At 47.0% G+C, this 71097-nt stretch overlaps 2 protein-coding genes across 2 annotated transcripts; both read left to right on the forward strand.

Annotated features, from left to right (window-relative positions):
* Positions 1-22343: 22343 nt before the first annotated feature.
* On the forward strand, positions 22344-49991 carry GALNT6 (polypeptide N-acetylgalactosaminyltransferase 6). Its single transcript, XM_065419353.1, has 10 exons — positions 22344-22831; positions 27858-28030; positions 35036-35185; positions 36602-36836; positions 42524-42641; positions 43347-43547; positions 44551-44682; positions 47471-47572; positions 49018-49170; positions 49869-49991. Exons 1-10 carry the CDS (start codon positions 22344-22346, stop codon positions 49989-49991), a joined length of 1875 nt encoding a protein of 624 aa, XP_065275425.1.
* Positions 49992-57805: 7814 nt separating this feature from the next.
* On the forward strand, positions 57806-70389 carry CELA1 (chymotrypsin like elastase 1). The gene is made up of 8 exons (XM_065419426.1): positions 57806-57848; positions 58714-58796; positions 60296-60396; positions 63589-63714; positions 64947-65083; positions 66637-66782; positions 68169-68318; positions 70372-70389. The coding sequence occupies exons 1-8, from the start codon at positions 57806-57808 to the stop codon at positions 70387-70389; spliced, it is 804 nt and encodes a 267-aa protein (XP_065275498.1).
* The last annotated feature ends 708 nt before the right edge of the window (positions 70390-71097 follow it).

The following is a 71097-nucleotide window of genomic DNA, read 5'->3' on the forward strand; positions in this document are numbered from 1 at the left end:
TCACCCAGTTTTGTGAGATCCTTTTGTAGCTCTTCGCAGTCTGCCTGGGACTTAACTATCTTGAGTAGTTTTGTATCATCTGCAAATTTTGCCACCTCACTGTTTACCCCTTTTTCCAGATCGTTTATGAATATGTTAAATAGGACTGGGCCCAGAACAGACCCTGGGGGACACCACTATTTACCTCTCTCCATTCTGAAAACTGACCATTTATTCCTACCCTTTGTTTCCTATCTTTTAACCAGTTACCAATCCATGAGAGGACCTTCCCTCTTATCCCATGACTGCTTACTTTGCCATATTTTCCCAAAGGGAAAACGGGACACTGCATGGGGCTGGCCCAAGTTCCTCCTCTCCCCGCCTCGGGGCCAGCAAAAGACCTCCTGCTGCTCTCCCGTGCGGGGCTGGCACAGCCCAAGCCACTCTCCCGAGCCCTCCCTCACGCGCAGGGCTGGCGTTGCTGCTCCCCCTAACCCCGCATGTTCCTCCGCGCCCCGCTAGGGGTTGCACTCCACTTTTTGGGCAAAACTGTGCATTTGTCTCGTTTTCTCTTGCCAACTGATGATCTGTTGGCAAGAGCAAATGGGACAAATGCCCAGTTTTGCCCAAAAAGTCAGAACAGCTGGGACAGGGCTTAAAAAAGGGACTGTCCCAGCCAAAACGGGACATATGGTCACCCTATGTGGACGTATGGTCCATAGAATCATAGACGATTAGGGTTGGAAGAGACCTCAGGAGGTCATCTAGTCCAACCCCCTGCTCAAGGCAGGACCAACACCCACTAAATCATCCCAGCCAGGGCTTTGTCAAGCCGGGCCTTAAAAACCTCTAAGGATGGAGATTCCACCATCTCCCTAGGTAACCCATTCCAGTGCTTCACCACCTCCTAGTGAAATAGTGTTTCCTGATATCCAACGTAGACCTCCCCCACTGCAACTTGAGACCACCGCCAGCTCCAGAATACACATACTCTAAAAGACGCTGCATCTGCCATGAGTCCTCCGAGGATTCCAAGTATGATTCTTACCTTGACTGTCTGCTTGGTATTCAACATCCTTATTACGAGGTATAGGGTAGTTCCCATTTCCCATCCAACACAGCATAAGCAACTGCCACAACAAAGCGTGTGCCCCCTCGGACCAGCTACGTGCAGAATCCAATTATAAGGTATGTGAATTCATGTTTGATTGAGCTTCACACCGCCTTTAGGGCACCAGAAATTGTAACCAGCACAAACCGAAGCAGTGTCCCTTACCAGTCATTGGTTCCTTCTTCACAATCAAATTCTGTAGCAGCTCACCCTGCTTTGCACATAAATCCTGCAGTTGTGTGAATTCTTGGTAAAGCTGGAAAAACGCTTCTTCCATTTCTCCAGTGCCTGGCTAAGGGAAAACAAAAACTAGCATAAAATGATTAGCCCTGAGTGTTACTAAAGAAGAAACAGTAGCAAGGAGCCAGGCAGGGACTGTGAATCAGTTTATTTTAGGAGGAGCTGTTGCAATTGATATGATTATTATTTATTTGAATTGCAACCGTGCCAACAGAGTTACACCGGACACTGTATAAACACATAATAAGAAGCAGTTTCTTCCCCCAATGCATTTGCAATCTACCAGGAAAGGACAAAGAGTGGGAGGGGAAAGAAAGGGGAAGTGATTTGCTCAAAGTCACAAGGTCAGTGAGTTGCAACCGTGGGCCTAGAATGGAGGTCTTCTGACTCGTAGCCCAGCAGTCTAGACACTAAGCCATGCTGCCTCTCGGGAATAAAAAGTGAGAAGTTTGTAATTACCCTTACAAAACACAAACCTGGCAGGCCTGAGTTTCCTTATTGATCTGAAGAGGAAGCAGAATAAAGCCATAATTCAGATATGTTTAGGCCTGCTTCCTCTGTGGGGGGGAAGCTTGCTTTTGCATAGAATCATAGAAGATCAGGGTTGGAAGAGACCTCAGGAGGTCATCTAGTCCAACCCCCTGCTCAAAGCAGGACCAATCCCCAACTAAATCATCCCAGCCAGGGCTTTGTCAAGCCGGGCCTTAAAAACCTCTAAGGATGGAGATTCCACCATCTCCCTAGGTAACCCATTCCAGTGCTTCACCACCCTCCTAGTGAAATAGTGTTTCCTAATATCCAACCTAGACCTCCCCCACTGCAACCTGAGACCATTGCTTCTTGTTCTGTCATCTGCCACCACTGAGAACAGCCGAGCTCCATCCTCTTTGGAACCCTCCTTCAGGTAGTTGAAGGCTGCTATCAAATCCCCCCTCACTTTTCTGTTCTGCAGACTAAATAACCCCAGTTCCCTCAGCCTCTCCTTGTAAATCATGTGCCCCGGCCCCCTAATCATTTGCCTTCTGCTGGACTCTCTCCAATTTGTCCACATCCCTTCTGTAGTGGGGGGACCAAAACTGGATGCAATACTCCAGGTGTGGCCTCACTAGTGTCGAACAGAGGGGAATAATCACTTCCCTCGATCTGCTGGCAAGGCTCATACTAATACAGCCCAATATGCCGTTGGCCTTCTTGGCAACGAGGGCACACTGTCGACTCATATGCAGCTTCTCGTCCACTGTAATCCCCTGGTCCTTTTCTGCAGAACTGCCATTTAGCCAGTCGGTCCCCAGCCTGTAGAGGTGCATGGGATTCTTCCTTCCTAAGTGCAGGACTCTGCCCTTATCCTTGTTGAACCTCATCAGATTTCTTTTGGCCCAATCCTCCAATTTGTCTAGGTCCCTCTGGACCCTATCCCTACCCTCCAGCATATCTACCTCTCCCCACAGCTTAGTGTCATCTGCGAACTTGCTGAGGGTGCAATTCATCCCATCATCCAGATCATTAATAAAGATGTTGAACAACATTTTTATTAATGATCTGGATGATGGGAGGAATGGGGCTTGGTCCTGCTTTGAGCAGGAGGTTGGACTAGATGACCTCCTGAGATCCCTTCCAACCCTGATATTCTATGAAAACCAGCCCCAGGACCGACCCCTGGGGCACTCCTCTTGATACCGGCGGCCAACTAGACATCACCCATGAAACATTACCATCAACCCATGGGGAGTCATGAATTTCATCCAAGCTGTGATCACTAATGCCGTGCAGTAGCCAGGGAGACAGACATGAAAGGGGAAGATTGCCAAAGGCATATGTGGGAACTAGGCCCATGATTTTTTTTTTCTTCCAGCGGGAATTGGGCCACAAACTGCCCTTTGTGCCTTTTGAAAATCTCCTCCTAAAATACCAGGCAAGTGGAAAGCTAGTTCATGGCCCACGGGTTACTGCATAACAAAACAGTTTTGCCACTAAGAAAAATATCTTTGTATTATATTTAGCACATTCCTCCTTGCCTTACCTGCCCTATTGTGGATTTGACTTTGCTGTTTGCACCAATTATTATGGGGGGGGTGGGGGGAGTAAAGGAAATAAACCCAATGCTCAGAGGAAATCTGAGCCATCTACAAAGTAAATTGTCGTTTGAAGGGCTCATGCATCTCCATTAGCCTAACTATGCAAATCAGCTTTGCTTCTTGTCATAATTTCCCGTTTTTTCCTGCAGCTCAGCTCTGAAAGTTTAAACTCTAGTTCCATAATTAGGGGCTCGGTTAATCCGTCTGAGGAAACATCCCCTGCCTGTTAGGAAGATAGGGATGATTCTTTATGGGCTATTGCTGCAATCATTAGCAAACAAGGAGCAATACACACAGCACAAAGAGAACTTTTGACAAAACCGTAAAGTAAATTACAGTGCGGGATGTTTACATATCTGTCACACCATGAACACAGCTTGGAAAAATATTTAGATCATATTTTCTGCTGTCTGGTTTCCCAGTGATTCCTTTCGCTTTTAAAGAACATACCAAAGCTATTTTCGGCCCTTCATTAATTTTACAAGCCTAAGATGCACTAGCCAGCGCCTGATCTAATGTCCCGGGGAATCAACAGGAGCCTTTCCATTGATTTATTGTTATTTATGTGCACCTAGCAAGCCCAGTTATGGCCCAGGGTTGCATTATGCTGGGCATTGTATAATTATAAACACATAACAAAATACTTCAATAAACATTGTATTGGACCATAGACGCATGAGCCAATCTCAGATGTACCATGCTACAAAGAAGTCACTGTAGAAATCTTGTGGGAAGCAAACACCAGGAATGTGTTACAGATCCTTAATACACATTTCATACAAGAGTTATAAATTAATATACCAGTGAATTATTAAAAAGTGCATGACTTGGGGATTTAATTACTGAGTTTGCCTTCATTACATTGATTGCATTCAATAAATGCTTTAATAGTTTATTGCTATTTAATTTCCAACAATTACTGTAGTGAAGATGAGATCGCTGTGGAGTTAGGAATTTTAATCTGATATGCAACCTGCCAGTTATTCACAGTTTAAGACCAAAGTAGTGATCCCAAAATGGCAAACCTTCCTGAACCTTGACCATTTGGCTGACTACTTCTGCTTTAACCTTTTACTCTGGTTCTGAAGACAAAGGAGCATGCTAGTATGACTTCTGAGACTTCAGTAGAATGGCATTGATACAACTCAGAGAAGCATACGACCCTGAATCTTCTGCCTATCCCTCAGTATATTAGCCGGGCGACACTCAGTTGCTTTAGATGTGAAGCAATCAGATATGCTGCTCGTAACAATAAGTGGGGCCGTGGTGACCCCCGGCTTTGCTGTCGTGGCTAGTTAAAAGCTATAGGCCATATAGTTGCCGGCTGCAATCACCAGCAATGGCTGCCCGGTTCTCTCCTGGGCTTCCCTTAAACGGTCAAATCAAGCGAGTTACTCTAATCAAGCAGTCACCCTATACACTCGATGAACACAAAGGGCTAAATTTCCAGCGAGAACTTACTCGTGCTGGGTCTCCTCCTTTCGTTTGCCTCTCTGCTCTTGCGTGGCATTTGGGTCTGTGAGTTTCAACTGAAAAAATTTATGGGGAGCACTCTGGGGGCAGGGAATTTCCCTTCAATTTTGATGTTAATAGTGAAACCTCAGAACAGTGACAGAACAGGAAATAGAGTAGCAGTGAATTAAAGCTGCAGTCTGTGCGGACTGCAGAGCAAGGCTTTCAAATTAGGTTCTGCAGGATGCTTTGTATCCCTGAAGGAAGGCCTCAGAGGGGACTGGTATTAGAGTTAGTGTTGCCCAGGGGTTAGGTCACTGGATTAGCACAGCTCTTCTGAGCCCCATACGTCTGGCTCTTCCACTAACCTGCTGTGTGACCTCTGACAAGTTACTTCATCCGTCTCTGTTTCCCCTCCCACGCTGTGTCTGGCTCATCTGTTTATTGGGTGAGGTCTTTAAGGGAGGGGCTGTCTTTTGACTTGACGCTTGTGGGATGGCCACCCTCTTGGTCAACAGACCGGAGGCTGAACCGCCGAGCTAAAAGCCTGAGCTGCTACAACATGAGCTACAGAGCCAAGGCTCTATATCTAGGGATTTGAATAACTCAAATCTTCTGTGGATTGGCACAGAGGGGGGAAACCTGTAACATGCTCTCATTGGTGGGTTACATTTGTACAGCGCCTAGCACGGGGTAGCCCTGCTCTTGGCTGAAGCCTTTAGGTGCTACTCCGATATGTGTAATACACCTCTACCCCGATATAACGCTGTCCTCGGGAGCCAAAAAATCTTACCGCGTTATTGGTGAAACCGCGTTATATCGAACTTGCTTTGATCCGCCAGAGAGCGCAGCCCCGCCCCCCCGGAGCGCTGCTTTACCGCGTTATACCCGAATTCGTGTTATATCGGGTCGTGTTATATCGGGGTAGAGGTGTAATATGATTTACTCTTTCATACAGAAAGACATTCCTCGTGGTCAGGTCATCCTAGTCCATTGACTCCTATTCAGTTAGGGTGACCAGACAGCAAGTGTGAAAAATTGGGATAGGGGTGGGGGGTATTAGGCGCCTATATAAGACAAAGGCCCAAATATCGGCACTGTCCCTATAAAATCAGGACATCTGGTCACCCTATATTCAATGCAGGATCCAGGCCAAAACTGTTTGCCTTGGTTTTTAAAACTCTCCTTGGACTTATCCCTTATGATTTCAAGAACCTTGGTGTGCGGCTGGTTGGATTCTCACGCCTGCTGACGCAGCCTCTTTCTGCTCTTTCCCACCATCTCATCAGACCATTCCTGGGGTGTGGGTGCAAGGTTCAAATTCCTCAGCCCCTTTGCTGCAGAAATCAGAATTTCCTCCCGCAATCTAAAACAGATGGCTTTCCCAATAGGTTAGTGTTTCCTAGCACTGCGTTTTTGGTGTATGATGTCCCAACGTAGCCGCATGCTTGCCACAGCTCCTTCTTGTGTTGCAAATATTAAAACTAGCCTTTGACAACACCGGCCATGGCGAGTTCAAAAAAGTTCCATTCCTTTGTCCCCAGCCACAAGCAGCTGTTCACCACCATTGATCTCCTGCCGTATTTCAGATGTCTTTTAGCCAGGGCCACCCGGGGGGTGGGGGGGCAAGTGGGGCAATTTGCCCCAGGCCCCCAGCCCCGGAGGGGCCCCCACGAGAATATAGTATTCTATAGTATTGCAACTTTTTTTATGGAAGGGGCCCCTGAAAATTGCTTTGCCCCAGGCCCCCTGAATCCTCTGGGCGGCCCTGCTTTTAGCTGGATAGCAATCCCAGCAGTACCGGATTTCTAGAAGCCATGGCTTCCTTGCAGTAATGGAAGCTGTAGTAACGGCATCTCCCTGGGTCTGAGATTTGTGAAGCTACCACCATCTAGTGTTAAAAATAGGTCTTCATGAAAAGGAAACCATTGCATTCCATTCAAGTTGAAATATTGGGGCTGAATCTTCAGATGCTGTGAATCAGCCCCGCATAACATAGTTCCTTGGCTTTGCTGAAGCCAGGACACTTTACAGCAGCTGAGGATTTGACTCTTGCTTTTAGCTATAGATCAGAACAATCCGGATTGTCCTGATCATAGGGGGAAGGGATAGCTCAGTGGTTTGAGCATTGGCCTGCTAAACCCAGGGTTGTGAGCTCAATCCTTGAGGGGGCCACTTAGGGACCTGGGGCAAAATCAGTACTTGGTCCTGCTAGCAAAGGCAGGGGGCAGGACTTGATGACCTTTCCCTTTGAGTTCTAGGAGATAGGCTATCTCCATTAGGCACCCTATAAAATACACAGGATAAAACAATTCCTGCTCCCAAGAGTTTGTGTTTAACATTTAAGATAAAATGCAATAAGCTGGTGCAATAAGCATTCAGAGGGGACGAAAGAGGAAGGAACGTAGTCACACCGTTGCAAGGGCTAGCAGTTTCAACTCAGGAAGTTTAAAGGTATAAATAAACAAGAATTATTAATGTTCTCAGTTAGCCCTGTGGTCAAATTGCCTAGCCACGATAAACCAACAGCTGACTGTAATGTTGAAAATGGGCCTTGGAAAGGGATCTGAAGGAAGACAGGGGCTTCAAAGATATTAGGAAAACAAAGGTTTTCCTAATATCTGACCTTAATTTCCCTTGTTGCAGATTAAACTCATTACTTCTTTTCCTACCTTCAGGGGTTATGGAGAAGAACTGACTACAAGCCTCTCTATAACCACAGCTTTGAAGACAACTCTCAGGTCCCCCGTCTGCTTTCTTTTCTCAAGACTAAACTTGCCCAGTTTTTTTAACCTTTCGTCACAGGTCAAGTTTTTTAAACCTTTTATCATTCTGTTGCTCTCCTTTGGTCTCTCTCCAATTTGTCCAGTGGTTCTCAAACTTCTGTACTGGTGACCCCTTTCACACAGCAAGTCTCTGAGTGCGACCCCCCCCCCTTTATAAATTGAAAACACTTTTTTATATATTTAACACCCTTATAAATGCTGGAGGCAAAGCGGGGTTTGGGATGGAGGCTGACAGCTCGCGACCCTCCCAGTTTGAGAACCCCTGTTCGATAGTGTGTGCATGTGGGTCTTGAGAGGCTAGCAGAGAATATTTGACCTCGAAGGGTAAGGATGTCGGAGTGAGATTTTCTTTGCTTTAGATTGTAGTAACATTTTCAATGCCTCGTGCCCGACAGTTGCTTTTCATTACCCCGCTGGGGGCCACAACCCACTAGATGAGAAATGCCGACTAGAGCAGCTGCATTGATTTAAACGGAGAATCCAAAGAACAATTTACCAGGAGAACCAGGAAAGAGTGGAGGACAGAAAAGTAGAAGCTGCCGCGGCAAATTTACTGTGACATCTCTCCATATCCCTCCACCAGCATCTTTACTGTTTACATCCCTGACACTTTCGGCTGGGAGCCTACCAGCTCTCACATAATAAATCGTTTTAGCTCTGGAAAGTAGTTGAATAGGAGACCTCCAAGGAAATAGCTTGATGCTTCAAGGAGGAGTTGATAATTCAGCTGTGACATTCTTCCCTCTGAATTATTATGAAGATAAAACTCTCATATAGCGCTGTGGGGTGCTAGAGAAATGGAAATTTCTTTGGGATCCTCTGACCCTTTTCACAAGAGTCTGAATGTTAAACCTGGCATGTTGAAGGAGCACATTCCCTGACCTCCCTCAGCAGTACCCACAGGCAGTGACACTCCCTGAAGGCCCAGTCAGGAACTCTTAAGCATTAGGAAACTATAGGCACCACAGGCACTAGGGACCCTATAGCACCTTGCAGCAGCCCCCTCATTAGGACCCCACCGGAGCCCCCGACACTAGGACCCAGCAGCAGTCCCAGCATTAGGAACCCCAGACATTAGGACCCTGTAGCACCCTGCATCAAACCCAGAATCAGGACCCTATAGGAGCCCCAGGCATTAGGGCCCCTATAGCACCTTGCAACAGCTCCAGCTTTGGGACCCTATGGGAGCTACTCACACCAGAACCTCCAGGAGCATGTGGCTGCCCCGGCATTAGGAGCCTATAGGATCCCCGGAGCCTATAGCACCCTGCAGCAGCCAACACCCAGCATTAGGAGCTTATAGGAGCAGGGCCGGCTCCAGGCACCAGGCAACCAAGCTGGTGCTTGGGGCGGCACCTGGAGGGGGGCGGCGCGGCGCTCGGGCCGCCGGGGAGAGCGGGGCCACAGCCGGGCTCGCCGCCCTCCCCCCGGCGCTCTGGCCGCCCTCCCCCCCAGCGCCCTCCCCCCGGCTGCCGGGGGGAGAGCGGCGAGCCCCTGCTGGGGCTCGCCGCCCTGCGCTCTGGCCGCCAGGGGGAGAGCCGAGCCCCAGCCGGGGCTCGCCGCCCTCTCGCCGCCCTGCCCCCAGCGCTCTGGCCGCCGGGGGGAGAGCCGAGCCCCCGCCGGGGCTCGCCGCCCTGCCCCCGGCGCTCTGGCCGCCGGGGCTCGCCGCCCTCCTCCCAGGGCTCCGGCCGCCCTCCCCCCCGGCGCCCTGCCGGGGGGAGAGCGGAGCCCCCGCCGGGGCTCGCCACCCTCACCCCGGGGCTCCGGCCGCCCTCCCCCCGGCGGGAGAGTGGAGCCCCCGCCGGGGCTCGCCGCCCCCCCCCGGGTTCCGCCCCCCCCCGCGGGGGGGGGGGGGGGCGGCCGGAGGCTTTTTTGCCTGGGGCGGCAAAAAAGCCAGAGCCGGCCCTGTATAGGAGTCTCAGGTAGCAGGACCCTATAGCAATCTGCCACAGCCCCGGTATTAGAAGCCTAAAGGAGCCTCTGGACCCTATAGCACCCTGCAGCATCTGGGGTTTTAGGCAGGGCCGCCCAGAGGATTCAGGGGGCCTTGGGCAAAGCAATTTCGGGGTCCCCTTCCATAAAAAAAAGTTGCAACACTATAGAATACTATATTCTCGTGGGGGGCCCTCCGGGGCAAATTGCCCCACTTGCCCCCCCTCTGGGCAGCCCTGGTTTTAGGAGCCTGTAGGAGCCAGGACTTCATAGCGCCCTGCAGCAGCCCCGCCATTAGGAGCCTGTCACGCGGCAGGCGCTAGGACCCAGCGGCGGCCGGCAGGGCGGAAGCCGGCGGCGCTAGGACCCCGCGGTGGCCGGGGCGCGGCGGCCGGGATACACCTGTGCCCGGCGGCGGCGGCGTTTCCCCACTGCCCTCCCCCGCGCCCGAGCCCGGGCAGGTGAAGGGCCTGGCCCCGCCCCCGAGCCGGGGCTGGGCCACCTGGCGCGTCCCGGCTGCTGCAGCCGCGTCCTGGGGCTCGGAACCTCCCCCAGCCAGGTGAGTCCGGCTCCCGAGGGGCGCGGGATCCCCCCGAGGGGGTGTCGGCTCCCCGCAGGAAGGGGGGGCTATGGTGGGGGGGCGCTGGAGGGAGCGGTATCCCCCTGGGTTGGGGGTGTCGGCTCCCTGTAGGAAGTGGGGGCGCTATGGTGAGGGGGCGGTATCCCCCCATGTGGGGGTGTCGGCCCCCTGGAAAAAGGGGGTGTCTCTGGTGGGGGTGTTGGAGGGGGTGGTATCCCCCACGGGTGGGGGTGTCAGCTCCCTGGAGGAAGGGGAGATCACTGATGGGAGTGGTATCCCGCTGCTGTGGGGGTGTTGGTACCCTGGAGGAAGTGGGGGACTCTGTCTGGGGTGGGGGGTGCTGGAGAGGCTTGTTGGGAGAGTGGGCAGGGCTCTGGGTGGAAGTATCCCCTTGGCTGTGGGGTGTGGTATCCCCTCTAGCTAGGGATGGGGGTGTATCCCTGGAGGAAATGGGGGGGTGTCTCTGGCTGAGGTGTGGGGTGCTGGGGGGCAGATGGGGCTCTGTATGGTGGTAGCCCCCTGGCTGTGGGAAGTTGTATCCCCCCAGCTAGAGATTAGGGGTGACTCCTGAAGAAGGGGGGTGTTGGGAGGAGGGAGACAGGCAGGTCCCCGGCTGGGGTAGAGGGTAATGAAGATTTTGCTGAGGGACAGACAGGGCTTGGGGTGATGTCCCCCTGTTTGTGGGGTGTGGTATTCCCCCGGCTATGGGTGGAGGTGGCTCACTGGAGGGAAGGGGGGAGATGTTGGGCGGCAAATAGGTTTGTGGCAGGGGTAGGCACCTCCTTTGGGGACAGATCTGTGGCTGGGGGGAGCAGACGGCTCTGGCTGGGGTAGGGGGCACTGGAGGGGCTCTCTTGGGAGCAAACAGGGCTCTGGGTGGAGGTATTCTCTTGGTTGTGTGGAAGGGTTTCCCCCCTCAGTTAGGGGTGGCTATGATAACCTGGAGAGAAGAGGAGTATTGGGGGGCAGCAAGTCTCACGTTGGTGGCAGAGGGGGTCTCTCTCTGGCTTTGGGAAGGATTGGGGACAGGCAAGTCCCTGGCTAGACGGGGTATCACGTGCCCCTAATTGTCCTGTATGATGAGTTCGGTTCCATACCCCAGTAGAAGTTGCGGGCAGAAGAGGGCCAAGCGAGATAGGGGCCACACCGAGTAGTGTGCTGTGAGGTTAGACCTCCCTATTCCGGCGGGTCAAAGACTCTCTTCATGGGGGGGCTTTAGGCTGCTTCTCCCCAGCTTGGCCTGCTTTTCTCCCTGAACATTCAGTTTCCGCCAACAGCTTCTCCCAGGCGCAGCCTCTGGAGGGGTGTGATGGGTTCCCATGACTGCACCCTCCCTGCTCCTAACCAGGCTGCTGTTGGTGCTCCAGGGGATGCAGATGTCCATTTGGAGCCAGGAGCTGGAAGGCACCAAGCACACCTGTGAATGCTGGCTAGATTTGGGGAGTACTCCATGCTAAAGTTTGACGCATCATACTCCTGATGTTGCCAACCTCTCATGAAAAAATCAAAATTGGCTTAAAAATCATGAGAATTTTTTTTAATTAAACAATATTTCTTGTGTTCTTTTATTTGGTTTCTGAGCCCTTCGGGTGCACTCTGGTTACCTTCCCAGGCTTTCTCTGCAAGATGGAGGGCTATTTTTTAATTCCTTTCTATTATTTTAATGAAAACTGAGGTTTTTCACCATGACTCCAGGTGCTGAGGCTTTAAGAATAACACTAAATAGTGTAAAAAGCGACAGAGTCCTGTGGCACCTTGTAGACCAACAGACGTATTGGAGCATAAGCTTTCGTGGGTGAATACTCACTTCGTCAGATGTCTGTTAGTCTATAAGGTGCCACAGGACTCTTAGTCTGGATCTGTAAAAAGCGACAAACACGGCTACCCCTCTGATACTAAATAGTGTGACACTTGCAATATAATCATGAGGTGTAGCAATGCAGAACTCACAATATATGAAACGTGTGGAGTATCTGTAGAATAACAAAATAACTATTGTATGCAATAGTCCCACAAGCTCACTTTTATTTATCTTCTTACAATTATAGTTGGAGCATGCAAAAGGGGCAGAATAGATTTGACGTAAGTGGGGTAGGCTAACAAACTAATTACTAGAGAACTATACCTGACTGTGTTGTACAAAAGGCTCAGTTTCCCCCCTAAAAGTAGCCAAGTGCATTGCTGTTGTGCAATCCCTAAGCTGGTGTGAACATCATGGCAGTTATGAATGACCCCTGTCTAGGTCTGCCGAGTTCCTTTGTGACGTTTCACGCTGTCTTCTGAAGAGGCACAGAATAAGCTTGTCCATGCCTAGACTTTGAAAGCTGGAAAGTACAGCTATGATCAGCTAGTCTGCCTTTGAACTTCAGCCAGTGATTTCTGCAGTGGAGGAAATTATTCTTTGCCTATTAACATAAGTGAATGCTATTGAGCCCAGTAATTTGTGGTTGAACTTGAGCATATATTTAGACCAACACCCAGTCTTGATTTTTAAAGACTCCGAGCTATGACTAATTTGGTATTTCCCTTAATAACTGTCCCAGTGGCTAATTAACTCTAGCTATTACACATTGCCTCTCACCCAAGCATCTTCAGCTCTAGTTTTTTTTATATTAACACTCAGTGCAAGATCCGTTTTTCTGCTGCAAATGGGCACATGGATCTGTACTCACGTAGTCTTTGGCCTACCATATCCATCCAGGGCATGACTGCTTCATGGCTCTCTAGGCCAATGTCACATCCTCATAAGGACGTTAAATGAAACCAGTATTAGTACAATGTTCGGGGGAAGACTTTAAAATGCACACACATTCAGGAAATCCACAATGAAGTGTCAAATGCAAACCTGGTGGAAGCAGTTGAGTTCAAACAAAGTTGCACCTGCTTACACCTAGCTTGAAATTAGTTGAAGATTCCAGGAGCTTGATTTTGGTCTTCATGGCAGTGACCAACATGGATGTTTTTAGTTCCTTGACAGGATATATATATATTTTTTTTTTAAGTCCTCTCTTCCTAGTCCTCCGTGGTTACTAACACCACTGTACTGTCAGAAGACTTCAAACTCCTAATCTTGGTGGAAGTTATCAGTTTGGTCTTTTGTGTTACTATCCTTTACAGACCTTCTAATTAATTTTTTATAGTATTGTTAGGTTTTTGTCCTGAATCAAAATGGTGATACCGGTACAATAGTAATAATAGAAAAATATATGTATTATTTATTCTTAGTCTTTCTGATTGTGTTTTTATTCAGCACCAAGCATACTATCAGCACTTAAATAATAAATAAGGCACTGTGGGCTTTTCCAGGTACTTATTTCCTGTCAAATACAAAGCCAAATGGAAACTCTCCAGCTGAGTTTAAATCGGCATTAATTTTAGCTTAGTGAGCATGATGGGAAGCGTGTGGAGAGACAGTCTTTCTCTTGGAAAATATATAGCTATGATGTCTCTCCCTGCGTGTAGTCTAAGCCAGGCTAATCTGATGTCACTTTCTTTTATGCGACAATGTGTGGTTAGTGAGTTAAACCAAAAGACACTTGAACACCTGAGTTGAGGAATGTGATCCTTCCTTAGGGAGACTGAGTGGAATAAGATTTAGATACAAAACCGCTGTCCAGGAAAAGAACTGAGGGGAGATGGCCTACAGAATAGGGCAGGGCACAAAGGAAAGTGGTGGTGCTAAGTAAAGGTGTAATGGTGTTCAGGATGAGATGCAATGACGGATTTGCTTTCTAGGGGTTAGTATTTGTGTCGTTGATGAGAGAGGCATCCCGTGTATCTGTCGAACCTCAGTTACCTATATGGATTGTCCAGTCTGCTTCCTGCAGTAACTGGACGTGCTTTTGGGTGGCTAGTACATCCCTGAGCCTTCTCCCCCTGCCTTGGTGTCATTAATAGAACTCCGTGTTTTCTCCAGTGCTTTGGAATTGCCAGAATGAAAGATTCTTGTTTGATCCATGGGAATTCCATTGAAAAGCAGCAAGACCTACAGAATGGAAATACTTGCAATTAGCAGCTGGTGATCATGGCTTATTTGGGCTAAATGACCAATATGTGCAGGTCTATAGTTATAGAATTAAATACTACAGTTCAACCCTCCATGGTTGTAAGAAGCCTTCCAAATGTAACCCCAATTCAGTATTTTTTCCATCATCTGCATTCAAATAACTCCAGTGCATCTGCTTCTGTTCATAGTCCCCTATTCAATAAAGCACTTCAGCACATGGTTAGCTTGAAGCACACCAGTAATCCAATCCCTGCTCAGCAAAACACTTAAAGCCCCATTGACTTCAGTCGGATTTAAGCATGTGCTTAAAATTAAAAACATGCTCAAGTGCCTTGTTGAATAGAGATTGAATAATACTCCTGCGCTTTGCTGAATTGGGGCCACAGAGAGAAAGAGGATGATTAGACTCACGTGGAACTCAGCTGACTTTTGGCTTCTGTTCTTGGCATGGCCATGAGCTTCCTATGTGACCTTGAGCACATGGCTAATAAAACTTCCTTCCCTTAAGGGTGGTTGTGAGTGGATTGACCTTTGAGCTCAGATGCTGCAGTGGCAAATGCTCTAGGAAAGCCAAGGCATGAGAATAAATAACTTTCTCAAGCTGTGGGAGAGTGAAATTGAAACTAGTCCTTCTTTGACATCAACCTCCGGCTAGTAGATGGGAAAACTTATTTTTGAGCCCTCTAATGCATTTGGTAACAATACACCTTGGAAAATGGGAAAATCTCTTGGGTCTAAACAACTCTGCCCAGTCTTGGTTTATCTAAAGAACCTCAAGGGGTAGGAAAGAAGGATCTCCTGTCCTTAGTAATATAAACCTGTTCCAGCTCAAGGAGAGCTGCAAAATGACAATTAATTCACACAGGAGTGCCTTTGTATTAAAGTGACCACGCACTTTGCATCGTAACACTGTCCTGGTGGCATTTGTTTCCCCAAGTAAATATCGTAGTTATGTGTGCTGCTAATCTCTGCACTACTGTGCAAATATGTAAGTGGATAAAACTGGCTGCTTCCTGCATGCCACGTAGAATAGAAGGCTGTGGTGTTTGCTTTTTTGGGGGTGGGGGTGTCCTATCGGAGAAAGTAGGGAGATCCTGAGAACCATTTTCTTTTCTTGCAAGGTGTCTAGTGCATCTTTGCTTCAGCTGGTTCGGAAATATTGCAAGAATAGACTTTATCATACTGTTTCCACCTCCGGCTTCAATGAGGAAGTTCAGAGATACACACATGCTAGTGTCTCTCACACAGTATGTGTAATGTCTCACTGGATGCCTGAGTTTCAAAAGCTAATGTTCTGGTCAGTCATGATTTCATCTGAATCTCGTTGCCTGTCCCTAGCATAGTAGCTTCTGAAATGCAATGAAAGACCTAAAGAACATTTTGGGTTTAAAAACTTTTCTATGACAAATGCGAAGTGCTCAATACATGGGTAAGTAGGTCTTGGGAAATTCCATGGTCTGTGTTATACAGAAGGTTAGATCACTAGATTATCACATGGTCCTCTCAGGCCTTCGTCTCTATTAGTCCAGTTTAACCAGCACATGAAATGGGAGGAGTGAAGAGGGTGGGGTGGTTTTTTTTGGGGGGGGGGGGGTTGTGTGGAGTACGTGGGAAGTAAGTGCTTGCTGCCGAAAGTATGAATTAAGTAGAGAGAAGTGTAAATTAAGTTATAGCTGTAAAATCCACCCTGGCAAATCAAACTCACTCTCTCTGTGTGCTCCAGGTTTAGACGTAATGACTCAGCTCTCGTAGAGAGTTTAAGATGTCATTTTATTTCAGACAGGATATGAGCTGTCTGTTACTCGGCCGCTAGTAGTAACTGGCTGCTTTTTCAGGCTGAAATGTCTGTCGAACAGGTTGGTTGTGTGTGTCTTTTGTTGCATTATAAAATCAACAAGCCACTGCATTTATTAATACTCAGGTTATGATCCCTCTGAAACAGAGAAAAAGGGCTTCCTGTTTGACATGGGTGGAGCAGGTATCTCATTTTGACCAAATATCAGTGCGGTGGGTTTTTGGTGCTTAGACAAGAGATCTCACTGCTAAGGTAAGACGAGGAGTATCTAATTCCTTCTCATGTCCTGAGAAGTGTGGTCTTGGGGCGGGGGTGGAATTTTGATACTTTGCAAAAATTAACTAGTAAAAGTTCATATTACATAGGCACTTTTGAAAATGTTATTCGTGGTCTAAATCTAATTTGAGGGTATTTAGGAGCCTAAATCCCAATTACTTTCAATGTAATTTTAGGCTACTAAGGACCAGATTTTTTTAAAGGTACATAGGTGCCTAAAAATGCTGATAAGCACCTAAAGGGATTTTCCAAAGCACCTAGGCTCCTAAATCCCCAAATCCCACTAGGTACCTATATACCTTGTACAAAAATCTGGCCCGAAGTGCTTAAGTCACTTAAACGCTTCTGAAAATGTTACCCTGTAGCAACAATATTCTGGATTTTAAACGGGAAGTGGATTTTTTTTTTTAAATAATTCCTCAAGTTGGGACCAATAATGTCATTTCTCCCCCCCCCCCCCCCCCCCCCGGGAATCTGGCCATAAGACTTTTGCTGGAAAAATCAGTCTTGTAATCTTCTGGTAGAAGAGTTTCTCTGATTTCACAGCCCTCTTGTTTCTCTCAACAAAAGCAATCTTATTTTCATAGCAGCAGGAAAGATTCATTACGGAATGTATCTTAAGTCTTCGTTATTGCAAGATTTCATTTACCAGCCCAGTGTTCCTGGGAGTAATGCTTCTGCCAACAACTTGGTCTTTTAGCAGCAAACTCTTCCCAGCCACGTCTAGGCTTTGTAAGGTGCAGGTGATCAGGAGAAAATAACTACCGCATGAGGCAAAGCTCTGAGCTGCTACAGAGCTTTATGAAAGCCAACACTTCTGATTACGTTTCAAGTGTAGTCCCAAGTGTGTGAACCTGAAACTGTCTTAAAATGCCTCAGCTTTTTAGCATAGTGACTGCAGAGGCTCTTTTGTTTGCTTCAGGTGAAGTTTACTGAAGAATCCAGTTCATGCAGTTTGCTGACGTGGCTGTTGAGGCAAACCCTTCAGTGGATGACGTTTCAGGGTGGCAAGAAATCTCTCTTAAATCCTGGTTTCTTTTGTCAGCTTCCTGGGCTAACAGGAAAAACTACTGGTGTGTGCCTGCACCATTGAAAACTCCATTCTGCCGTCAAAGTGGGGACTCTGCTGTGGGTTATAGCGAAGACAGGTAGTATAAACAGTAGATGCAGGAAAGAAGCAAGGGATGGAACCCTGGTCTCCCAATTGTAGGCCAGTATCCAAACCACTGGACCATCCTTTCTCACTAGTCCTGATTCGCCTGGATCTGCCCTTCAAATCATTCCGCAAGGCTCGTATTTATTGAGAGCTTTGGAGGAGAAGGTGTTTGATCAGAGCTGATGTTCAGACAGGGACATGGAGAATTGTTGAAGGATGGGATTTTTGGAGAAGGGGGAGTTAGCAGCTGTATTTTTGCTTGATTGCCTGTCTCAGAATTATGTCAGACTGCTACAGTCTCAGGTGCCCTTCTAAAAAAAAAAAAAAAAAAAAAAAAAAAAAAATTGGAATTTTCTTAAAGTCCCACAAAAGTGACCAAAACAGACAGCCCTGCTGAACTTTGCTGCCTCATATGTGGCCCATGGGCCATGTTCATAGAATCATAGAAATGTAGACCTGGAAGGGACCTCGATAGATCATCTAATCCAGTCCCCTGCACTGAGGCAGGACTATGCATTATCTAGATCATCCCTGACAGGTGTTTGTCTAACCTGCTCTTAAACACCTCCAGTGACTGAGATTCCATATCATCCCTAGGGAACTTGTTCTAGTGCATTACAGTTAGGAAGTTTTTCCTAATGTTTAACCTAAATCTCCCTTGCTGCAATTTAAGCCCATCGCTTCTTGTCCTGTCCTAAGTAGATATGGAGACCAATATATCACCCTCCTCTTCATAATCTTTTATGAACTTGAAGACAGTTATAATTTCCCTGCTCCAGTCTTCTCTTCTCCAGACTAAACAAACCCAATTTTTTCAATCTTTCCTCGCAGGTCGTGTTTTCTAGACCTTTAATCATTTTTGTTGCTCTCCTCTGGACTTTCTCCAATTTGTCCACATCTTTCCTGAAATGTATTGCTCTGAACAGGACACACATACTCCAGTTGAGGCCTTACCAGTGCTGAGTAGAGTGGAAGAATTACCTCTCGTGTCTTGCTTACAACACTCCTGCTAATAGATCCCAGAATGATGGTTGCTTTTTTTGCAACGGTATTACATTGTTGGCTCATCTTTAGTTTGTGATCTACTATATCCTCCAGATCCTTTTCTGCAGTACTCCTTCCTAGGCAGTCAATTCCCATTTCGTGTTTGTGCAGTTGGTTATTCCTTAAGTGTAATGTTTTGCATTTGTCCATGTCAAATTTCATTCTATTTAATTCAGACCATTTCTCCAGTTTGTCAAGATCATTCTGAATTCTAATCCTGTCCTCCAAAGCACTTGCAACCCCTCCCAGCTCAGTATCACCCAGAAACATAAGTGCACTCTGTATGCCATTATCATGTTGAGCATAACAGTAACACGGAGATTATTTTGATTCTATGAGGCCACGGAATTGGAGAAATGGTTTAGAAGTGGCTTATCAGTAGAGAGGAAAAGCTTCCCATTGGTATTTTAGCAAGAAGGAGACAATCCCTTGAAACTACCCAATGTCACTCATTAGTGGAGGCAGCACCCATCTAGAGGCATATTCAGCATCAATTTTATTATTTATTTGCATTTTTGTAGCACCTACGAGCCCCAGTGGTGCTAGGCGCTGTACAAACACAGGACAGAAAGACAGTCTCTGCCCCCAACGAACTTACAATCAGACTCAAGAATCCAAGCCTGTCTGGGTGTTCTCTTTGAGGGTTCCCAGATTCTTGAACTTGCTCTGTCCACCATGACAGGCCAAAATAATCCAAATTAGGTGACCTTTCAGGCACACTGCAAAAGATCTCTGCTTTGAGAGGGCTTCTGGAAAGGGATGAGGATTTGCTATAACAATGAAGAGGCTGAAAGGAGTTTTTGTTGGTGGCTGGTTGACTGAGTTCCTGTGGAATGACTGTTTTAATGCTGCTGATACTTCATTCTGTTATATAGTGAATGTCTTAGGGGACCTAGAGCCCTGGAGAGGTGTCTTGCATCGTTTTAAATCTAAATAAAATCAGTAGGGAGATTAAAATAAAACTGATTTCTTTGCATTAACATAAATGGGTATTTGCCAGCTTTAAATCTGTCGAGGCTCATAACGCCAAATTTCAGTCCCAGGATTGTTCTTTCGGCACAGCGCGTACCCTTGAAAGTCAACGTCCGGATGGCCGCAGGCTTGCTTACAGCTCTCCTGCTAAGGTGTCCTTGATCCTTGTAGCTAAAAGCAATGACCTCTACATCCCTGGGACATAGATTGGATTTTCCCTTGCCTTTAGAGATGCGGCCACTTCTCTCTTGGCACATAAAACCTCACACAGCCAAGAAAACAGGAAAGCTAGAGAGAACCTTCTTCAGCCCTCTGAACTAATAGCAGGTGTCTCATTCCACTTCAGGACATTAACCGCCTGATCTGTGTAATTACACAAGCTAAAAAAAGGCTAAAATATCTGGAAATCTAAGGTGAGTAGAAAGTGGTAGAATCTGGTGAACGATGCTCTCAAAAAGTGTACAGGTTCCTGTTTATCTTAAGTACTTATCAGGGCCCCAGTTCCATAGCACGTCAGCACCTCGTAATCTTTAATGTTTATCCTCATATCCACATGAGGCAGAACAGTACTATTACCCCCATTGTACAGATGGGAAAACAGAGAGACAGAAATTAAGTGACATGCCTAAGGTTACAAAGGATGCCCATGGAATTGACCCTGAGTCTCCAGAGTCCTAGGTTAGTCCTCTAACCACTGAACCATCCTGCCAGTGCCAGAAATATACTCCTATACCTAAATTGTGTGTGTGTAAAGTTTGACGCTCCCTTCTGGATTGAAGTAAAGCACATATCACATTCCTGTGAATGCCCATCACTCCGTACCTACAGATACACCTGTCTCTCTTAAAAGTCCAAATGAATCCATGGTGCAAATAGACCCAACTCCTGGTGAAAGCACCAGGAATCCTGTGTATTCAGGCTGAGGTTGAATTTTGCCCTACCAGTTGTGTAGGAATAAGTTCTACTGAGACCGCCAAACTAATATAGCCAGCCTTATGTCCCATGGTAGGTAATGATCTGATGAAACTAATCGAACTGCAACTACCTAACTATTTAACCAACCTAGAATTTAAGTTGTGTGTCAGCTAGCCTCCACACATGTAACTTTATTCCAATCTCCATAGCGTCTTTCAATCCTCCCTCCACTTTGTTGTAGTGGGAAATAACTATCCGGGATCTATAGTACATAATAAAACAATGTGTGTATTATATAGTATTGCACATCTTCCGTAAATGGGTCTGAAAATACAAAATCTTTCAGTTGCCTTGAGGCCAGCATGAAAATAGTTTTGATCTTTATCCATGACTCTTAGATCTGGGGAAGACTGAGAGGGGACATAACAGTTTTCAAGTATGTAGAAGGTTGTTACAGGGAGGAAGAAAAAATGTTTTTCTTAACCTCTGAGGATAGGACAAGAAGCAATGGGCTTAAATTGCAGCAAGGGAGGTTTAGACTGGACATTAGGAAAAACTTCCTAACTGTCAGGGTGGCTAAACACTGGAATCAATTGCCTAGGGAGGTTGTGGAATCTCCATCATTGGAGATTTTTAGGAGCAGGTTAGACAAACTCCAGTCAGGGATGGTCTAGATAATTAGTCCTGCCATGAGTGCAGGGGACTGGACTAGATGACCTCTTGAGGTCCCTTCCAGTTCTATGATTCTATGATCGAGCAAAATATTCTCCGTTGGATAGGGCGTGGGTCTTCAAACCTGTTGGTGAGATTCAAAAAAGTTTGGATAAAGTTTTGTTGTTTGTTTTTGCAGTTTTAATATTTACTGCAGCTGCTGTTTTAGGTACAGGACTGGACACGAAATTGCTAAAATACTCCAAGATGGGCTGTTGTCGTGATCTATCCAGCATGATCAGAAGCAGAAAATACTGGAAAATCTCACAAGAACCAACTCATGAGATTTCAGCCCAGCTTTGCAGACCCAAGAGATTTGGATAGTCCAGAGAAACAACCAAAATCTCCACATGTAGAATGTCTCCAAGATATTGGAGCTAATATTCCACACTAGAGCTGGCTGAATATTTTCCAACAGAACATTTTTTCGTTTGTAAAATGCCAATTAGTGAAAAGCGAAACATTCTGTGAGAACTTGTTGGTTTTTGTGTGGTTTAAAAAAACATCAAAACATAGCATTTTCATTTTAAAACTACTTTTCATTTCAAATGTATGTTCTATTCTACATTACAATATCACTTTTTTTTTTAAAAGTCAAAATTGAAACAAAATATTTTAATTGACCTGAAGCTATTTTTTTTCCCCCCAAAAGAATTATTTGGCTGGAAATTTCTAAATTCATTGTTTTGTTCTGATTGGGAATGAAAACACGTTTGAAAATTAGGAAATGAAAGGTCCTGTTCCCCCACTGATTTCCCCCTAGGCCTGGTCCACACTACCCCCCCCCCTCTTCGGACTAAGGTACGCAAATTCAGCTACGTTAATAACGTAGCTGAATTCGAAGTACCTTAGTCCGAACTTACCGCGGGTCCAGACGCTGCAGGCAGGCTCCCCCATCGATGCCGCGTACTCCTCTCGCTGAGCTGGAGTACCGGCGTCGACGGCGAGCACTTCCGGGATCGATCCCAGAACATTGATTGCCTGCCGTCGGACCCAGAGGTAAGTGTAGACATACCCCTACACACTCCGCCAGTGGATCACAGCACTTCCAAGGAGTCATGTCCTCTCCATTTCATTTGAGATGCAAGAATCTATTCACATTGTACCTAGAATAAATTCCATCTGCTAGGTTCTTTATCAGTGGCACATTAGTGAGTAAGCATGAGTTTATAGTAAATAGAGTTCATACATATTTCTTTGTTTCCCCCAGGTTTGGAAAAGGACATCAGATGGCCATGGAATAGCCAAAGGACGTAAGGCCCTGAAATGCACATAGCTCTAACTTAGCGGGGACTTTGGAAACATCCCTGAAGATGAGGCTATTCCGGCGAAATTATGGCCCATTGAAGCTGGCTTTGGTGGGTGTGGTCTTTGTGATCTTCCTCTTCATAATACAGAAGGATGTCGGGAATGGGGACCACACCGAGGAGCCCTGGCTGAAAAACATTGTCGAGAGGAAAGACCAAGTGATTGACATGATGATGGGGGCAGTAAATAACATTCGCGACTCGATGCCAAAGCTACAGATCCGGGCTCCGGTTCAGCAAGAGGAACCTTTGCAGAGCAGCAAGTCCTGCCTTCCAGGCTACTATACCCCAGCTGAACTGAAACCACTGATGGAACGACCGCCCCAAGACCCCAACAGCCCAGGAGCTGAGGGCAAAGCTTTTAAAAAGGACCAGTGGACACCGCAGGAGACTAAGGAGAAGGAGCGCGGCTATGAGAAGCACTGCTTCAACGCCTTTGCCAGTGACCAGATCTCTCTCCAAAGGGCGCTGGGACCTGACAGCCGACCTCCAGAGTAAGAACTCCCCCTTCCTCTTCTTATGCCTGTTGTAAATAGCAGCACAAAAATCAGTACCGTAGGAGAGATGGGATCTGTAAACCCGAGTCTTGGACTGAGGCCACGTCTACACACACAAGTTGCACCAATATAACTTAAATCTGTTTTTTCAACCCATGTAAACTTTAATTTGGGTTCATCATAAGTCAGTTCCTAACTGATGAAAGTTAAACTAAAATAAGAATGGTCATGTGGCCCTTTGCACCTGTTTAACTAAATCGCCTTAAAGTAACACCTGAAAGTTGCACTGGTTTCAACTGATGGAGACCAGCTCTAAGATCCAGTGGAGAGGGGAAGTCTTTCTCATTGCTATCCTCTCCGGAGCCTGATTCTTCACTGCCTTGCATTTTATCATTTATATTTGTGCACAATGAATGTGAAAAATGTTACACCCATTTTGCCCAGGTATAAATGATGACCCAAGTGCAAGGCAAGGGAGAGTTATAGTTGAGGTTTCTGTTCTCAAAGCAAGCCAGAGGAATTAACCTCACATCTTCCAATTTAAGAGCATGGAAGATGTGTGGACTTGGTTGAAAAGTCTGACCCCCATCTCGGCAGTCTGAGTGTTCTCTGCGTTACAGCAGTGACCCAATAGGGTTTTCTGAAGCTCTCAAAGAGAGAGTTTTCTGAAGCACTGCTTAATCTAGCATCTGTCCTTTCTTAGGCCATCGCTAAGGTTTTTACTGTAGCTATTACAGGGTCCGGGCAGCTAGTTTGTGTCTCATTGACACTTCATTTGCTTTTCAGTTTTGATATCAGGTGTAGCCTGGCATTCCCTTCCTTCTTAGGTAATCAATCACAAATGCCACCAAAATGTTTTTCTGAAAAAGGGTTTTTTGTTAAACCAACGTATATAGAATTTGTGCCGTTCCTTTCACAGACAGATGCATCTGTACTTCTCATTTGAATACTGAAGTTACTACTGCAAGCCGTAAATATTTGCCGGGGTAGATGAGGTTCTGAATGGACACACATCCCAACTCATGGCATTGTTTCAGAAAAGCTCTATGGTGCATGGGGTGAATTTAGTTACTGAAATAAACTCCCCTAGATGCAGAGTCATTGCAACTCCTAGATCTGCAGCTGAGTATCTAGGCTAAATTCCACACTCTGATACATCCAACATCCTCCCATTGACCTGAGTCAGTTGCGCATATACACTGGAGGGCAGAGTTCAGCCCATAGGCACCAGTCCAACTTGGGTAGAGCTGGGTGTATGAGAGATTTCCAGGGGCCTGTCTCTATTACAGAAGTTGCACTCATGTAACTAAATCAACTGTACCTGAATTTCAATGAAACGAAAGCGGTTTAATCTAGGTTTAAATCCGTTTAAGTGCCTCTATAGTATATCTAGATTGATCTTTTTCTTTTTCCCATTTGTTACCCCCAGTGCAACTTTTGCAATGTAGACTAGGTCTACACCCGACAAGCATTAAAGTCAGGGAGAACGTTGACTGAGCTAACTGCCTTATCTAGGACTGGCCAGTTACTGGGCTGGTCTACACTAAAGGGGGGGGGTCGATTTAAGATACGCAAATTCAGCTGAAGTCAAAGTATCCTATTCGACTTACCCGCTGTGAGGACGGCGGCAAATCGACCGCCGCGGCTCCCCCATCGATGCTGCTTACTCCTCCTGACGAGGTGGAGTACGCGCGTCGATTCGGGGATCGATTTATCGCATCTAGATGAGTCGCGATAAATCGATCCCCGAGAGATCGATTTCTACCCGCCGATCCGGGCGGGTAGTGAAGGCGTGCCCACTGATGTGAAATAGTCCCTAGCCGCATGATTGCTTGACTGACTTTTATGGATATGATGGTAGGGAATACTGAGAGACTGTGGCCATAGTTTGACTGTCAGCTCTGATTAGTAGGCACCATTGGGACAAAGGGAGATCACAAGAAATCTCCCTACAGCAGACTTAAAGTGAAAGCTTAGGGCAATAATTCTTTCCTTCTTCCCTCCTCTTCTGTCTCTTACACTCTCCTACCCAACTTCCTCCTGCTGCTCTTTGTTAAAAATCAGCCAACATAAGTCTCCCAGGGCAGATACAGCCCTCCCTTTAAAGACAGAGAAAAGTCTGCCTACTTCAAAAACACTTAATTCCCTGTTCCCAGACTGCCCTTGGGTTTGATCGATTTTTTCCCTTTATTCCTAGGAAGCCCTGCCCTAATTTTTCTTTCTTAGCTGAGTGGAACAGCCCCCTACCTTCCTGCTATGGCTAAAGGAGTCAAATGTGCCAGACTAGGCTTGACCTTCCTGTGGTCTCAAGCCAGGCACGCTGAGACTTCAGCCTGCCCCCTTGCCGGGAGGTGGGTTAGGAAAGGCTTTGTAGGGAGGGCATTCAAGAAAATGGCTTTGAATAGTGGATAGAAGCCCAGACCCGGTTTGCAGACTGTTTCCCCCAGCAGGCAATTATCTTTGCCTAGCAGGTGTGGCTGTGACAATGGAAGGTCGCTGAGTTCTGGAACAGGGAAGCACAGGAATGGTATTCAGTCAACCGAAAAGGCATAAACCAATTGAAATTAAAGCGTAAAGCGCTCCAGAACCGAAACATAAATCGGCTAGCTGGAGGAATTGGCTCTGCCCCTCCGCTGGAAGGGGCCGTCATTGTTTGATTTCGAGGCCGAAGCAGAACCCGATCTGCCATGTGGAACGCTCCCCCGTTTGATGTGCAGCTGAAGTATGTAGGATGTAAGGGAGCCGTTCACACGCCCTCCGGAAAGTTCAGAACGGGGCTCGCATGCGGTCGAGTCAAAAGAAGAGGGAGTTGGTTTTGGGGGTTTTTTTTTTGTTTGTTTGTTTTCATGCTAGCCCCAAAGTATTTCAAGACTCTTTTTGGTGCCATCCTTAGGAGCAGCCTATCCCAAATGTCATGGATATTGAACTGGCTGAGGCTGGGAGCTAACTGTTTTCTTATTCCAAAAAGAGTATAATTCTATTTACATATTCTTATACGTATACTATTTACATATGCATTGTATGGATTGAACAATGAAAGGTTTTCAGATGTATAGTAACTTTGGGATACCTGAAGAGGTACCTTAAAGGGACCAGATTCTCCCCACCCCCCTTCAAACAGGCCCCTTTTAAAGGTTTCATCTTAGGCACCCAAAAAGTACTAGACACGTGGGAGATGGGGTGGTGAGGGCACTGGTCTAGAGCTGGGTTCTAGTCCCTGCTTTGTCAAAGACTTCCTGTGAGGCCTTGGGCAAGTCACTAAGGCCAGGTCTACGCCCAGCCGCTAGTTCGGCGGCTGGGAATCGAAGTTCTGGGTTCGATTGATCGCGTCTGGTCTGGACGCGATCAATCGATCCCGGAAGCGCTCGCCGTCGACTGCGGTACTCCAGCTCGGCGAGAGGAGTACCGCGGAGTCGACGGGGAGCCTGCCTGCCGCGTGTGGACCGCGTCTGAACCGCGGTAAGTTCGAACTAAGGTATGTCGACTTCAGCTACGTTATTCACGTAGCTGAAGTTGCGTACCTTAGTTCGAATTTGGGGGTTAGTGTAGACCAGGCCTTAGTGTGTCTGTACCTCAGTTCCCATCTGTACAGTGGAGTGTTGGCAGGCTAAATAGACTAAAGGACAGAGATGCTAAAGTAACAGGGAAGAGGAGTCTAAAATAGATGGGCACTTGAGCAAAGCTTAACCTTGGAGGCTGCAGCCTGGCTGTCTAAGTGCTTTGGGAACCTGGTTTAAACATATTAACTCACCTAGCAGTGATTGTTAAGGGGGTTTGTAAACCTTTTGCACTGGAGGAGCAGGACTGGAAACAGGATATAGAGCCGAGAGCAGATACAAATGAAATGGGATGGCTGTAGGATGGCCTACGGGAAGGAGTCTCGGTCTATTTGGCAAAAACCGCCACCATGTTTGTCGCTGAATGTTCCCCTCTGGTTGGTTGTGTTGGAGAGGCTGTGAATTGAGTGAACCGCTGAAAAATGAGGTGCCCTCTCGCTCTGGAATGATGCTTTAGTGCAAGCTTCTCCTCCCGCTGCACCCGCTCTGTGAAGAAACGAAGGACTTTGCTCCACAGGGCGTGCGCTCGCTCTCACACACACTCACTCGCGCGCACACACACACACACACACACAAATTTTCAGAGCTCAGCTCCCATCATGGCTGCTAAGTGGCCTTGCACATTAATGAGAAAAGATGCCCTTCTATTAAATACTTATATTGCAGTCATCCCTGGGAGCCCCACTCATGGTCTCTGCCCCCAAAAGCTTGGCAATCTAAGTATAAGGCGTGATGAGAGCTGGATATTGTCTCTGAACGTTGGGATTAAACACCTAGGTAAAGAAATATCCGGAGATGTTCAGCTTGCCACTGGAGAGCATTAATCATGCTGGATTATGCACTGCAAATATGCATGTGAAGATGTCCCAACTGTGTCAGCTGCCGGGAGTGAGTAGAGGGGAATAGAGTTGGTTGGGAATCTCTTTGACAAAACGATTTTTCGTCAGAAAATGCCGATGCGTTGACACACTTTTTTGCATAAATGTATCCGTCTTGATGACACTTTGGGTAGGGCACCTAGCTAGGATGTGGGACACCCAGCTTCAAATCCCTGCTCTGAATCAGGGGCTTGGACCTGGGGGAACATGGATCCCTGCTTTGCCTGGTTTAGAGCCGTGATTTGAACCTGGTTGTCCCATATCCCAGGGGAGCGCTAACCACTGGGCTATCCTGAGGCGGGTCTCATCTTTTGAGAAACTTAGCAAAAGGTCTCTGTTTTCTCTGGATGCAGAAGGAGAACTTTTTTGAAGTCTTGAATCTTTGCAGGACAGGAAAACCTGCCGTCTGGGTCCTCTGGATCTAACCACACAGGATGCTGCTGTTTGAGCTCAAAGATCAGGCCTGCTAGCTTGTAGACAGTAGCAGACCCGTAAAGCTGTGAGGTCCAGGCTCTAGAGGGAGACAAAGCCAAGAGCAGCCAGAGCATTACAAACGCGCTCACTAACTAGGCTTGATTTCTCTCGTAGGTGCATTGATCAGAAGTTCAAGCGCTGCCCGCCGTTGCCCACCACCAGCGTCGTCATCGTGTTTCATAACGAGGCCTGGTCCACCTTGCTCCGCACTGTGTACAGTGTCCTGCACTCCTCCCCTGCCATCTTACTGAAGGAGATCATTTTGGTGGACGACGCCAGCACAGATGGTGAGTTAGGGCCTTGGAACTGGTTGTGGGAAGCACATCCAGGGGGATGCACTGCAGAGACTCTGGGTGATATAGGGGTCCCCTGCTCCCTCTCCCCAATACCATTGTAACTTATGTACCCCATCACCGCACCTCATGGACATTAAGGGATTTAACCCTTGCAGCAACCCTCTAAGATAGGGAACTGGGGCGCAGAATAGATTAAGTGACTTGCCCAAGGTCACGCGCACAGTCTGTGTCTGAGCCCAGTATTGAAACCAGGTCTCTGGAGTTTCAGTGCAGTGCTCTGTCTATTAAGCCTCCTTCCTACATGGCAATCTCTTAGATCCCTGGCTGCTAAAAGGCCCCTTCCCTCCCACTGGAAGGCTGGGGCCTGGTTTCTCAGTTACTCTTTCTGCACATGGGGCAGGGCTTATGTAGGATTAGCATGAGGGCAAAGGCCCTTTATTCCAGGACTGTGGAGGAGCTAACCCAGTTCCTGGTGTAAGCTAGAGCAGCCCTGGGGCTGCTCTAACTTAGGCCCTGGGAAGTAAAGCATCTAGAATAGCCATGGTGCATGCACAGTACATGTGCCCGTATATTGGGGGCTGGAAGCAGCATTGGTGTAGAGCTCTTATTAGTTCTATTGGCTCAAGAAGCTGCTTGCACAAAGGACACTCTTAGTGGGGCTGTTTTACATCCGCTTAAAAGTCCTAGCAGCCCAAAAAGGGATTTTATGGGCCTGATTCCAAGTTACATTAAGAGCTCTAAACTCTGATGCTGGCCTCTAGTTAGTCTCAAGTGGCTTTTGCTTCAGCTTCTGTGATGCACAGCTGGGTGTGAAAATGAGACCAATAGGGTACTCAAGAAAAAATAACAATACAGCACAGTCTGTTGCACCAAACTCAAGTGAAACTGGTCATCCAAGGGCCGAAGAGAGCTCGGTCCCTAAAAGCCTTTCAGCACAATTGCAAATAATTCCCATTAAACTGCAAGGACATTCCCTCGGGACTGCGAGGCTGGAATCTTTGCTCGGCCAGTAAAAAGGGGGGGGAAATGCATTAAGCTGCTCAGCGCATGCAGCTGACAGTATTAAGGAAACGGGGCGAGTAATATCCGCAGCAATGACTCCAATAATAGTGAGCTAATTTCCACCCAGCAGTAACACAATTGTTCCCAAGGTGCCAGCTTTTTCCAAGCTGGGCTGCAAAGAGTTGATTCCCAGACAAGACCCAGCCCACCAGAGGGGACTCGGCTAAAATGAGAGCGCTGAAGAGTTCCTAGTGGCTCAGCCAGGGAAAGCTTCCGATAAGGCTCCCCCAGAAGAGCTGCTTCCCACAATGCACGAGGGTCCCGTTCTGCAGGTTACTACAACAGGCGTGCCCAGCAAGCCTGGTTAAGGCAGGCATCCCTGAGGGGGACAGGCCTCCCGATCTCCAGTCTCAGCCCTTTCATTTTTTTTCTGTAGTTCTTTTCAGGGCTTTATTGCAACCTAACTTGACCCATCTGTAACAGACGCAGCGGCGTCTGCCTGAGATTGCAGAGAGCCTGAAACAATAGCTCAGAGAGATGTGAACTGCCCCATTCACTTCAGCAGGTACTAACTTGGGTGATACTTGAAATATCAACACTGTTCAGTGTTGTACTGCTTGCCAAAGCATGAAAGGAGAGGAAGTATTCTATTAGGAAGAGCTACATAATCTATTCTGACTGTTTGTTTATTTTGGGCCTTTAACAAGAAGAGCCAGGTTTTGAAGGGGGGTTAGTTCCACTTTCCTCAAAGGAAGCTTAGTTCCCAAATGTCTGTGGAATGCTGGGTTAATTGTGGATGGCGTATTCCACGGATGAAGTCTGCTCCGCAATTGGCACATGAGCTAGGCTGTTTAACGCTCCCTGGAGAAGGAAAGGAGACGTGCAAACTTCATTTTTCTTTTGGGCAGGTGAAATGAGTCACAGGTTCCCACCTACAATTGTGGAGGTGGGGGCTAGGGAGTGAAGGTCATATTTTTGGCCTAGCAATCCTGACCATGCCTTATTTTAGGTTAAATGCCACTTTCCATTTCCACGTGCGGGGGGGTGCAATTCCAAAGAGTTGGTAACATTCAGACGATCCCCTTTGTATATGTGGCGGATTCCTTGATTCTTGGTAGCACTGAATCCTGTTTTGTTTCTTTTTTAAATCTGGTCTCTGCACATAACTGTCACCAAGTAACAAGCTGGGAACCGCTCCCACATCCTGTAAACAGAACACATTACGCTTTCCATCCTTGGCAATTACTCACTTGCAAGGCACACTGCCATTTAGCGATCTAAATTAGTTGCAACCAAGGCAAACTAATCATATGGTTCAGCATCAGATCTGCCTGCAGCTTTGATCCCGGAGAAGATCAAGCTTTGACCAAGTGGTGGGGGTGGGGATAAACAAATATCTTCAGTTTGTGAATGGGCAGCCGCACGGACCTCTATAGTGGAAGCTAGGGTTACCACCTTTCTAATTGCTGGTAACTGGATCCCTGAGGCCCCGCCCCTTGCTCCACCTCTCCTAAGAGGCCCTGCCCCCATCACTCCTCTCTTCCCTCCTCGCTCACTGGATCATCTTCACTTCCCTTCCTACCCCTGGCTGGGCTCCCTTTTCCCCGGGGACAGGAGCTGCTGCAGATAGGAGGCAGCCCCAGCTGAATAGGGCTGGCGTGGGTTAATGACCCAGTGCCTCCCCTGCTCCGCGGTAACCAGACTCTTGGTGTCCAGTCAGTACATCTGACCAGACACTGCCAGGTCCCCTTTTCGACTGGACTTTCCGGTTAAAAACCAGGCACCTGGCAACCCTAAATGGCACCCGGACACAAGCCAAAAACAGGACCATCGGGGTAAAACCCAGATGGGTGACAACCCTAATTCCCTTCTGAACACCATATAGGGCTGAGGGGTCCTTATTTTGGGATCTGTGTTTATATGAACACCATGTGGGCGTTGAGTGGAGGTGAAATTTATATTATGATTTGCTTTACTCAGTTTGTGGGATGGCTTTGTCTTGTTTTCCTTTGTATTATGGTAGAACCTAGAAGCTCCAAGCCCCACTATGATAAATGCTCTGTAGACAGACCATGTGCATCTACACTGCAGTCAAAGGAGGAATGTGATTGTAACATGTATAAATATACCCAAGGTAGCTTTAATTGATCTACCTCGCATACCGATAATAGCGAAGCCATGGCTGTACAAGCCTGCCTGGGACCCTGAGTGCATGCTTGCATAGGCGCTGACTTCCCCTCTTTCACGTGGGTCCTTGACCCCCGCTCTGCCCCAGCCCCGCTCCCCACTCCACCCCTTCCATGAGGCCCCGCCCCCTCCCTACCCCATTCCAACTTCTTCCCCAAATCCCCGCCCCGCCTCCTCCCCTGAGCGTGCCACGTTCCCAGTCCTTCTCTTCCCCCCCCCCCCCGGAGCGTGCTAACGCTGCCAAACAGCTGTTTGGCGGCAGCCGGGAAGGAAGCACTGGGAGGTAGGCGGAGGACCAGGGATGTGGCAGCTCTGGGGGGGAGGAGGACGACGTGGGGCGGGGGGTGAGGGGAGCTTGACTGCTGGTGGGTGCAGAGCACCCACTAATTTTTCCCTGTGGGTGCTTGAGCCCCGGAGCAACCACTGCGTCGGTGCCTATGCATGCTTGCACTTCAGCCATTCACTGCTGTTGGTACCAAGATAGCTAGATTAAAGCTAGCGCAAGCATGGATACACACGCTGCAATCGCACCTCTGATTGCAGTGTAGCTATAGCCATCGTAAGAGACGGACCCTTCCCCGAAGAGCTTATCATTTTAAATGCATAAAACAAAGGGTGGAGAAACTAAGGCAGGAAGTGACTCGCCCGTGGTCATGCCAGCGGGTCAGTGGCAGGGCCAGAAATAGAACCTAGATCTGCTGAATGACTCTGTCCAGTGTCCCAGCTGAACGTTACCACCCACATGTCCACTAGCAAGCAGGCTGGTTAAGAAGTTTGGCAAGAGGACAGGTATGTGCCGTGTATGGTGATTCCCACTCAGTGCTCAGAAGAGGTTTACATTTTGCAGCAGGGGATGCTCTTTTTGTTGTTGCACTCTTCAGGGAAGTGTTACTCCCAGCAGCAATAATGGAGCCCTTGCTCTGACAACGCAAACAAAATCAAGTCAGTTGGCTGATGTATGCCCCCTGCTAATCCAGAGATGTTTCAAGCCTCCAGTGACCTCTCTACGCTCTTAATTTAATGCAGTGTTTCTCAGACTGGGGTCGCCGATTGTGTAGGGAAAACCCCAGGCAGGCCGGGCCGGTTTGTTTACCTGCCCCATCCACAAGTCCCGCTGCAGGCTAATGGGGGCTGCTGGAAGCGGCGGCCAGTAAGTCCCTCAATCCGCGCCGCTTCCAGCAGCTCCCATTGGCCTGGAGCAGCGAACTGCGGCCAGTGGGAGTCACGATCGGCCGGACCTGCGGACGGGGCAGTTAAACAAACCGGCCCGGCCCGCCAGGGGCTTTCCCTACACAAGCGGCAACCCCAGTTTGAGACACATTGATTTAATGGGTGAAAAACTGGATCTCCCTAAAGACAGACCTGGCATTTGACACTTTAGCACTTGGTTATAAAGCTTCCAACTCATCTTTATCAGATTAAGCGGATCTCATTTCCTGCCCAGCACCCAGCCTGTTTAAAAGAGCGCGGTAGACTGTCCTGTGAAATATAATGTCTCGTGTGCCGTTTTTATGTGCTCTCCAGTGGCTTTGCTAGTGCAATGGCTTCTCTTGTGCTGGTGTCTTTATGCTGGGGAAAAGGATGTTGATAGGATGCCCCCCCCCCCAACTGTGTAACCCACTTTACAGCCTAATTCTGTTGCAGATGGTTTTTACCAGCTGGATTAGCTTCCTGCATTTTAGCAGCAACTGTTATTTATTACAGGAGCACCAAGCGGCTTCCCCTGGAAAGAGGGGCCCATGGTGCTAGGTGCTGTACAAACCGTGAAAGGGGCCCTGCCCCACAGAGCTTGTCTAAATAGACTAGTGAAGGGATTGGAGGAGAAACAAAAAGGCACAGAGCACGGAAACGACTCTCCCAGCCAGCCACAAAAGCCGGGGAAGGAATCCTGCCTGACAGGCCAACAAACTTTACAAAACATGCTCGATTGTGGATTGTGCTTTCTGTTCTGCTGCCGTTTCCTGTTGTGGCCCAGGTGCTGGAGCCGTGGTCTCAGTCGTCACCTGTAACTCGAGTGCCTTTTCCACAGCTGCTTTGCTCTGACATTTATGTCACCACTGTGCTTCACCACTTCCTGTCTAGAGGTCTTGCAGCAGCAGCAGACTCTGTTGTTGCCAATTACATGAGCCTGAATGTCCTTGGGTAGCCATGTGCCAGGTTCAGAAGTTAGAGATGCTGGAAGAGTGTAATTCCCTGCTTTGTTCCATAATATGACTGGATCTGAGATTCCATTTTTCACTCTGCAGACGCCTAGATTCTCTCTAATCGTTTCCTTTCTGCACTCATTGGAGAAGATGGTCCAGCAGTTGGGTCACTAGCCTGAGATTCTAAGATGCCTGGGTTCAATTCCCTCCTCTGTCACAGGCTGCCTTGTGTGACCTTGGGCAAGTTCCTTATCCCCATTGTACAGATAGGGAACTGAGGCTAACAGCACTGCCTTGCCTCACACGGGTGTTGGGAGAATAAATACATTACAGATTGCAACGCTGTTTGAGATCTCCTGATGAAAAACACAACAATACCTGTCTTTTATGTAATTATATTGGGATAATTAAATACATTAAAGGTTGAGGTATCCAGATTCTACAGGGATAGAGGCCATGTAAATATCTAAAGTAGATATTAGCCCCTGACATGTTAACTGGGGAATATTTCCTGGCTGCATGTTGAAGAGGCTTGGGTGACCTGGGTTTTTTTCTCTATCTTACTGTTGGGGATGGGAGTAGCTTTGTGCACCTGCATTTCTTAGACCTGCCTCTCTGAGTAAACCAAGATATTTCACAATGTTCCTCTTTCTCCTTCATCCCTTTCCTTTTCTTTGCTGAGCTCATCCTCTGGTGCCTTTGTGTCATAGTAACATCTGGCTGGAGGGAAAACCTAATTCTTTCCCTTTTGTGCACTCAACTCTGAGCAAGTTGCACTCCCCCCATCTTTTTTCCCCCCCACTACCCTGGTGACAATTCATCTGCTTGGTCATGATGAAGTTTTAACTACAAGTCAGGAGAATTTTTTAGTTGTACCGTCGAGTCCCAGACTAATCTCTTTGATGGGAGAAAGCTGGAGAGATTATAGCTGCAGGAAGAGCTCCATAGTTCAGATTGCAGAATGCCTTTCATCGCAAGGCCCACTCACTTTAACAAATAAAAAAATCCTTTTGGGGGGGGGCCTTTTTCCATGTTTAGGCTCAAGCTAGACATGAATCTTAGTGGAGAGGTGGAAGAAAATCAAGGAAATTGTCTTGAGTCAGTGGCCTCTGCAGAAAAGATTCAATTCTTTTTTTTTTTTCCTGAGGGGGTGGGAAAGAGAAAAAGTCTCAGCTGGGGGGGGAACAACTTTTTAAAAGTTGGAATTTGTCATGGATTTAGTCCTCTCTGTGAGGGTCAGACCTAGGATCAGCCTGGTCAATTAACATGTATTTTGGGGTTTTCAGACTTCAGGTTGTGTTGATGCAAGTGCTGTATGCGTCAAGCCCACAGTGTGTTCTGCGTATTTAGAACTATGATACTGCCATGTTTTCATGATCAGCAAAGCTAATACGTTTGCTCTGGGCAAGAGGCGCATGGGGATGAGGTGAGGAGATACCTTAGGGTGGGCAGTCCTTCTCTGGAGAGGCAGTGTTGCTCAGTGGATAGGGGACAGGACTGGGACTCAGAAGACCCGATTTCTATTCCTGCCTCCACCACTATGTCTTCATCTGTAAAATGGGAGTATTGCTTGCTGCCATTGCAAAGTGCTTTGAGATCGGCAGACCTTCTGAATTATGACCCCTTCTCACTTCCTGTGCATGTGATAAACTCTCCCTTTCAGACTATTTAAAAGACCAACTGGATCTCTACGTGAAGCAGCTGCAGATAGTGAGAGTTGTGCGGCAGCAGGAGAGGAAAGGGTTAATAACCGCACGACTACTCGGCGCTGGGGTCGCGAGCGGAGAGGTGCTTACTTTCCTGGATGCTCACTGTAAGTATAGCTGGGCCTTTTTGCCTTGAGTCAGTTTCTGGACCCCGGGTGTGGCTTTTAGCGGCTTTTGAAAATGTTACTTAGAAAGAACTTACATTCCCCCAGCTTTTTGGGTTCTTTTCGGTCAGGCCCCGGCCCTAGGCCAAATGGCGCACCAGGCAAGGAGCGTCTTTGGCACACGCCCCCCTCCCCCGTTTGTTAAACTTTTGAATACCTTATTTTTGTACTGTACTTGTCGCTCATTTCAGTTCCGCAGTCTTAGAAAGTCATCAAACGTTGCGTGTTAAGCATGTTGCATAGATAGGGGTTCAGTAGATACCTCTGGCGTCTCATTAAACATGTCCATTATTCATCGCTACTGACACTCTCCACGTTTTAAAACACAGGTACGCTTTCGCCATGACCCAATAAAGCACGGTTCACAATATCACAGCCGGGCTCTGGCTTCCCTTCCCTTCGTTCTTGTATCTCATTGACTGGCCACGTCCCGCCCCTTATATAGCCGCATGGGTGTGGCTGACAACATTTAGGAGGTTCAAGGAAAATGTAGTTCACGGAAAGTCTGGAAGGGTCTACAGAGGTGCACATACGGAATACCTGAAACATCTTACTTCAAACATTCTATTTTCCCCTTTGTCACTAACAAGGAAACCAGAACCCCAAGCCCAGCACCCCATGGTCACCTGGGTCACCTACCCCTAAATCCAGCCCTGTTTTCAGTTGTGCCAGTTGGATAGTTACTTACCTCCAGTTTTGATCTGTCTTTTCTCCCCCTGTCCCTCCTCCTTACAACACGGCATTTGTGTTTGGAAGCAGCCTGGGTTACCGGGGGTGATTGGTTTTTTTTGCCTTTTTTCCTGGTTTCCTGTAGATAATCAATAGTCACACAGGGCCTCGCTCACGCTGAGCAGTGCTTTATTCTGCAAGACGGCCGGTCAGTTGCAATGCAAGCCGAAACCAAAAGCTGTCCCTACGTGAACCCTTTTTTTCAGTTGTTTGAATGGGATTTCTTGCAGCGTAAAGTGCTGTTCTGTGCACGTAAGGCTAGCGAGATATGGACCACCATGAAATGACAGCGTTTTCCTGAAAATACAGTGTGTTCTGGCTGTTATTCTCAACCCTTCTAAGAAGGGGGCAGAACTTGTTTCCCTCCACCCAGGGTGAGGCCAGTCTCCCCAGAATATTTATCATTCATCATTTTGTATTCCGTTCGTGTCTCGATGCCCCACCAGAAATGGGGGGCCGTTGTGTCAAGGGCTAGGTTCACACCATAGGCCATTCCTATTCAGCGTATGCTTCAGTCCTTCGTTGAATCTGGGTCCATAGGGAGAGACGGGGCCTGCCTTAAGAGCTTGCAGTCTAACCAGTAGTGATGAAATCCCACCTTTTATGGTCCTCTTCCTCGCTGCTTCTTAGGCGAGTGTTTCCACGGCTGGCTGGAGCCTCTCTTATCCCGGATTGCAGAGGAACCCACTGCCGTGGTGAGTCCAGACATCACCACCATCGACCTGAATACCTTTGAGTTTTCCAAGCCAATCCAATATGGGAAGCAACACAGTCGGGGAAATTTTGACTGGAGTTTGACCTTTGGGTGGGAGGCCATTCCTCCTAAGGAGAAGCAGAGAAGAAAAGATGAGACCACCCCTATCAAGTAAGTGCAAAGTGAATATGCCTGTGGTATATGGCAGTCTTCTGAGACCACTGCTTATCATGTTGGCCAACATCGTCTCACTGGTTCCATATACTCCCCCTGTCAGTAGCCATCTCTTGTCTTAGACTGTAAACTCCTCCGGGCAGGGACTTTTGTTCTGTGTTTGTACAGTACCTGACACAATGGGGCCCTGTCCGTGACTGGAGCTTCTGGGTGTTATGGTAACACACACCATTTTTCTTTGTGGGTACGTGATACAGTACCGCAATAGGCTGTAATGGAAAGGAGTGTTTGGTCCTCCTTGTCAGGCTAATGATGTAGTTAACAAATACTAGAATAATTCTATGTGAGGAGCAGTTTTTGGTTTTTTTCTTCAAGTTGCAAGGTTTTCTGCTTAGGCCTGATCTAAACACAGATCTATCCATCCAGTCAAAGGTGTGATTTTTTGTTTTGTTTTATTGTTTAGTTATCCTTAGGCTTGGAAGGATTATATTTTTGTCGGCAAATATCAGTAAATGTCAATTTCACCATACATACACAAACCAAGGAGAAAAATTTCCCTCAGTAACTACTGAAATTTACAGATGGGTGAAGTTTAAAAAAAAAAAAAAAATGCTGCTTGAGAACTTATTAAAGTTTGATTTAAGGATATTTAGTGTGTATTTTTGACATGTGATGGTGACAATTTGTGTTTTACTGTTATAAAGCTTTAATTTTCTGAATCTCAGCATCTACGGTCATTAAATAATTGTGTGAAACACACACCCGCCCATGGTCCAACCCACCATAATTTTGCAGAACTGTGAAACTTTAAATTGATAAAAAATCAGGGGGGAAATGCTTAGCAATAAACATCTATATTATCCATAGAATTTTTTTTTTAAAATCTAATAACTAGGTTTGGCAGAATACAGGTACAACCCCTAATGGAGACAGTAATGTTGACATAAAGGTGCTTTATATCAGTATAGCTTATTCCCATATAGTAATAAGCTATACTGGTATATAAGAATCTTTATACCAGTGTAACAGCATCCACACTAGAAGGGTTATACCGCTTGGTCCAGTGATGACGGCAGATGTGTGACCTAGTTTCAATTCCCTGCTCCTCCACAGGTTCCCTGCGTGACCTTGGGCAAGTCACTTAGCCTCTCTGTGTCTCAGTTCCCCATCTGTGCAATAGGGATAATGGCATTGCCCTACTTCACAGGAGCGTTGTGAGAATCCGTATATTAAAGTTTGTGAAGCGCGTTGAGACCTACTGGTGAAAAGAGCTAGAAGAGGTGGGTGGTATTATACTGGGATAGTGAAAGCGGTGCAACTTTCTAGCGCAGACAAGCCCTCGGATCTGTCTGAGGTTCATTCAATGTGGCCTGTTTTGTTAGAGGGCAAATCTGACCTGCAAATATCGTCCTGGGTATTGGAGTGGACTAAACTCTTCTTGACAAATGATGTGTGGTGGTGGCTTTTTGCAGGGGGTTGTTTTTTCTCTCTTGTTTTTTGTCAGCCTTTTTCTGAATTTGGAAAATCTTTGTTTTTAAAAAATGACCCATTTAAAATTTTTCATGATTTTTAAAATATTGGTGGGGTTATTTTCATTTTTTGACTTCTGCTTTCTTTTTTCCAGTCAATTTTTTTTAATCGGGTGGCCACCCTTCCCCTCTCCCCCTGCCCCCCCTCCCCAAAAAAGGGGGTCGGGGAGGATAAAACAACCAATTAAAAATTACGGGAGGGTTGAACCCTGCAAAATGAAAGAAATTTTAATTATTTAAGAAGCTTTTTTACCAAATTGTTTGGGTTTTTTGTTCTTCCCCCCCACCCCCCAACTAGCTCTAGATGGCATTTGTCCTTTTTCTTGGGGAGAAAAGAGGCAAAGACAAACACCATCTACCATGCAACATGTATCTTTGTGGGGAGGAGTACCCCTTGACCCCACCCTTCCTAATACGCCCTACTGCCAAGCTCTCCTAAAGAGCTGCTGAGTTGGGCATGTCATGTTTTGAATGTGTCAGATGTTGAGTGCCGCTCAAGGTACCTCAGGCCTGACTTTGAGAGAGGCTAGCAGAGCTAGCCAGGAATTTTTCAATGAAACACTTTTCTGTCTGAGACATCCGATCTGTCAAAACCAAAACTTCTAATGGAAATGTAGCAGTTTTGATTAAACATTCGTCAGGAAGGTGTCGAATATCCGAGATGGATTTTTTTTTTTTTGAGGGATTGGGGTGGGCTCCCAGAACAACCAATAGCCTGACTCAGAGCAGTGACTTAAACCTGGATCTCCCACATCCCAGGTGAGTGACCTAACCACAGAGCTGTTGGCTCATGTTTTTTGATGGAAAATTTCAAAGAGTTTCATCGTTCCAATGCAAAACTAAAGCACATTTCAGAACCTCCGATTTTCACAAAACAGAATTCTTGTTTTCCAGCTCAGACCTAGCGCTGAGATGCTTTGGACTGGCTTGGCCCTGCAGGCCCTTGAATTATCTGAAAACCGGGCCCGAAAACAAACCTCCAAAGCCAGCGGCAGCTCCTGGCAGCTTGGCCTTTTGTTCATATACCGTGTACAGCCTCTTAACTGAGGGTAAAGATGTCCCCTTAGGTTGCTTGGCTGTTAGGAGTTGAATAGCTTCCCCTTCCCAGCGTAACGCAGCTACATCAGACACTGGTGTGCGTTCTATTCGGGTTAGCTGAAAGGAGTGGGGTGGCTGGTGGGGAGCATATCTCTGGTTGGCTTTGAATGAGAGAGAGCCATTATGAACTTAATTCTACAAATGAAAGTGTAACCCACACACCTCCTGGGTGTGGTGTTCTGTCCCAGCTAGTGGCACCGAGACCGCTTAGCAAGAGAGTTAAAATGAGTCTGCTCTACAGCCTTAGCTAAGAGCCAGTTGTCTTTTGGCTCATGCGGTAGAGGCTCATGCATTAAGTTCCAGAGGTCCCCGGTCTGATCCTGCCCGCCGCCGACCGGGATCTGTCGGCGTTACAAAAGGACATCTTAATCACCTCAGGCTCCAGACAGACCTTGCTTTCTGGCAAAGTCTCTCATTAAGGGCCTAATTACTGTGTCTTTTCATCTTTCCACTTACCTCAAAAACCCTGTCATCTGAACGCACTGTCAATACCTGGGTTGGGGGGGGGGGGGGGGGGACGATCCGCCCTTTCAGTCTTACGAAAAGGCCCTTTTCCGTTTGAACAGAGGGAGCATTAAAGATGAGTAGGAATTGCCGGCCCTCACAAAACAGGAGCACCTACTTATTGCAATACTGAGAGTTAACAAAACTTATTGTGGGTTTTTGTCTTTGCCAGTGAGATGGTAATTTCCAATTAATTCTAGTAGGCTGGAGGCCGCATGGTCTAGTGGTTAGGGCACAGGTCTAGGAGGCTTGGGTTCAAATCCTTGCTCCGCCACTGACTTCCTGTGCGATCTTGGACAAACCACGAGAGAAGATTTGCCTGTAAAAGCCCTAGTAGAGAAGTAGCTTATACCGGCAGAAGAGGTATTTTGCCAGTACAGTTCCTGTCATTCGGGGAGGAGATTTAACTATACCGCAAAAGCTCTCCTTTGGCCAATGTAGCCTGCGTCTAGACTAGGAGGGTTTTCAGTATAACTATACCAGCAAATCTTTTCTAATATAAACTAGTGTCCGTTCTACACCTTAAACTTTTGCTGGCATAGCTGTTTGAGTCCGGGACGTGAGGAGGGTGTGACTTGTGCCAGACGTACTGGTAAAAGCACAGCGTTGCTGATCTAACTCATTTGGTTCAGAAGGGCTGGAGTCGGCTATACTGCCCAAAGCACAATTTTGCCAGCGTGAGGTCCGTCCACAGTGCTAGCATAGTATACTGGAAAACCTTGTCTCATGTAGACCTGTCCTCTGCCTCCGTTCCCCATTTGTAAAAGGGAGTGGAACAGCACTGAAGTGCTGCAAGGATAAATACAATAAAGATACAACAGTGACGGGGCCAGATAAGTTCCTAAGATTGGGTTTTTTCTTTGGTTTCGGTAACTTACCTTTGACATTTGAAAGTGCATTGCTCCTACAGCTCCATAGAAAAGAGTCTTTTGTCTCCTTCAAACCCTGCCAGCCTGCTACCCAGTTGGCACAGACAACTGTAGACTATAGTCCCTCGTCTCTGCCCCTTCAGAAACAGAATAACCTCGAATTCCCAAGGGAAGACATTCAATGCCTGCTCTTGGCCCTTTCCACGATAGCAAGACAAAGCTTGGCCTCTGGCCTGGAGTACGGCTCCGCTTTGTGGAAAGGTCAGACGGGAGAAGTTTCTGTCTCAATAAAGGTCCCTTTTTTTCCTGTGGACTGGTAACTTGGCTTCCAGCTGCCTCTAATCTCCGCTGGCTCCTCTCGGCGAGAACACAGCAGTTCAGTAAGTTTTATAAAAGCCAGTTTCGGTTCCACCCCACCCCTCATTTAAAGTTCAGATGTAACGGATTATAAAGGGAGATGGAAGGAGAAGCTTAGCCCTGAGTAACTGGATTTCCTTTCTGCTATGACATTCAGTAATGATACTCTAGGCATCTCCTCCTCCTGAATCAGATCAGGCCCCTGGGTCCCGCAGCTATCAGCTGCTCCCTTGACTTCTCTCTGTCTTAGGGACTTACCTAGCCCTCATTACCAGACAATCTGAGCTCCTCACAATCCCATGTATTTTCCCTCCCAACACACCTGTGCGGCAAGGTAGCACCATTATCCTCATTTGCGGATGGGGAAACCAAGGCACAAAGATCAAGTGATTTGCCTAAGGTCAGATAGGGAGATGGTGGCAAGGGGGGGAATTGAACCCAGGTCTTCAGAGTCTCCAGGTTAGTGTGCTATCCACTGGACCCTCCTCCTTGTCTAGACGCTAATCCCTTATCTGAAGTATTTGGCAAGAGGGTTCTGATGGTCGTTCTAAGGGTTTCTTTGTTATCCTAATGTCGTAGACTCACGACAGAGCAACATTTTTCCAGATCGCAGGAGGATACCGCAATACCCGGACTCAGAGCTGTGAATGTGAAGATTATTTAATGTCTCAGTGTAGCTATCCCCATCTGCAAACTGGGGATATTTGCATCATGACAAATCCAAGAGGGATGTAGCCTCCCTCAGGGGCCCATCACTTTTTACCAGCTGTAAGGGCGAGTGACTGTGGGGCGGGGCCTTGTGGGGAAGGGGTGGTGCAAGGGCGGGGCCTTGTGAGGAAGGGGCAGCACAGGGGCGGGGCCATGTTTCAGGGGCCAGTGCCACCCCCCCACACACACACTTTTAGGGACCTTCAGTCACCCCAGGCCTCCCTACAGATTTGAGTGCCACCTGGCTCAATCTCTAGCCAGATCCCTAAAACAGTCTGGCTGTATGTTCAGTTTGTCCATCCTTCGTGACCTTATTGCCCTACTAAAGCTTTTGGGATTGCTGGCTGTGTAGCAGCCTTCCTTGGTAAACGTGTTCCAGAATTCCTTGGTCTTCTGTCCTAATATGTCCATACCAAGAAAGCTGCCGATACCAAACCAATGCTGATGGAGGCAGTTGCCGGGTTCGGCTTTGAATATCCTTCTTTCTGATCTTGTCCTGCCACTTCCTACGGATATTTGTCTTGCCGCAGGATGAATGGTGGGGCTTGCCAGGATTGTTAAATTAACGTTTGTGATGCACGAAGGATGGTCTCTTGACTCTGCTTTTGTGTCTCCTCAGGTCTCCCGCTTTTGCTGGTGGCCTCTTTGCGATCTCCAAGTCCTATTTTGAACACATTGGTTCCTATGACGACCAGATGGAGATCTGGGGTGGGGAGAATGTGGAAATGTCCTTTAGGGTAAGAGCCAAGTGAAGCGCAGTGGGGGAGGGAGGGTGGGACCGTTAACTTCTAGCAGGATTAAAACTAGGGGGCCCACACACTTTGTTGCTTCTGTAGGCCCATCATATTGCAAGAGTTCCCCCACAAACACACATGGTCCCTGTGTGGTTTCCCGTTTTTCCCTCTTCTGATTTTCTGAAATTCTCTCCCCACTCCTCCCCCCCCAATCAATAGGATTGTGCCCACTAATGCCTAGAACATTCCCTGAAATTCTGGCATTGATCAGATGTAGCATTCAAAAGTTATCACGTTACGGAGAAATGCCATTGAGTTGAGTATAAGGCCTCATAACCTTGGCTAACAAAATCCCTTAACTGTGGGCTTTGGGCCTGATTCCGGAAGTGCTGAGGTCTCGCCACTCCTTTGCAAACCAGAGCCTTTGTTTTCAGTGCATGTGGTTAGAAAGGCAGAGCTCTGTTTGTACAGCCCCTAGCGTGGTGGGGTCTGTGACTGGAGCTTCAAGGTCCTACTGCAATACAAATAACGAAGCTCAAAGCACATTATGCCAGATCTCAACCCAGTCCAGTTCTGTACTTCAAACTATGGAGGAAAACACTTTGGACGTAGGAAAAATTCTTTCCCCCCTTTCATTGATGTGTCAGGGTTTGTTTGACTAAAGCTCCCTTTGAAATCCACTGGATGGGCGGCTTCTCCCTTGTGTAGGTTTGGCAGTGTGGTGGTCAGCTGGAGATCATCCCCTGCTCGGTGGTTGGGCACGTGTTCCGCTCCAAAAGTCCACACACCTTCCCAAAAGGAACTCAGGTCATCTCCAGGAACCAAGTGCGCCTGGCGGAGGTCTGGATGGACGACTATAAGGAAATATTCTACAGAAGAAACCAGCAGGCCTCGAAGATGGCCAAAGAGGTACCGAATCCAGTTCCATAAAGCATCTCACAAGTAATCAAAGCATCTTTGATGTGTTTCTGTATGCAGGGGAACTAGTTGGTTGATTCCTCTTGGCAGTGCTGGGCCTCTTTTAGTGTCACGCTTAAGGCGCTGGTCCTATGAAGAGAACCACATGGATGGACCCATCTGCCTGTGCAGAACTCCATAGAAGTCCACTAGACTCTGTGCCGGGTCAGTGGGATCTGGATCAGTAGCAGAGCTAGGTTTTAGAGCTGGGGGGCGATGGGTTATTGGTAGTACCACCTTCAACTATAGCTATTGGCTTGAAAAAGGTGCCTTGTGCTGTCTGAGATGAGCCTTCCAATTAGAACCAGTTAGAGAATTTTTCAACATACGTTTTTTTGTCAAAAAATGCTGATTCATTGAAATTTGTTTGCAAAGCAGGGTAGGTTTGGACAAACCTCCTGACTCCCAAAAAAAAAAAAACCACCATAGAAAAGCTTCAGAACTATCAATGTTTCATTTTGACAATTTCTGGAAGAAGAAAAAAAAAATTCAGGTTTTCTAGGTCAAAACATCATTACTTTAAATTTCTAGTTAGGTTTCAAAAACACAGCTTTAAAAGAAAACCATTCGATTAACCCAACCTGAACTTTCTGGGGGTTTTTTAGGCAAATATTTTGGAGATTTCCACTTTTTGTCCTGATTTGGGAGGGGGGGGGGATTTCAAACTCTCAGAGATTCGCTGGAGGGGAAAACAGGTTTCCTGTCTCTCTCTCTCTCTCTACTTCCAGTGACCAGCATCCTGGGAAACATGCTCCTTGGTGCTGTTTTGCATCCTACCTGTGATAAGAAGGGAAGGTGTGTAGTAACTTACTCCCATAAGGTTCTGCGGTGAATTACAAATGGAAACCACCTCTCTGTGATGCTTTAAGGCAAACCTATTAAAGGGAACACCGGGTTTTGGATTCTGTTGCTGCCCTATTGAGGTTAGTTTAATTTTCTTGCATGATTTTGATAGAAAACATACGGCGACGTTACAGAACGGCTCAAACTGAAGGAGCAACTGCACTGTAAAAACTTCACCTGGTATCTACAAACTGTCTATCCAGAGATCTTCATCCCAGACTTGACCCCAACCTTCTACGGAGCAGTAAGTGCAGGAGTGCCTCTGTGTTGTCCTGTTTCCTTCTGGCAAACCCCCCTCGATTCCCTCCTTCTCTAGAAACAAATGGAGATGGTAGCAGTGGTTCGTGCGGTGTAGATGCTCCAATGAAGATGAGGGCACCATTGCACGGAGCAGACTCCTGATGTGACGGTCCCTGCCCAAAACAGCTTACAGTCTAAATGTCCAAGACAAAATTCAGATGAGATGAGAAACTCAGACATGGGAAGGGGAAATGACTTTGCCACAGACTGGATGTTTTCCTAAAAGATCCACTGTAGAAATTATTTTGGGGGAGTTCTATGATCTGTGTTATACAGAAGATCAGACCAGATCACGATGGTCCCTTCTGGGTTGGGGTTTGGAATCTACAAATGAAGGCATCTCAGCAGGAGCCAGGAATACCTTGCGTATGCTTACCGGCACTGCTGCAGTGACAACACTGCTGGTTCGATAAGAGCTTAGGTGTGAGCATGTGTACACGGGCAGGGGAATCCCACCCCTAACTCATAGTATAGACATAGCCTTAAACAGTGCCCTGGCACTTTGAATCCTCCATGTTCTTCATGAGCAACTCTGTCAGACTTGGAAAACTCCTGTTCAGTTGCCTGATCTCTCTCTCCTCCTCCCCCCATCCCATTCCTCTTTGTCTCAGGGCTCGTCTACACTAGCTGGGTGTGAGAGAGAGAGAACCCATTTTCCCTTTATTTACCCACACAACCGCCCCTCTCTTCCCCCTCTCCCTCCCCAGTGGAAAAGGCATTTGGTATTGTTTTGTTTTTTTTAAGTGGGCTTTTATTCCTACTGACACAATCTTGCATCAGGACGAAAAGCTTCATAGAAAATGTTAAACACAATGAAAAAAAAGTTCACTCCTTTCAAAAGACTTCTCCCCATATATTCCTCCCCAGCTAGCTACGTGATTCTGCTCAAGAATGGAACAGTGGCGGTTAAGCGGTAGGGGTGGGGGGGGCGTGGCAACGCCCAGAAAGGCTGGTCTTTGATTTAACCGGTTTTGCTCTTTCACCCAGGCCGGCAAGGGGAGTGTAGTAAGGATCGCTCACTGCCTGAGGGCTGGGCACACCTCATGTCGGTACTTCTGGCCAAGTAATAGGCTTCTAAGTGGCCAATCCAGTTCTTGGCTGAAGGGATACTGGTATCCGTACAAGGTTCTGAGAGTTGGGGAGTTTAAAATGGGACTGAACTATAGCGAAGCCAATTGAGGCTTTGAGCAACAGACAAAGGAGTTTGACTCTCACCTTCCCAGTGAGTCCAGAAAAACAGCATCTCTTAAGTATTTATCTGGCTTGTGTTACCATAATATCCGAGTGCCTCGCAATCTTAATATATAATTCCCACGCACCCCTGTGAGAGACAGCAGTGCTGTTAGCCCCAAACTGAAAAATCAGTTATATGCAGAGCGCTGTTTATCTCTTCTGGCCACTAAGGATTGTTGTGGTTGGCTTCTCTGGCCATTCAAGGTCAGTTGCCTCAAAGAAAATACACACTTTGGGTTTGTCCTGGGAAGTCAGCTCACGCCGCTGAGCCCTTTCCAATTCACAGCAACGGAGTTAAATGCCCACTGCAGAAAGGTTGTTGCTTTGCATAGTAAAAACTTGCAGCTCCGGTTCTCTGATCCAGCTATCTACTGATATGTAAGCAGAAGAAGAGTGACGAGACGTAAACAGATTGTGCATAGGATCCTAATCCTGGTTGAACCCGCCTGCCCTTGCTTGCATTCCGGAATACAAGTGCAGCCAGAAGCTAGCATGGCAGATGATTTATTAATTTGCAGGGCTGCTCCCTGAAGTTGTTGTATCGAAGGCAGTTTACAGCTATTTGGCCATAGCAGATTACTTGACACCTGCTCTGGGTTGTTTTCAGTTTGCGGAGTTCTCAGCATTATTTTCCCCAGAATGCTTTGTCTTCCCAGCTCCCAAAAATAATCATCCCTGGAAAGTTAGAGCCTTACGAAAGGTCCCAGCCTCTTAAGACTTAGAGCTCCAAGGCAGAGATTGTGAAGCAATTTTGGATGTCCAGTATTCATTATTTTAATGTGAATTGGTTGCTGCAATCATAGACTTTAAGGCCAGAAGGGACCACCTTGGTCATCTAGTCTGACCTCCTACACATCACAGCCACAGAACCGCCTCCACCTCATCCCCTAACCTCTGGCTGAGTTACTGAAGTCCTCGAATCATGATTGAAAGACTTCAATTACAGAGAATCCACCATGTGCTCTTGTTCAAACCAACAAGTTACCTATGCCCCATGCTGCAAATGCAAGGTGGCAGAGACCTTGAGGGTTTTTTTTCCTATCTGACCTGGGGGGAAATTCCTTCCTGACCCCAAATGGCGATCAGACCCTGTGCATGTTGGAGAAACCCACCAGCTGGACACCTGGGGTAAGAATTCACTGTAGTAACTCAGAGCCTTCTCCGTCCAGTGTTCCATCTCCAGTGGCTTTGAAAATTTCAGCCCAAATATACCGAGTATTAACTAACCCCTTCCATGCTGAAAGAAGAGAAATAGGGAGGATCCCAGGCACCCAAACAAAACCACAGCAAAGCCCTGATTTAAAAAAAAAAAAACAGCCCAGGGATCCCGACAGGATGTAATAGGATTTGTTGAGCTGTGTTTTGAGCTGAAAAGTGGATCCTGAATCCCTGGCCAGGTGCACAGGGTTGGGTCAGGTCTGTGCCTGAGCGCCCAGAATGCAGCAAAGTCGCCTCCGACCGGAGTTGCTTGCTTGCTTTGTTTTGTTCTTTGCTTTCAGATTAAAAATGAAGGGTCAAAGAATTGCCTGGATGTTGGCGAGAACAATCATGGAGGGAAGCCGTTGATCATGTACCCATGCCATGGAATGGGCGGCAATCAGGTATGCAACCTGTGCGAGTATATCCCACCAGCTTTCACCCCATCCCACCTCCACTGAAATAGGAAAGCCCAGAGCTGGGAAAAGAGAGAAAACCCAGCCTTTCCCCATTCGCAGTTAAGATGTGAATCATGCACGTAACCTGGGCAGTTCCCCCTCCTTTGTACCTCTTCTTATTTAAACAAGTTATTTTATTTGGGTAAGGACAATAACCTCCATTCAAGTCCTGAGCCTGAATGATCTCTGCCCCAAACAGCCGAAGTCCATAGCACTTCAGCAACACTCTGTGCGCCTCTGCCTTTCATCAGAGGATTTCTAAACACTTCACCATGTGAATTAAAGCCCCCTTTCAGAACCATCCCAATTTTCTGTTCGTTTGTTTCTGGGCTGAACCAAACCACTGAAGGGAAAAAAAAATTGATTTGGGTCAAACAAACCATTTCATTCAAACTGAAACAAAACATTGTGTTTGACTTTTAGACGGTTTAAATGTAAAATTCTATCCCAAAAGCATGTTCGAAAGTGTTGAAACAAACGTTAAGATTTTTTTTCCTGATTCTTTGTTTTTTTTACCGAAAGAATTTGGTGAATTCAGCAAGAATTCGTGAAACGTTTTGGTCCATCTGAATCTTCATTGTTTGGCAGTTAAAAACGTCATCCAAAAAATTCACCTTAGCTCTGCTCCCTTTTTCCCTCATGAAGTAGGTTGTTATCCCTACGGATGGTAGAGGATGGGGAAGGAGTGTGAGAGGGAAAATAATTCTGTCCCAGTTCACGCAGCCCATCAGTGGCAGATCTGAGCTCAGGAGATCATTGAGCTCACTTCTAGTCTGCTGCTCCAACCACTAAATCTATTACCCCACTCTGCCAGCTCCGTTGGGTGTCTGTTTTGCTTTCGAATATGCCCCACTATAGTGCACTCTTTTTTTTGCCCCCCGGCCGCTCAACTCAGTGTGGCCCTCTAGTGGTGGCTAGATTGCCCAGAAATTAATGAGTCTGCTATAGCCTTGTCTAACAGATGGATCTTTCGGGTTGAGCAGTAAAGGCTCTTGCATTAAGATCCAGAGGTCTCCGTTTCAGTCCCTACTGCTAAAGACAATCCCAGGGCCATCGGCATTACATCACAATTGGAGATAGGGTTCACTCCACTGGTGGTGTGAGCAGGCTGCCCCTTGTCCATCCGGCATCCACGCTGTTCAGTGTGCAACTCATTGGGGGATTAGATGTCCCGTCAAGGTGGGGGTGGATCCTTCAGACTTGTGGGGACCGACCGGCATTGGGGTGCACTTGATTATCAACTGGCATAAGAATGAATTCTACCACCCTGAGTTAATTTTGGTGCTGCCTTCATTAGTGGAGAAGGCAGGCTGTTTTCTTGTAGCATAGGTGACCATTTGGAGAGAAGGAGAGCAGCAGTCTAATCTCCCCTGTCTGGTCTTGGTTCTCAGTATTTTGAATACACGTCCCAGAAGGACCTGCGGCACAACATCGGCAAGCAGCTCTGCCTCCGATCTGGCTTTGGGCCGGTGGAGCTGGGAGACTGTCACTTCACAGGAAAAAACACGCGTGTTCCAGGAAATGAAGAATGGGAACTGACCCACGTAAGTAAAGAACACAGGGGCTCAATGCACCCAGAAGCAGCAGTGTCTCTCTCTCTTCCTCACCTCTGACAAGAGTTTCTTGGATGCCTTGCAGAAGCCTGTCTTGTGCTTTGCTGTCAAACTGGGAGGGTTCCTTTGGGAGGCAGTGGGACCTACTGGGGAGAGGACTGGACTGGGACTCAGGAGTGGAGCCATGCAAGTAACCAACCTTATTTTGGCTCCCTGGCTGTTCCAAAAAATTGAAAAATTTTGGTTTGGGTCAAACAGTTTTGTTGCAATTTGGAGCTTTTTAAAAAAAAAAAAAAAATTGAAGGAATTTTTTTAAGTGAAAAGTTATTTTGAATCGGAAAATGTAAACATTTTGTTCTGAAAACGGCAAAACAAAACTTTTGAATTTTTTCCGACTGAAATAATTCAGCCCAAACTGACACAAATTGGTGAAGTGTTTCAGTCAATCCAAATCGGCATTTTTTTTCTCACCAAAAAAAAAGTCTTGGCTGAAAAATCTGGCCCAGATCTACTCCAGAGATCTGGGTTTTATTCCTTGCTCTGCCAATGGTTCGCTGGGTGACCTTGGGCAAGTCACATCGCCTCCCTGTGCCTCGGTTTCCCCTTCTGTACAGTGAGGATAACAATGGTCTTTGTAAAGCACTTTGAGATCGGTGGATGATGTGAGCAAAGTATCTCTTTGTTTTTAGGATCGTCTGATTAAAAACGTGGCCTCTAACATGTGTTTGTCAGCAAGAGATGAGCATCCATCTATGACTTCCTGTAACCCCTCGGATTCTTATCAGCAGTGGTTCTTTACCCAAGACATATAGTGAAGACAAAACCAGTGTCAGCAAGAAATGTGCCAGCCCATCTCACTTTGAGACCTTGATTCCAATCTGCACTCAGGAAAACAGAAGCTAAGACTCTCTCCTTTTATTTAAAAGAAGCGAACGTCTTCAATATGCTGCATTTCACAGTTGCCTTTAATTCTACTCTGTGCCTTGGGGATAAGACTGTGTAATACGTGGAGATTTTTTGTACCACTTTTTCTAAGAGACTAAGCAAACTTCTTGTTTGCAGCCTACGTGAGTGTCATATTGTAACATATCCAAAGATAAATAACATGGGACCAACGACATCGATAATTGCATGAATGATCAATCCCACGTCCTAAGCCCCGGAAAATTGGACCACAACCAGTCAGAATGCAAGGGATGAGACTGAATTCAACACCTGTCCCAAAGAAGCAGTGCCAGCTGGCCTTTGAATATGTCTCATGCCAAAGATAGTACCCAGTGTCCTCTAGTTATCACATAGGCTTGCATGCAAAGGCAGATCAGGACGCTGCAAGAAGCAATTGCAGTGTCACGGTCAGGAGAGCATATTCATGCTCTCTAGCACAGGCTCTTGTTCAATGAGATTTTTAACCTTGAAGAAGGAGATAGGTGTGTGCATTTAAAACATAACATCAGGGTGCATTGTTGTGTGAAATCCCAGCCTGTTGCACCGAATGAAACCTGTGTGTTACCTTGCCAGCACAAGGCGATAGTAATACTAATAGTCCTTTTTATTTGCAACACATTCTGTGCTGTTAATCCCCCAAAGGAGAGATGAATCGTCATTGACTTGGCCCACGCAGGGAAGTGGCCTGGTGATGGTGCAGCTGAGCATAGACTTGCAGGGGAAAGCCTGATATGGTGGCAGTGTTGCTTGAGAGACGGGTACTCTATGAGCCTGCGAGATCATGGTGGTGGTTGGAATGAAGATTATGGAATAGCGTGCAGGGTATGGGAGGATTTTTTTATTTTTTTTTAAATCACTGGATCAGTGCACATGCAACACAGATCCTGAGATCCAGCAAGCTCATGGCTTTTGATTTCCTTGTGCAATGAAGTAATACTACCATCTTTAACTTAGAGCGTGTGCCAGTCGGGGGAACTAGGTAGTGCCACTTTTATCCTGGGCTGTCTGCTTCACTTTCGTGCTTGGGTTTTGGTACTTTATAAAAATCTGCATCCAAGTAACGCCTCCAATGACTCATCCCCACCCATAGACAGTTTAAGTACGCAAGCAGAGTAACTGGTTTTTACAGGATATGCTGATGCAAATCCAGGATGCTTGCACTCTTCAGTAAAGAAATCCCCTCTGCCCCCCTCCCCCCAAACACACACACAGATTCTAGAGGGCTTAGTTTAAACTATGATTCTGATCCCCCTGTTTCCTGTACTAAACTTTGCAGCTAGTTTCTCTACCATTTTAGCATTTTGTGGAAAGATGGCCTAGTAGGAGAGTGAATGTAAGCCCTTTTTTGAGACTTGAATACTGTAGTTTACATTAGTTTCTAAGCGATTCCATTTCATTTTAATTGAAAAATCTTCCTGGAAATGGGGGAGACGACCTACCTTTGGACATGTGACCTGAACCTAAAATAAAGAGATGTTCTATTTTACAAAAGAATCCAGTCTGGATTTGGTTCCTTTGGAGCAGATGTTCCCAGTTTGCTTCAACAGGCCCTAGAGCCACAAACACTTCACCCAGCTGTTTCTGAGTTGGCGCACCTTTCAGTTCAGTTATTAACCACACGTATTATGGCTGTGCCGCCACTGTACACAGCATTACAGTCCCTGCCCCAGATAACTCAGTCTAAATAGAAAAGACAGACATACAGGGCGGGGGAGGAAGGGGATAGACCATACTAGCAGAGTGAATAATGCAATGGTGGTAAATATCATGTTAATTCCACAATTTAATTTCATTTGGGGTGGGGGGGTGGGGGTTTATATTTAAATGAGACTTTGTTGGCATAATCAGCTAGACACGTGTTGCCAAAGTAGTGGCGGAGGTGGGGAAGCGAACTCCCAGGCCCTGCTGTTAATATCCACCCCGGAGGACACGGCTACATGCTGCCTTTTGGGGTTTGAGCTCCTGTGTCCATTTCCCAAACGCCGCCGTCTGTCCCTGGATCCCAGGGGCAAGTCGCGACGTAGCGCCATGGCGCCGATTGTTTCTAGGCGTGGCAGGTTCTCAAAGCGTTCACTCTGGTGCGCACCGATGGTTTGCGAGGCGCTTGATTTGGACAGGCGGGGTCTGTTCCGGCACATTCAAACTCCCTAAGCTCCGCTAGCGGAGGGGAGTTCCCTTTGGAGCACCTTGATGAGTTTGAGGGATCTTTCCCAGTTTGGAAGGAAAACCCCCTCACAGCACTAAAAGCTGATGCTAGAGCTGTCACTCTAGTATGGCCCCTTTAGGTGGCACTCTTACCCCATCCACCTCTTTAGCCCTCGTCCTCTCAGACAAACGACAGAGTCGTGACTGCCCCCAAAGGACGCGAGTGTCCTCTTTCCTGCTTGATAGGTTCACCATTGCGCAAGGAAAATAAGATCAGACACAAGCCCCAACACTTAATGTTGGAGCAGGACGGGGAAGGCCGCCCCTCCAGCCCGGATGACTGGAGCACAATCTCCTGGAAGTGGTCTTGCTTTGAAATTCCTCTAGGCTGCTGAGAGTATTAAAGGGCCTGAGGTCAGCACGAAAATGCCAGCCAATTAAACGTGTCCTAGAAAAATAGCCAGGGTTGCTCCCTCTAGCACGCCTGCTCAGCTGTCCTCTGTTGGAGCCTCTCTATACTATGGATGAATTTCAGTGGGGCACCAGTGCCCAGTCAGTTTCCCTTTGTCCCAAGTATCTTTGCTGGTTGTCACAAGTCCCCAGGTCCTTGTCCTGTTTGAGTGGCCAGCAGACTTAATTGGATGGATCTCTATCTTCTGTACTTACGTGGCACCCATTCCCATAGTCTCTGAGCACTTCAGAATTTGTAAATGTACTTACCTTCCCAATACCTGAGTCGAGTTAGGTTCTAGTCGGGACTCTGCCACTGACCAGCTTTGTGACCTTGGTCAACTTGCTTTGCTGCATTGTGGTTCAAATTCCCCCTCTGGAGAACGGGGCTTAAACCGAGTAATGGAGCTCAACTAACGTTGGTTGAAAGCTCTGATAGCCAGCGGTGGAAGATACAAAGCATGATTATACCTGCCCTGAGCTATTTGATTCTGGAGTTGGTGAGGGAGGCATCCTTGGATCGCGTGAGTTTTGCACTGAAGAGGAGTCGGAGAAAAGTTGCACAACTGAGACAATTTGTATAATCGGCACACTATTTTCAGTTATTGCAGTCCTGCCACATTCTGTTTCCCCTCCCTGACGCACCCCAGACATACACTGGTTTGGCTTATCCCGTCTCATCCCTGTTCATAAAGTCCCTTCTTCTGATTAAAACTCCCCACCTACCAATGCAATTGAATGGTGCTGGAAATGCTACTCCATTGTTGTTACAAAGTTCAATATCAACCATTTTGAGTTTCTCATCAATTTCAGAGTCTGATGAATTACTCTGAAGACGGACAGCTATTCACAGCCCATTTCGTCTGAATAATGCGGCCTATTGGGTGTGATGTGTTTTAAATATCAACTTATTAGTTATTACATAGACCGTTTTCTGTTGCCTGATCTACTGAAGGTCTATTGATTATATTTACTGGTTTAGGTTCCCCAATTAGCATTCTGTAATTTGATAGGGTTCTTGCCCCAGGATCAGACCCAGGATTTATCAGCGTCACTCGCACTTGGGAAAGACCTTCTGCAATTGTAAAAGTTTTATTACTACCGTGATTAGTCCAATAAGTAAAACCATCCAAACAAGTAAAGTGAGATAACAGAACACCGTAAGGACAACCCGCACCATTACATGTGTATAGACTCGCTCAGTCCTGGGGAGAACTCCAAGGACTGAGATAGATCCTAGTCTGATCCTGGCGTGCCAATGAAGAACTCCAAGGGTTTTACCTAAGACCAAATGTTGTATAATGTCCTTCATGCATATGTATGAATACTCTTCCCTCCTTTACAATATCTTAACTTCCATACCCTCATAGGGTGTCGTCCTCCTATCGGTTAGTCTATTAATTAAATGAAAGCCATTAACACATACATCAGTTGGATTAATATGGTTACCTGCGGTTAGGCATTTGCTGATATTCCCCTCCAAAAATACCCTGAACTGGTACAAACTGCCTTCTTGTAGTTACCTGTCAGCAGTTTTCAACACTTGTGATTATTACAGAACAGCAAACAAAGCCTGATGTCATCTTGTGACTTAGGGTTACTATTCGTTCACTTACTTATGCTAACTTATTAAGCAACTACTCCTACGCAGGCTGTCAGGCCTTGCACTTATGCTAACTGCTTAAGCTTATTCTTACAGGCCTATAGTTTCTGGCTCTTCTGCAGTCAGTTCCTTACCCCTTATCTTATTCTTACTTCATGGCTACATTTCCTGGCGTGTTGTACTTCAACAAAGATAAGAAGCAGAAATACAGCAGGTGCTAAAAGTGTTGGGATTTTACCCAAGTGCCTGTTGCTATTTTTGTGTAGCTACTGATTCGGAATGTCTATATCTCAAACTAGTTTTCAAAGTGATCACTCTGTGGGATAATTTGTGCTGTGGGCCATAGAGCCTGTTCTTCCAGAACAGACATTGGTTAGTTAAAAACACGGTTTGTGTTTTTGGCTCTTGTTAATGTCATGTCAAATGGGAGAAACCAAGATCCAACCTGAAGTACAGTGTCACTAGCACGCACCTCCCTAGTTATGAAATGTGTTAGCATGGCTCTCAAGAACCAGGGCGTTTAATAGGTAGGAGGAATTTGTTAGATTCCTGTTGCTTTTTAATTAATGGAGATATCCTATCTCATAGAATTGGAAGGGACCTTGAAAGGTCATCGAGTCCAGCCCGCTACCTTCACTAGCAGGACCAAGTACTGATTTTGCCCAAGATCCCTAAGTGGCTCCCTCAAGGATTGAACTCACAACCCTGGGTTTAGCAGGCCAATGCTCAAACCACTGAGCTAGCCATCTCCCCATGCTGTCATGCTGTAGGTAGTAAATAAGCTTAGAGAAAATGGGACTCTCACATCTTGGACCTAAAGAAACAAATACCTGTTCTACACACAGATTTTTGTACTGATGTAACTGTTTCAGTCACAAATCTCTGTGATGCAGTTATACCAGTATGAACTTGCCTTATACTGGTATGCTTATTCCCTTTGCGGTATGGGAATAAGTTATGAGTAAAGGCACCTCTTAAACCGGTATAACTGTGTCCACGCTGGTGGGCTGGTACTGCTTAACCATAGTTAAAGCATTGTATAACTTGGGTGTGGGCAAAGCCTGAGAAGGCATATGTCCCATGATGGTGGGCATACGGTGGCAGTTTGCTGTAAGTAGCTATAACGCTGGACTGAGACTTGGGAGCCCTGGGTTGTGTTCCTGGTTCTGCCACTGGCCTGCTGGGTGGCCTTGGGCAAGTTGCTCCACCTCTGTGCCTCAGTTTCCCCATCCGTAATAACGATACTGATCACCTTGGTAAACACTTGGAGATCTACTGATGAGAAGAGCTAGGTATTAATTTATTATTATGAAAGTGCCTAAGACAGACAGTGGTGGGCATTCATGAGTTATGTTGCCTGAGACACGTACTATACTATATCTCATCAGCACAGGCAGGAAGCTATCCATTTAGAAAGTGTGTTCCAACCACTACACAGAACCAAATCCAATGGAAACTACACTGAAGAAACATTTTGTATCTAAATTCTCTTCCCCCGATCTCTCAGAAGCAGGGTTGACCTCTTCTGTTCTGGGAGGCACTTGCCATGAATTTGGGTGCCTTTAGAATCACAGAATCATAGGACTGGAAGGGACCTCGAGAGGTCATCTAGTCTAGTCCCCTGCACTCAAGGCAGAACTAAGTATTATCTTGACCATCCCTGACACGTTTGTCCAACCTGCTCTTAAAAATCTCCAATGATGTAACAAGACTCTCAATTGAATCTAAATTAGCTCTTATACCATAGAGAGAGGAAGGCTCAAATGGTGTCTAGGACCCTTAAACAGGGTCCACAACACCAGGTACAAGTACCTGTCCCCACCCCCAATCCCTCACTTGCTACACTGCACTGCACTGATGGTTGCATTTTGCCAGAAGGTGAATGGAAACTAATCTGTGTGTGTTTGAAGGTGTTTTACCAGCTTTCTAGGAAGGTGTCTCAGTGGGGTGGCTGATGTCGGGGATCTCAGAGCTGAAAGTGTGAGCCTCTGTAGCTTGGCGCAAAAGGGCCTTCTTGTATAGCTGGGGATGCGTAATACATGCTCTCCAGTGGACTGCATAAGAACGTGTTGCCAACAGCACGCTTTGTGACCCAATTACAGCTGCTTTCCAATGGTCACAATTGCATATGTTTATCACAACAGCTCCCCAAACACAAAGGAAGCTGGAAGTTTTAAGGCTATAGATACACACAGCTGCAAAACAGCATGGTGGTCATATCAATAGGAAACATGTCAAAGGGTTATCCGGTCACGATATATTTATAACTCCTTTAACAGAGCCAAACAAGGCCCTGAGGCCCAGTGTGGTACAAATACAGCTTTCACAAGGCCAGTCAGAACACAAGTATAATGTGTAATATAGACAGGATCTGAGTTGGGGTTTATGTAACTGGGCCAAAGCCTTGTCCATGTTAAAGGTGCGGACTCAGTTACGTGAGTGTGTCAATACACATAAGTCCAATCCACACTAGAAACTTCAACCATATTGTAAGTGGTCAGGGAACACTTGGGCTGTGAGGATCTGCTCTGACATTTTTAAGTACAGACCTGGATTTTGAAGGGAAACTAGATTCTAGCGAAGGATACGTGAAGATCCAGTATAGTAGAGCAAGGTAGAGAATAAATATATTGAATCTTGTTAGTCAGGTACGCTCTGTGTTGGGGTATGTGGGATAAGGGACAAGAATTCCTAAGTGCCCCTTGTAGACTTCCTCAACTGATCTTTTGCTTGATCATGTGTAAGTCTTTGGTTCTCCAAGCCCTGACGATACCTCCCCCTAGATCTACTACTGAGAATTTTTCAAAGTATCTTAAGGGATTCAGTGGGTTTAGGGCACCGAACTCCCTTCAGTCTTCTGAAAATCCCAGCTGCTCCAAATCAGGCAGGGCAAGGGCTTAAAGCTGAGTCTCCCACATCCCAGGTGCATGTCCTGACAACTGGGCTATTGGCTAGTCAAGGAGAAGGCCTTCATGTTGTTTTCCATAACAAATTTCAAAAGGTCTCATTTTTGTCCTGACGCAGAGCAAAAAAACACCTTTTTTTTTTTTTAAACTGAATTCTTGCCCTAATCCTGAGCACCCACCACTCCAGCTGAGGTCAAGAGGAGGCACAGGTATGGAAAAACTGGTCCCACGTTTGTTGTTCAGGCACCCCCACCCCCAGCTCACTTGATTCTGCACTTCCAATTTCTCAGAGCACATTCTAGATTTGTAAAACAACCTCTTTTTTTAACTCTCCAGAGAGTTTATTGGCATCTGGTGCCCTCAATGCCAGGTCTCAGCCTTGACCTTTGCTGGAACCAAGAATGAAATGTGTGTTTTGTTAGAAAAGGAGTTTTCTGTTTGTATTTCCAAATCACCTGCATTTCTTCCCATCCCCTCCTCCCCATAGGAATCTATTTAACACCAGCTATAGTACGAGAGACAAGACCCAGAAGCATACAGGAAGTGGAGTGACTGAGGTTGTCCCTACCATTCGCTCATGATGCTGAAACTACTACTCCTCGCTGTCTTTGTCCTCTGTGGTAAGTGGGGGTTTTGTTTTTTGAGGCGGTGATGTCTTGCATTCTGGTGCTAAGAAACTTATTGGTTACCACGTATGTTGAAGTAGCAACTAGAGGCCTCAGCCACCCTAGGGACCTGTTGTGCTTGCCACGGTACGAACATAGACAATAAAAATCCCCACCCCAAAGAGGTAGCTGGAGGGGCACATCCAGAATAGGTATTAGCCGGGGAAATCCACTCAAGTCTTCACTGAAATGTGCTTTGCGGTGGCTGGTTTTGCCACACTGTGCACTGGGCAGTCATCTACATGAGGAAAAACCTCCATCGCCTTATAAGAGAGAGGTCCATTTTGCCTCCAGAAATTAATCTCTTCCCTAATCCCCAGGGGCCTCACAGTTTTCAAAGTTGCTCTGCTCCTAGGGTGACCAGACAGCAAGTGTGAAAAATCGGGATGGGGGTGGAGGGTAATAGGAGCCTATATAAGAGAGAGACCCAAAAATTGGGACGGTCCCTATAAAATCGGGACATCTGGTCACCCTATCTGCTCCTAACATTTCCCATTGGGGCACTTCAGACTTTCAAGAGGTCCACACACAATGTGTATGCAGTTCTCCTGGAAAACTGGCCCCCACTGTGGGTGCTAAGTAAGGTCGTACATCTGCCCCCCTCATCATTAAAGCTGGGATGCCTGGCACTCAGAGCACTTGATTTCACTTCTCAAACTCTATCTCGGAGGAGTTGGAGCCGGGAAATGTTCTCTGCAAGAAAGGGAGTAAAAGCAAGTCTAGACTCCCATCCTGTGGTGGAAACAACAGAGATGTGATGGGACTGGGGGTTCCTCCTGCAGAAGCTATTCCAGATGTTGTTCCTTCTTTACTCCCGAAGGACACTGTTTGGAAGAGTCGCTGGAAGACAATGGGCGTGTTGTTGGGGGTAGTAATTCACAGCGCGGTGCATGGCCATCGCAGGTGAGTACAATGTCAACTTCTAAGTCCCTTCGCCATCTAACTGTCCTCCCAGTAACAACCCAAGGAGGGTGCACAGATGGAACGGCGTACAGAATACCTGAGTGTGCAGATTAGCCGCTCCCAAGGGGAAATAGCTGAATCACAGCTGAAAGCCAACGATTTACGGTTTTCCTGCTTGGGGCGGCCACGTGGGATTCGCCTTTGCCAGTTCTAAAGCCCAAGCTGTGTTGTACAACGTGCATGTCAACACCAAAGCTGCCTGTAAGAGAAGCATTTCGCATATAACAAAGAGGAGGGATTGACTCAAACTGGAACTCCCAACTGGAGAAGTCCAGAGACTGATCCAAACTTCAAGGCTTAGACCCATCTCTCACCTGAGCCTGTCCTGGAGTGAGAGAGGGGTGTGCGTGTCTGGGATGATGAGCATCTAAAGTGGGCATCTCTATTCTTTGCTGTTACTGCCTTGGCACAAGGCCACATTGCCAGTTCAGCTTTGTGAGGAATGCCTCCGTGCAGACCCCAGCCCTGACCAGTCGGCCCTTAGCTTCTTGTTTGGTGGTGGTGTTTTGTTTTTTGTTTTGTTTTTCACTAGATAATGTCTGGAGCCCCAGCCAACCAGCTACTTTAGCCCCACTATCCATAGGGCACATCCTGCTTAGACCAAGTCCATAAACCATGGCCCAATGCTTAAACCAGCTAATGTGATGTGCCTGGTGCATACAGAAGCAAGACTGTTTCTTCATGCACCTGATGCACGTTCACTTTGGGCTGGTGAGAGGTGTTGCTTCCTTTGTGAGATATTTCCTCTTTAAAATGCAGCTCTCCTCTTCCACCATGAGAACATAAGAATGGCCATGCTGGGCCAGGCCAATGGTCCATCTGACCAGGTATCCTGTCTTCTAACAATGGCCAATGCCAGATGCTTCAAGAAGAATGAACCAAACAGGGCAATTATTGAGTGATCCATCTCCTGTCGTCCAGTCCCACCATCTGGCAGTGAGACTGAGGGAAACACGGAGCATGGAGTTGCATCCCTGAACCATCTTGGCTAATATCCTCCATGACCTTATCTAATTCTTTTTTAAATCCAGTTATAGTTTTGGCCTTCACAACATCCCCTGGCAATGAGTTCCACAGGTTGACTGGGCGTTGTGTGAAGACGTGCTTCCTTTTGTTTGTTTTTAAGCCTATTCCTTTCATTGGATGACCCCAAGTTCTTGTGTTATGTAAAGGGGTAAATAACACTTTCACTTTCTCCACACCATTCATGGTTTTATAGACCTCTATCATATCGCCCCTTAGTCATCTCTTGTCTAAGATGAACAGTCCAAAGTCTTTCTATCCTTTCCTCATGTGGAAGCTGTTCCAAATTGAGATGGGGCAACCAGAACTGCACACGATATTCAAGATGTGGATGTGTCCTGTGCATTTATATAGTGGCATTATGATATTTGCTGTCTTATTATCTCTCTCTTTCCCTTTCGTCACCCAAAATCTAGATTTCACTTCAGTATTACTCTGGTGGACAATGGCATCACACCTGCGGTGGGACGTTGGTGAGGCAGAACTGGGCGATGACTGCGGCTCACTGCGTGGACAGGTAATGGAGACCACGGTGGTTGGTTGGTTTATCTGCCCATTAAAGAGACTTTTTAATCAGATGAGGGGGCAGGGTCTAAAGCAGGAGTGGGAACTGGCAATGCACCAGGCAAGGAGGGGAGTTGCTCTCTGAAGCCAAGGAGAAGATGCGGGGGGGGGGGTGCTTTTAGCAGAGGATGAGTGTTATGCTTATAAGAAGTACATGGGCTCTTTTTCAGGGGAAAAGGCAATACGCCACATTGATTGAAGATACAACAATTAGCATATGCATTCAATATCACACACACACACACACACACACACACACACACACACAGTCCCATCAGTTGATGTTATAGTTACCAGTCCAGAGTCCGGATCAATCTAGTGGCCAGCTAGGTTGATCACGGGGAGGTAGGAGCCAGGTTCTGTCGGTCGCAAGACGATGTTCCGGGGAAGTCTTGGCAGGACGAACCCAAAGTTTCATGGCAAGGCACCCTGTTATATAATGATTTTCCTTCATTGGTACCAATGAGTTTTGCACCGTCATGCTGTAATCAATTGTTTGACAAGTGCTTGTTTTCTTAAATTGTCCTTTTCATCCTTTATCTCATTCTTTTATCAAGTCTCTCAGGGAGTTACCCCATGCTATCTTGTCCCCATTGATAGGTGCCTGCCTCATCTTTAGAGTCGTCAAACTGCCCTCCTCTGACATTTCAATAGGGGCGTGTTGCAGCCTCCTTGCGTCTGACTCCGGTTCCTCCGTAGACCATCTGGTTCAGCGATGGCCTTCACACTTATCTCTTAATACACACATTCCTCATTCACACACACAACAGAATTAATTTACACAGAACATTTTGAACAGGAACATTAAGTTGCAATGCAAAAGAAAACAATCATGGCATTCTTTTCCTTATTTTAAAATGCTAAACCTACCACAAAATGGTGACCCTCAGAGGTCTGTTACTGCCTTGAAATCAATTCAGACACACAGAAATTCTGGCTGATGCATTTCTACTAATGGCGCATTAGGCCGTTCCTTTCTGCTATTCAAAAAGGGTGGCTGGCAGGATATGGTTAAATCATACATCATTACATGCTATGTTATTATCTCATTATGCTGGATGTCTGTTGTACGCCTGCAGCTTTCTTGGCTTCCCCTCATGGGTGCACGTTGCTTGACCGTGTGTGACGGCCAACACACCGGGGATTGAACCGGAGTCCTCCAGAACTGAAAGCATGAGCTGCTACAGCTTGAGCGAAAGACTCCAGGCTCTGTAGCTAGGGGCTGTGACAACTCCTATCCTCTGAGGAGCAGCACAGAGGGGGGAACCTGTTGCCATAGGTGGCTGGTGAAAATATTGGGAGGAGGAGGGGGAGCCCGCCCGCCCGCCCCACTCTCACCCCGCCACGGCTGCGCCTGTCCCACAAGGCTGGGCCCGGCTCCCCGCTCTGACCCATTGGCTCTCAGTGCTGGGGTGGGCTCTGAATTTGTGAGCATGTGTTCGCACGCAGGTGGGGTCCTCCCCCCCCTGACATCCCTCCCCTTTCCTGGCCCAGGCGCCGTTGGATGCAGGGTCTCAGGATCCCCCTGCCTTTGGGACTCCCCTTCTCCCCCACAATCACCTCAGGATCCCCTCTTTCCCATTCCCATGGAGCACTGCAGTCCCTGCTGGGACTGAGGAATCTAGCTTCACTTGCTGGGAATCATCTAGTGCATAGGCAGGACCCTCCCCCTGCGACGCCCTGCCCTGGCATGGCTGGACAGAGATTTGGGCGGGGGGGGGGGAGAGGCGCTAAGCCCCCTCTAATCCTAGCCAGTGCCTGTAGCGCACACACAGCATGTTACATACGCACTCTCCTGTGTATAACTCTGCCCATTCCAAGCAGCATCTGAAACTACCAACAATGCAATGTTAGCTCTTAGCAAGTCCGATCCAAACATGACTTAAATAGCTCATCCCCCTTCCTGGTGGGGCCTGTGTGTGTCAAAACACACACTTTTTCTCTCACCCCCGCTGCAGGGCAGAATCCAACCACTGAGTGTTTCTGGGGGGTGCTAGCTAGAGCTGGCTGAAAAATGCAAATTATTTTCCCAAGCAATGTATACTGTTCTTTTATTTTCCCCCGTATTTTGTCAGAATTGCCCACATTTTTATAGAAAAACCAAAATCATGTTTTTAAAATGGCTTTTCCTAAAACCATTTTCAGTGAAAATTCTTGGCTTTTCACTGGGGAAACTGGAAAATTGAATGGGAAATAATTTTTCACCTCAAATTTTAGTGTTAGGCGCCAAAAAAAATAAAAGCTGCCTTTCATCCAAATGGATATTAGGAAAAACTTTGACTCCTGAGGCTAGTGAAACTTGAGCCCTGCCACTCAGGGCTGAAGCCTGTGGGCTTCGGCCCCAGACGGTGGGGCTTCGGCTTCAGCCCCGGGCCCCAGCAAGTCGAACACCGGCCCTGGCGACCCCATGAAAATGGGGTTGTCTCCCACAGTTTGAGAACCGCTGGACTAGATGACCTCTTAAACCTGACATTTCTGTGATTTTTATGAGATTACGTTTCAATGGAAAAATTTCAGCCCGCTCCAGAGTTAGGCAGAAAAATGCCCATTGTGCAGTTTATTTCACGAATTGCCCGTTACGGGGTTTCTTGAACTTTCCTCTGGAGTAGCTGGTCCTGGCCTCTCAGACAGGACTTTGTTACTTCTTATCGTGCATCTATTTAATAATTCAAGGCCCAGTCCTGAGGCCTGTACTCAATCTTCAATGAGTTCCTGGATCTGATCCAGTATAGTGATTCCTAGTCAGGGGAAGGATGGACAAGTGGTTAAAGCACTAGTCTACAACTTGGGAGACCAGGGTTTGGTTCTCTGCTCTGCCACAGACTTCTTGCGTGACCTTAGGCAAGTCATTTAGCCTCTCTAGGTCTCAGTTTCCCATCTGTAAAATGGGGTCAGTAATATTTCCCTACCCCCCAGAGATGTTGCAAGGATAAATACATCAAAGATTGTGACGATCTGATAAGAAAGAGCTATAGATGGGTTAGTTATCAACATTACGTTCAGCACCCTTCCCCTCAGAAGTAGAGAAAGGAGACTGGCTCATGTTCCAGTGGCCTCACGATGCCGATGGGACTTGGGGGCGAAGGGGGATCGATGCCAAGTTGGCACCTTACAACACATCACAGCTTGTCCCTCTTATCCACAGATCCTTGACTTTCCGGGTGGTCGTCGGTGAGTACAACCTGAATCAGAACGATGGCACGGAGCAGTATTTGAGCGTGGGGAGCAAGTTCATCCATCCTTATTGGAACAGCAACAATGTCGCTGCTGGGTAAGGCACCTCCTTTTTCACACCAGCCGCCTGCATGGCTTGGGCTAAGGGATTTCACGTCTAAGGTCACAAAGTCCCAGCTCCTTACATGCAGCTGAAGAAATCGGAATGCGCTGCACTTGGCGCATCCTTCCTCTGAGATACTCAGTGATGTACGGCCTGAACTGGCACCCAATATAGACAGAATTCAAAAATCTTCGGTGGAATCAGAAGCCAAATGGATATCTTGGAGCAGGTCCCACTCCATAGTGTTCTTCGCTGGTACGATAGATAGGTTCAGACCAGAGTAGGATGGTCCAGGGCCTAAGGAGGTCGAGTTGCACAGGCAGAACAAACAGTGTTTGCAAATGGGGAAAGCAGACTCCAGTTTGGCCAGTGTCTTCATACACCTCTAATGGGTACCAGGGTAGCACTTGGGCCTGCATATTTTTTCCATACAGAAGGTCTTGGGTAACAATAAGGATCCTCCGACAGACTAGCCGCTGGGGAGCTGGGCTTCTGATGGTACTGAGTGCTTCTGGGTTGGGCTGGCAGTGAGCACAGGTATTTTGCTACCTGATCAAGCATCTGCTTAATAATACAAGGCCCAGTGCTGGGTCCTCATTCAGTCCTCTGTGCTGTCCTTCGGCGGGAATGTACCTGAGGAAGGGACTCAAGTCAGCCCTTTCTGTGCATTCTTTATGGGACATTAGGGCTCGGTTGTTCAAAAGAGCAAAGAGTTCGGTGCCCAGCTCCAACCGGCTTTCGATTGGGGGTCAGCAACGTGTCCGTACACAGACAACAAGTGTCCGTGGTGTAAATTTTGAGGTCCGTGGCAGTTTTTGAAAAAAATTGAATGACATAACCCCACCCCCCAGCGTTTGTCATGAAGTACAGTAATTTTGTCAAGCGTCTGTCATGCAACATGGTGGTCCCGCCCCCTGCTTTCAATTGATTGGGGCTCCTTTCATGGAATATCAGGGTTGGAAGGGACTTCAAGAGGTCATCTAGACCAACCCCCTGACAGATTTTTACCCCAGTTCCCTAAATGGCCCCCTGAAGGATTGAACTCTCAACCCTGGGTTTAGCAGGCCAATGCTCAAACCACTGAGCTATCCCTTCCCTCCTTTGAAAGCCCCAGTCTAGGTTTTACTATCAGCGACAGCGGGGTCACTTAAATGCAACCCATTTGCACCCATTTCTGAAAGGCCTGTGAAAGGCCGTTTGACGCGGTTTCCTTTGTTCCTCTGCAGCTACGACATCGCTCTGCTCCGCCTCTCCCAGAGCGCGTCTCTGAACACCTATGTGCAGCTGGGCGCTTTGCCCCGTTCAGAGGAGATTCTGCCAAACAACAGTCCTTGCTACATCAGTGGCTGGGGCTTGACCAGGAGTAAGTGCCGTAATTCAGTAACATTCCAGACGGGGCATGGGATGGCCTAGTGATTGAGGGCACAGGCTTGCAGGTGGGTGGGGCTTGGATGTGACTAGCATCCCCGCTTTGCCCCCAAACTTCCTGAGAGTTTGAACAAGCCCCGGACCGTTCCGGGCCTCAGTTTCCCCCTGTATAAAACAGTGGTGACCACTCAAAGTTGTTGCGACCCATGGCTTTGTTAATGGTTTGCAAAGCCCTTTAAGCCCCTCTCATTGAATGTGCTATAGAAGGGCCAAAGTATCACTTGTTACACAAGACCTATGTGAAATTTTGGCCTTATTGGGAGTTTTGCCATTCTACGGGACCAGGATTCCACCCCGGTCTGTAGTTTGGTGCATAAGATCTAAACCCTGTTTGCTCCCCCTCCAGAGGGAGCTTGGCCTCACTTCATTCCTCCTCGATGGTTTTGCAAAACAACCTGACATGCAGGACAATGCTGTTCCCGGCTGCACCAGCTAAGTCAGGACATGCTATGGAGGAGTGTCAGAGCTGCAGTCAGCTCACTGATTCTCATGAGGCCTGAGAACACCCCAAGGAAATGTGGGGTCATCCTGCACCAGTGGCGGATTAATGATTTTGCCGCCCCAGGCCCTGAAATAATTGCCACCTCCGGCCCCGTATGAACTTATTAAACACCAGTATTTTCACTTTTTACTTCACTACTACTTTCAACTATTTTTTCTGTCTCACTGTCAGCACTAACTGATGCAACAAAGGAATCTATTTTGCGCATTTTTGCTATCATTTCATTTTCCCTTTCTTTCTTTTGTATAGCATTTTTTTTCAACTGAGAACCGCTTAATTTCTTCCTTCCGGTCATATTATTAACATTTAGCATTCTCGCGAGTATGTTTACTAAATGGCATCGCGCCATCATTGGTGGTTTCAATACGTGCTATGATTGGTAGACTCGCGGCGTCACTGATGCCGCGATTACAAAAATGCTGCTATTATAAATTTGCCGCCCCTGCAAATTTGCTGCCCTAGGCCTAGGCGATAATACGCCGCTGTCCTGCACTCTCACTTTGCTGTGGTATCGCCTTTAGAAGCTCCTGCTTTGCCAGAAAATGCACTAGACTAAAGCAAATTTAAGAACTGTTGGGCCTTGTTCTGATCTTAACACTGGGTGTAACTCTAAAGTTGCTTGTAATTTACCCTAATAAAAATGAGCTCAGAATCAGGCCCAGTCAATGACTTCTAATTTGAGCATCCTGAGACGTGTTCGTAACAGTCCAGCCTGACTCCAATCCCTTGCTTTCGAGCTCATTGAAAACAAATTCCCAGCCAAGTTTTATGGCCATAACTCCATAACAGGGGAGAGATTAGCACAGCAAAGCTCAGATATTGGATAAGAAGTTGGCCAACGTGTAAGAAAATATAAAGGGATTCTAGATACCGAAGTTGGTTGCGTTTGATCCTGCAGCCCAGAACTTCACCCCAGGTGTCTGGGGAGGAAAAACGGGCCATCTTCCTTGTAAACTAACCCCGGGTCTCCGATTTGTTTTGCGTAGCTAATGGGCAGCTGGCTCAAATCCTGCAGCAAGCGCCGCTTCCCGTCGTCTCTTACAGTATCTGCTCCGGTTACGCTTACTGGGGCTCCACGGTCAAGAACACCATGGTGTGTGCCGGAGGTGACGGTGTGCGCTCTGGTTGCCAGGTAACTGACGAGCGATTGAACCAAGCAAGAGCGTTCCCAGGGTCTTAGCTGCTCTTGTCACCCCCTTGGAGGGAGGTGCTATATATAACGGTTACACTTGGGTATTGTTTCTAATTGGGGTCCCGTGGCACTGGACTGGGAGTCAGGAGACCTGGGTTTTGTTCCTGGCTCTGCTACTTACCTGCTGTGTGATCTCGGTCTGGTCATTTCCCCTCTCTGTGTCACCCATCAGTCAATTCCTTGCCAAAGCACTTTCAGATGAATAGCCCTGTAGAAGGGCGCTCCGCCTCCTGGGAGGGAGGTGCTGTGTAGGGGTTAAGCTTGGGTATTGTATGTTACTTGGGTTGGTGGGTTGAAGCTGGAGATCATACTCCCTCAATGTTCACTTGGCTCTGTCCCCTTTCCAGGTGGTTAGGGCTGGGGGGGGAAATGACTATCCAAGTGACCCCTCGCTTTTCCATTCTCTTCTCCTGTGCTGATTTCCAGCGCAGCATTCTGTCTTTGAAAGTCAGGCTGCCATTTGGGCTTTGCCAGCTGCTGCGTTAGTTTGCAGTCACCCCTTACAAGGCTTCATGCAGCTGCTGTGCGAATGAATTGTGCTGCAAGTCTGGCCAGCACCTGGATCAACACTCTGGGAATGGAACTGGGGACCTCCAGAACTAAAAACATGAGCTGCTGCAGCATACGCTGAAAAGCCAACGTGGGATAGCTGGGGATGTAACAGACTTGTATCCTCTGTGGATTGGGCACAGAGGGGGACCCTGCACTCACCAGGGGGTTATATAAGTGCTGATAAGAAATGAATTCAACAGACATTGCCCTATATATTGTGGGAAGAGGAGTTGTATGGACCAGTGGATGGCCCAGGAAGAGTTGTCGTAAGAACAGCCACAGTGGGTGAGACCAAGGGTCCATCTAGCCCAGTATCCTGTCTTCTAATGGTGGCCAATGCCAGATGCTTCAGAGGGAATGAACAGAACAGGCAATCAAGTGATCCATCCCTTGTCATCCACTCCCAGCTTCTGGCAGTCAAAGGCTAGGGACACCCAGAGCAATGGGGTTGCATCCCCGACCATCTTGGCTAATAGTCATTAATGGATCTATCCTCCATGAACTTAACTAGTTCTCTTATGAACCCTGTTATAGTTTTGGCCTTCCCAACATCCCCTGGCAATGAGTTCCACAGGTCAGGATGCCTGTATTTTAATGCTGGCGATTCTGTCCCATCACCTCACTCAGAGATAGTCCTACTTCACCGGGGAAGGGAAGACGTGGAGCCTTGAAGGCACTTTGAGGTTGTCTGTTGGAAAGTGCTAAGAAGGGCAAAGCATTGCTGTTCGTTGCAATATGTGCCAAGTTTTGTTGCCCTTTGGCTTTGCTCTGCAGGGCGATTCTGGGGGCCCTCTGAACTGCCTGGTGAGTGGCAAGTACTACGTCCATGGAGTGACCAGTTTTGTTTCTGCCTCGGGCTGTAACGTCTACCAGAAGCCCACGGTGTTCACCCGGGTGTCTGCCTACATTTCCTGGATCAATAACGTAAGTTGGCTTTGCACAGAAGGGAAACTGCAATGAGGAAACACCCCGCTGCAGACAAAGACGTCTTGCTTGCAGTTGTTTTGTTCTAATTATGTCAGCTGTTCTGAGCCAGCTGCAGGACACGTCTCTGCAGTCATGCCAAAGAGTGTGGTTAGAAACCCTCCCCACGCATGGTGGCTGCAGCATGGGAGAGGGCGGATAGAGGACATTAACCATGTGTTTTTTTCCCAAACCAGCCAAGAGCTACTTCTCCTAAGGGCATTGCCTCAGGGGATCTCTGTCGGATTGATTGCCATTCAGCATTCTTCCACTCGAGATTCAGTTTGCAGTATTATCATCCCTACTGAATTGCTATAATTTATGTTCAGGTGTTTCCATCTGGGTGTTGGTTACCAGATCTGATCATTACCCGCCATGAGAGTATAATCTCACTTTGATGCGAAGGGATCCTAACCATGTCTTCTGTCAACTCTCCCCCATGTGATGTTCTCCCCTGCTAGCATTGATGGAAAACAGCAATGAAGGGACAAAGTTAAGAAGCGGCGGTCTAGACATATTTACGCAGGAAGATCATATCTGAGGCTGGAGGATTCTTTAATCTAGCAGACAAAGGCATAAGGAAATCCAGTGGCTGGAATACGAAGCTAGACAAATTTTAACAGGGAGAGGAACTCGCCATTAGAACAGCTCATCAAGGGAAGTGGTGAATTCTCCATTGCATGAAGTGTTTTAAATCAAAAATTAAATGTCTTGGTGTAAAAGAGATGCTGTTTCAACTGCAGTTTGAACTAGGATGCAAGAATCACTGAATGAGGTGCTTTCTGGCCTGGGTTATGCAGGAGGGTCCGACAAGAATGTGGTTCTCAACCTATTTACCATTGTGGGCCACATCCAAAACTACCCGTATAGCCCTGTGGATGTCACCTGGACTGCAGCACTGTGCTGACAGGGCCGCAGATTGAGAACCACTGGCATGAGGTGATCACAGTGGTCCCTTCTGACCTTAAAATCTATGAATCTGAGGTTGTGCCATGCCAGAGTAATACACTTCATTTTGATTCCAAGGCCAGAAAGGACCATTGTGTTCATCTAGTCCGACCTCCTGAATAACACAGGCCATAGAACCTCCCCAGAATAATTCCTAGGGCAGATCTATTAGAAAAACATTCAGTCTTGATTTAAAAATGGTCCGTGATGGAGAATCCACCAGGAGCCTTGATAAATTGTTCCAATAGCTAATCACCCTCCCTGTCATAAATTTGCACTTTATTTCCAGTCTGAATTTGTCTAGTTTCAACTTCCAGCCATGGGATCCACTTCCAACCGTTGGAGTTGGGAGTTTCGCTTCTCTGAACCCTCTCCGATTTCTGGTTTGGATCGTGTCCATCAGAAGTATCACACAGGCTTTATGAGATCAATAGTGTAGTTATGGAATTAAACAGATGATAGTTAAAGGATTATATAGTACCAAAAAAGACCATATATAGTAGGGGAAGCTGAGCAGGAAGCATTTGCAAGGGAGAAAAGAACTTGGGTGAGATGAAGGCACATTTTTAACAGTGGGGGTGATAAATCATTGGAATAAATTGCCAAGAGAAGTGGTGGATGCTCCATCTCTTGATGTCTTCAGATCAAGACTGGATGCCTTTCTGGTAAATGTGCTTTAGCCAAACACAAGTCGGGCTCAGTGCCAGGGTAACGGTGAGATTCTAAAACCTGTGTTATACAGGAGGTCAGACTAAATGATCTCCTGGTCTTTCTGGCCTTGAAGTCTATCCGAAGAGATGGAAAGTTGCAGAGGCAGTGAGGTTAATGGCAGCTGTTCCAGGCAGTCTGTGCCAGTTCCCAATTCTGCACACAAGTATTTATGTGCTGCAACCTTTTATCAGGAACTGAAGTTTTTAGAGTTGGCCACCTGGAGCTTTCCCAGCTTAGAGATTTAATAATGCATCAGCTTTATTCATGCTTCCATGCCTTCGATTGATGCCACTCTGTTGAAAACTCTTGAGAAACTGTCTGATGTGGTAGTGGATTATTTTTTTCCTCCTTTCAGATAATTAACTCCAACTGAACAGGCTGAGAGGATGGAATCAACGTCAAAGAAGAACCTCTTTCCCTAATCGGAATACATTCACACGCAGTCCATCTTCTCTACTGCCCATCTTCTCTATTATCCCATTTGATCTGCAGGGTTATACCTGTAACTCTAATGCCAATAAAACTGTTAAAATTACTCTCTTCTCTGTTCAATAGTGACAAAACCACATACAAAATCCTTTTCTTCTCCAGTCTAAGCAGATCTGAGATGACAGAATCAGGACCCTTTTACACAATTTCATGTCTTTTGACAAGCTGGAATTCCTCAGGGAACAAAAGATAATTAGGATGACTTTGAAGGACGTCCACGGTACTTAGCTATACAAATTAACATAAGGCCATTTGTTTGTTCCTCCACCATTCACAGTACATTTCAAAGAGAGATGAATACTGAGATGTCCCGTGCTTACAATTCATTTACATGATAGGATGTTCTTTTGACCTCTGAATTATCAGAATACAGATAGGGACGGTTGATTACATTGTCCACCCTACTCCGACATATGTAAATACACAAAAACACAAACATTATCTCCCCACATGTCTTCTGTGGGTTACTTATTTTGGAGAAAGTTTAACCCTTTCTAGCCAAGCGTCATACCCCCAACATGAGACTGGTGTGGAAGGGTGAAATTAGAACTCCTAGATACACCTTAAGGACCTTCCAACATTGATATGAGTT

The sequence above is a fragment of the Emys orbicularis genome, chromosome 19, assembly GCF_028017835.1.
Source record: "Emys orbicularis isolate rEmyOrb1 chromosome 19, rEmyOrb1.hap1, whole genome shotgun sequence".
NCBI classification, from domain to species: domain Eukaryota; kingdom Metazoa; phylum Chordata; order Testudines; family Emydidae; genus Emys; species Emys orbicularis.

What these genes read in the sequence shown, in the direction of transcription:
- GALNT6 (XM_065419353.1), top strand. Translation starts at nt 22,344, where the DNA reads ATGAGGCTATTCCGGCGAAATTATGGCCCATTGAAGCTGGCTTTGGTG. An exon ending in CCTGACAGCCGACCTCCAGA is followed by an intron (nt 22,832 to 27,857) that starts GTAAGAACTCCC and finishes TTTCTCTCGTAG; the next exon opens with GTGCATTGATCAGAAGTTCA. An exon ending in TACTTTCCTGGATGCTCACT is followed by an intron (nt 35,186 to 36,601) that starts GTAAGTATAGCT and finishes GCTGCTTCTTAG; the next exon opens with GCGAGTGTTTCCACGGCTGG.
- CELA1 (XM_065419426.1), top strand. Translation starts at nt 57,806, where the DNA reads ATGATGCTGAAACTACTACTCCTCGCTGTCTTTGTCCTCTGTG. An exon ending in CGCTGTCTTTGTCCTCTGTG is followed by an intron (nt 57,849 to 58,713) that starts GTAAGTGGGGGT and finishes TTACTCCCGAAG; the next exon opens with GACACTGTTTGGAAGAGTCG. An exon ending in GTGTGCGCTCTGGTTGCCAG is followed by an intron (nt 66,783 to 68,168) that starts GTAACTGACGAG and finishes TTTGCTCTGCAG; the next exon opens with GGCGATTCTGGGGGCCCTCT.